Genomic DNA, 72,089 nt, shown 5'->3' with positions numbered 1-72,089 from the left:
CACACACACACACACACACACACACACACACACACACACACACACACACACACACACGCACACACACAAATACACACACATGCACACACACACTCACACACATACACACACATGCACACAAATGCACACACGCAAACACATACACTCACACACACACACACACACACACACACACACACACACACACACACACACACACAGACACACACACACACACAAGCACTGGGCATAGCAATTCATTAGGCCTCCAGAAAAAACAAAAGCTACTCATATGTAAATACTTCACACTTGTTAGATGCATTTGTCCAGCTTTGGGCAAAATCTGATCTACCAACAAGCTTTACACACACACTCACACACAGACACACACACAGACACACAGACACACAGACACACACACACACACACACACACACACACACACACACACACACACACACACACACACAGAAGCATTGGGCATTGCAATTCATTGGGCCTCCAAAAAAACGCACTTGTTATATGCATTTGTCCATCTGGGGACAATATCTTCTCTTCCTCTTCTACCAACAATCTTTACACACACACACACACACACATGTTGTGTTTTAATATTCAAATCATATTTTTTTCCTCTCTTATTTATGAATTTAGTTGCATCAGTCAGCTTTGGCCTGGAGATATGCTGAGTAATGTTTGACATTTATCTGTCAGCGGTTATCAAAAATAATATTTAATAATTTCTGCTTATTTTACTCAAAACATGGCAAAATTTCATAAGATTTATCATTCATAAATTAAGTATAATAAAAAAAAAACATAAGGAGGTAAACAAAGTTTTATTCACATGAAATTATGGCATGTCTGGTGAAACTCGCATTTTTCCACCATGGCCTATAATCGGTGTTGAATTAGGCTTTGAAATACTGCCCTCACGTGTTGGATGCGCTCCTTCATATTCTCAGAATAGACGAGGATGTCATCGATATAGACGATTTCCCTGCAGTCTAGCATGCCACGGAATACATCATTGATGAAGGACTGAAAGACCGCTGGACTGCTAGAATGGCTGAACGGCATGACCAAATATTGGTAGTGGCCCGATTGGGTCGAGAAGGCGATTTTCCACGCATCCCCTTCTCGGATGTGGATAATGTTGTAGGCGCAGCGGAGGTTTAGCGAGTTTAGTGAAATACTGTGCTCGGTGGAGTTGTTCCAGGGCAGACGGGACGAGTGGCAGGGGGTACCGGAACTTGACTGTAATATCAATTAGGGCTCGGTAATTGATGCACAGTCTGAGCCCCCCGTCCTTTTTGATGACAAAGAAGAAGCCTGCAGATGACGGAGACACGGAGGGCCAGATGAACCCTTTCTTCAGCTCCTCCTCGATGTATGCGTTCATGGCTGCTGATTCTGGCAGTGAGAGAGTGAAGATTCTTCCTCTAGGCGGTTTGATAGCGCAGTCGCCGGCGCGATGCGGCAGTAATTCAGTGGCCTTGGTCGTGCTGAATGCCTCTGCGAGGTCCTGGTACTTGGGTTGAGTTCGGGGATATCGGAGGTGGAAGGCGTTCATGGTGTTGAGTTGGAGCGGCCCCTCCATGGTTCGGTGGTGTGATGTGCACGCCCTGCCCCAGCTCGAATGGACAGTTCGGGCCAGGAGATGACGGGGTTATGGAGCCTGAGCCAGGGTAATCCGAGGATGAGGGTGTGTCGGGGGAATGGATGATGTGGAAGGAGATGTGCTCGTGCGGGGCCTCGGCGGGAGCGCATCAGGTTGTCAAGCCAGATTGAGAGATCCACAAACTCCGCTAGGTTCTTCCCCTCGTCTCGGCAGGTGAGCTCGGCCCGTACAGATGTGGCCTTTTAAAAAGCCCGCCTCCGGGAAAAGAATGCCGCGAGGACTTCCAGCATTCTGGAAGGGGGGTCAAATGTTCGGTGCAGGAAATTCAAAAACCTGTAGAGGGCAGTTGTGTTTCATGTAGGCTGACGAGATGTAAACAATACGCCTGTTTCATTACATTCAGGCAGAATACAGATGCCCCTACACCAGAGGCGGTTCTACACCTTTTTAAGGGTGGCTTCAGCCCCCCGGTGTGTGATCTCAGCCACACTAAAACTATAAGGATAATTTTTACTTTAATAAATGAACAATAAAAATTACGTTTAAATGTAGGACATGTCGTAGATGGGAAAGAAAATTATTTATCAGTTTGATCCAAGAGCGATTTTTTTTTTTACTTTGCTTTTACGCACATGCGTTGTAGTCTTTCAAAAGTGGGTTTTCAGCTGTCTGCTTTATTTGAACGGAGAAGCACAGGTACGCGCAGCGTGCACACGCAGTCAGAGCTGGAGGCGTTTATCTCTAACGTTAATCGGCGGAAAGACGCAAAGACGGCAACCAAAAGCAGTGAAATTTCACTATTCTTATTACCAGAGTTGTCATATAATATATAATATAAAACGTGTTGTTTTAAAAGATGAAATCCTAGAACCGCCCCTGCCCTACACTCGTAATATATTCATTTATAAAAAAAAAAAAAAAAAAAAAAAAACGGCGTCACCCTCATGTCCATGTTTACACGTGTAAAATAAAATATGAATTATTAAAAAAGTTGTTGCACAGCCTCCTCCTAAATTGAACTACACACACTGTTTTGTAGGAACAGGAAACATACCGTTAGGTAATATCGCCAGCCGTAAGTGCACTCATTTATATTACCAATATTCAGCTGACGGAACCAGCCTACAGGCAGAGTGTTCCCTTATTCATCCATCTGACACCGGAACACTACTCAGGGCTGACGACTGGTACTGGGTCTGTGGTAAAAATGTGTATGTAGCCCTACCCCATAACTGGGGAGGAGTATGTACTTTAGCAAGGATTAGATATCCAGGTGTGGTCATAGCTCACACACATTAAATAAAATACCAATAAAGCGACCCAAGAGAGACGTGTCTGATGATGACTTTCCTCCGCCAGAACATAGACTGAAAAATAAACTGAGCAAATTCTTTGATTCCTTCTTCACACAGTATGGGATGACTCAGGTATGGAATCAACTAGAAGTCACACATCATCGGCTTGCCACTTATATTAACTCCACTAATCAGGCTACCGAAGGTATTAAACAGGAACTTGCAGCCCTTAGATTGACTCTACACAAAATAGAATGGCCTTAGATATTCTATTAGCTAAAGAGGGAGGTGTATGTGCCCTGATTGGAGATCAATGTTACACCTTCATTCCCTTGAATGATGACGACCATGGGTCTATCTCAGATGCACTGCATGATATGCACAAAGTAGCAAACCAAATGAAACGAGATGAACACGGAGATAGTAGTTGGGGACTTTGGTATACACTGTTCGGACAATGGACTCCCTATCTATCAATGATAATCCCAGTGATTGTGGTATTAATCTTAATATGTTTGTTTGGCAATTGCGTATACAAATGCGTTCATTACATCATAATATCCGATCTAACGACCAAACAACTTGTGAAACTAGACGATATTGACGATGACCCTGAATGGATTCCTCTGTTCAGCGATGACTATTTCACTGAATTTGCCCAGACTGATCCAGAAACAGACAAAGGTGAATGCAGACAGTAGAGACTGTGACTTATAGTGAAGTTACGACAAGTTTAATACTTAACGCTTTGCCTTTAACTGCATATGTTTTATATATGGGTCCTGTCCCCACAAAAACAGCATATTATCCACTAAAGATCATGTATTTTATGAAGCATTCATGAGAACCCTACAGGGGGAATGATAAGCTGATGTGAGATTGTAAGCTTAGCTTAAGATTTAAATGATTATATTCTAGCTGAGTAACAATGTTGAAGATTAAGTAGTTGATTAACCATACTGCTATCTATCATTTAGAGTTTAGATTTTGTTACAGATTAATGATTAGTAAAATTTTGTGTATTGTCTGAGGGACAAAAAGGTGGGAAATGTAATGGAAATTTTTACTTTAGAGATGGTCACATTAATCTGTCCTTCGATGCTTCTGTATTTCCCATGGCTGGTAGTTATTGTGACTAGAGATTTCAGTTGTTTCTACCTAAAACTGCTTTTAATCAGACCTTTCCCTGTGAGACCTTTTCTGTTCCCGTGGGATTAGTTTGGTCAGAAGATGAGCAGGCGATGCTTCTAAGCCAATGGTGGATGATGTATTGGTTTTACATGTCCTGTTTCATTTTTTTTTCCTGTCTATAAAATCCTGATGTTATCAATAATCGGGCCCTTCCTCTCTGATTTTACATGTAGAGTGTTGGGTCCTTCTGCAAAGCTGATCGCAATAAACCGTGAAACCTTAATACTCTTGCCCTTGCCTATCGGTGCCATGTTTTATGCTTTAATTCTCTCAAACCTCAAAACTTCCACTACACGTTCTAATTTCCTAGCTGATTGTTTTACAATTTTGTTGTCATTATACCAAGGTGCAAATTTTCTCTCTCTAATTACTTTCCTATGTGGTCGCCCCCTATTTTCATGATTTTCGCCTACATGACCTACCCACCTAAAAAGTGGTACAGCTCCCACATACTTTGACACACAGAGGTGAGCCTGGTCTCATTGGAAAGAAGAGAGTATCTAGTTTCAGAGAAACTTTTGACATTGAAAGTGTCAGGGTGATTCTAGGCCTTACTGACACATAGTTACAGAGGCTAGAATGGAGGGTTTTGATTTCCGTCTGAGTTGTTTACCTGATAAACTGATTAAATACATTGCTGTATTTAATGATGGGAGATAAACAACAACTGAGGGCATAGCCACATGTCTTGGCTTTCAACAAAAAAAATTCAAGTCAAAGGACTCAAAAATGGATTTTATATGAATATTTTTTACGGACATGTCCGTCCGTTCATGTTTTTCTTGTTTACTTGTTTACTGTATAACTTTGTATTAAAATACTGCATGCTCAGTTTAAAAGGCCTAAAACAAAGAGAACCCCACTGCCTAGAAGCCTGCTGTGAAAAAAGGCCTGTAACCTGACACGCTGAGGCGTGAGAGTGAGAAAGGTTCGAGAATTGCACAATAAAACTTTTGTGCAGCCTTTACTGCGCAGCCCTCGGTTACCAGATGTGTCATGTTGCATACCATTGGAATCGTCTCCTTATTGGCTAAAGAGGTCTAAAGGTCCTGGATCATAAACTCACTACTGGAGGGAGAAATTGTCAGTCAAAGGGAGGGTGTCCCACCTAGGATGGAGAGACATCATTGGATTCTCAGCCGTCTATCTCTGCACTACAGGCACCGATTGGCTCATGTGAGGGCTTGTTTGATTCATTAGACCATGGACTACAAATCTGACACTCAGTGTAGTTTTATAAGCCTCCTAGGAGAAGTGAGAGCCGAAACAAAGGATGGAAGTGAACTGCTGTTTCCAGTTTTTGGTCAGAAACGTAATATTTGTGAGGCGATCAAAGTGTTTTGGATTAAAAGGCTTACATATTCCAGTTCCGTGGACTCTTGGGGATTTGTTACAAGCATTTGTTTTGGAAAATATTACCCCAGTGAAGAAAGGGAAGCATTTAAAGGTAAGTAAACAAACCGATCTAGCGCCGCCTATGTCAGGTGGCTATCAAATGGTTATATTATTATGATGGCTATAAATCATATTATGCTTTGTGTGTGGGCTTAATAAAATCCTGAGAGTCTAAGCTTTCAAACAGTATATAATTTAACCATGTATTTAGAGGATTTAATGCTTAAACGCTACAACGAAGTTGATGCAGCCTCATCCCCTAGTGGTGGTGTGCCATTGTCGGCACGGTGTCCACTTAAGTGGTTGTGGAGCTACAATACTTGTAATGCAAACTCAGTTGGTTTGACCCATGTTTCTGTTAAATACAGAACACTAGACTTCTGATCTGTAATCATTTCATTATCCATAAGACCACGTTCTACAGAGGGACCTTTGAGATCATCCTGAGCAGCTGCATCACTGTCTGGTGTGAGAACTGCACCATCTTGAATCACAAAAGAGGACAGCTGAGAAGATCATTCACTATGATCTACTTTTATGCTAATAAAGTTACTAAAACAAATTTTCTGAGTTTTATAGTTTTTTTGTTTTGCTTGAGAAACAATTCAAAGAAAGGAAGTGACGTCCCAAACACAGGAAGTGACACTAATTGTCAAACATCACATCAAAATCAAGCAGTAAGACAGACCCATTGTAGCGTCTGGTACACGTCATTTTAGATTTCATGTCCCAGGCACCCCAAACTTCAACATCTACTGTTCAATTAACCGATAACCACTCAGGTTTTACGATTTTATTGAGGGCTACACTCCACAGCGTCACACACCCACACCTGGCTCCAGAATGTCTGGAGCCTCCACAAAGACCAGATAACCCCATGCGGCTTATTAGGGGCCCGCAAACAGAACACACACACACACACACACACACACACACAACACAATGAGACATTCCTTTTACTAATAAAACCCGAAGATAAGGTACTCTAAGGTTCTCATTCTTATAACCCTTTTTGTAATGTGTCCTTCTTTTAAGGCTTGCCTGACTTAAAATTATTTGCTCCTTAATTTCCTGACAAGGGTGTATTTTATTCATGTGTCAGAAAACAACATTGTATTTTAAAATCAGTTATACTCTAATTACTGATCATGGCATGCTAATGTATACCTGTTCTAATGCCGTATGCCCCTCCAAGGTCTGATGTCAGAATGTATACGAAGCTATCGTTTTCTTTTTACTTCCCTAAGGAAAGTGCATTTTTGTTCTGTGTTTCATTTTTGTTTCTTTGCCTTTATAAGAACACAATATCGTATTGACATCAGTCACCCTTCGATTACTGATCTGTGTATGTAATGTACCGCTGCCGTTATACCGCCATTACCCTTCATGTTTAGTATCCAAATGACCACAAAATTATCGGTTACTCGTTTTTCAAACACTGGTGTATTTTATTTGAGCACGAAAGGTGCCATACCGTCTTAATACACCCTGGATCAAACTTTAAAGTCATCTAAAAGTTTGATAGCTAAACCACACCCACAGACACCTGAAACAAAGGGAGTTTTTCCCTCCAAAATCCTGACCGAAGTATTAATCATCTCCCCAACGATGGGTGGAGTTCGTGACCTTTAAATTGTCACAAACACCACTAATCTGTGGTCAGACTTTCGGAACAGCTTCAAGACGACTCCATCTTCCATCAAAGAAGTTCCGGCAAGCTTCACTTCCAAGAACGACAACTTCTCTGATCTTCAGGAGAACTTGGAAGAACGTCTGACCCCACCCTAACTGACTTTTCAGAGATTTCTCTGTTGCATCCGGACTCTTGTGCAGTAAGCCAATGCAAGTAACCGTTTCCTTTACCAACCAATTTAGATGCGTAATTTTAAGTAGGAATCTTTCATTGAATCTTAAGGTGAATTTAAGTTTCTGTGACGATTTCCCAGTTAGGGTGTGAATGATTTTTGAGTCTAAACTTGCCATTCCTTTCCTTCCTTTCTCTAATTTTCTCTTTCCAGTCTCTTCCTCCCTTTCCCCAATTTTAATTTCTTTGTTTTATTTTATTTTCATCTTCGTTTTCCCTATTTCTTTTGTTTGTTTGTGTAGTTAGTTTTATGTTGTTTTTGTCTCATTCATTAAATGCCATATCTTTGTGCCAAATAAGTGATTGTCTCTGAGTATCGCTCACAAATTAAGGTACCTGCAACATCAGGTCTGAACTACATGCTCTATTAAGTTAATTCAATTTAGATTACGGTGTAAAGTAAAAAGGGAGTGAACCTTCCTAGGCTGGGAAGATACCTCCTTCATAGAATTAATAAAAGTTACACGGCCTGTTCGGTGGACGAACAGACCAAATAAGTGTAATGTTAATTCCATTACCGTTAATTTCAACTTAGGTTAAAATATTTAGAGTCACTATAACACATTACAATTACTCATAAATATTTACCTTGCTTCGCAAGCCAAAATCGCTACACCATGAATGAACAAATCTTCTTCCACCAGCTCTCCATCAAATCTTTGGCATCAACATAGACATTACAGCACTGAAGTACCATTACTCACCCTATAATAACACAACAGTGGACAAAACAAACAAACACACAAATTATTATAAATATCTGCATTACAAACACAGCATTATCAGAAACAAGAGAAAAAAATTACTGAAGAATCTTCTGAAAGCTGTGGTATAAGAGATAAACCAAGGTGAATATATTGTGGACCAAGTATAGGGAGCTCTACTCGTGTATAAATTTATTTATTAATAATTTTATGTAATATTAAATAATGTTTGCTATATTTTTTTAAATTTTAGTGTTTAATTTCCAATTAAATGTTTAAATTAATAAACACACATTTACTCCAGGCTTCAGGATTAGAAAGATTAATCATTTTAAATAATTATTTTAATATTTTTTTTATTAAGAGCATTACAATTTTGTATCTGAAAGATGGCAGTAAAGAATTTTCAAACTGAGATTTCTGTTTAGTGAAATATTTTCTCTCACTTGACCTGCTGGGGGTGCTGTTAGGATGCTGCTGTATTATTATTATTATTATTATTATTATTATTATTATTATTATTATTATTATTATTATTATAGATTAAACTTCTAATATTACAAAGTTACAGATATGAGTAATTATAGAAGTGTTTTAATGTCTGCTTGATCCCATGTTTAAAATTTCAGGAAAGCTGTAGTAATAGTAATAAAAATGGGAAAAGAATAATAGTTTCCATGAGTGCAAATCAGCTAGATGCACTTTATCATAGTTCTTACATATGTTTGTGTCTTTGTGTGTGTGTTTTTTTACAGGAAGTCATGTAATATTATGAAGGATGAGTCCACACACTGTCATGACACGGGGTAAGGAAGGGGACCCAAGTGCAGGATAGCCAAATCAACAGGGTTTAATAACAAAAGGACATAAAACAACACATGGACTAGAGACAGGACAAAGACAACAGTAGATTCCATGATGCACAAGGCAATGCGGCACAATTAAATAGACACGGTGATCACAATAGGAAACAGGTGTGTAGACAGGGAAGAGCAGACTAAGACGGGGCAGACACGTGACGAAGAACGTAAACAGATGCACGTGGCCAAAGTCTGGGCTGAGTCATGACACATACAGTAAACATGACAGTAACAGGGTGTCCAGCTAAACACTTTATACCTGTGTGTATGTCTTAGAATCTGAATATCAGAGAGTTAGGAGAGAGAGTAACTCTGTGTGTCTGTGTATTTGCATTTATGCATTAAGATTAATATTTTATATAGTTAAATTATCGAGGATTTCCAGGATTTACTGTAGTGTCGAGCTCAGGGTGTTATTGATAAATGTATAATTAAAGAAGTGTTTTAATTTCGGTTTTTTAGAGGGATTTCAATCATGTAATGTTATGGAGGGTGCGTCCACATAAACCATGACAGTAACTGAGTAACCAGCTAAACACTTTATACCTGTGTGTATTTCTAAAAAATCTGTATATCAAAGACTTAGCAGGGAGAGCAGCTGTGTGTGTGTGTGTGTGTGTGTGTGTGTGTGTGTGTGTGTGTGTGTGTGTGTGTGTGTCTTTATACTGTTGAGTTATTGAGGGTTTAGGGCCGAGCTCAAGGTGGTGCTGAGATTTCAACTCTCAAACTTCTGATCAGTATATAAATATTTATTTATTTTTACTGCCTGAGATGTTCTATAATGACACTGAACACAGATTCATTACTACAAGAGTCACTCACTCAAATTACATTATCACATTATATTATAAAATAACTTTTATTTAATCACTTAAAAAAATACATAAAGAACTTATTTAAAATGTTACTAAATCTTGGCACAAGAAGCTTTTGAAAGCTGTGGTATACAGGAAGAGATAAACCAAGGTGAATATTTCAGGACATTCAAAACAAATTGTCAAAGAGAAATAAAACAAAATCAAAGGCAAAACTGGGCCAAATATACAGAGCTCCATTCATGAATAAATTATTAATAATTTTAAGTAATATTACATAATGTTTGATATATTCTAGAATTTTTAATTTCCAATTAAATGTTTAAATTAATAAAGGCACAATTAATCTGGACTTCAGGATTATAAATTTAATAATTTTAAATGATTATTTAATAATAATTGTTATTAAGAGCATTACAATTTTGTATCCACCAGATGGGACTAAAGAATTTATAAACAGAGATTTGTGTTTAGTGAAATATTTTCTCTCACTTGACCTGCCGGGGGAGCTGTTAGGATGCTGCTGTATGATAATAATAATAATATTAATAATAATAATAATAATAAGAAGAAGAAGAAGAAGAAGAAGAAGAAGAAGAAGAAGAAGAAACTCATATTATAATTTTAATATATTATTATTAAGTTATAGAAATTATTAATTATAGAAATATTTCTGAATACAAACACAACTCCTGAATATTTTTTAATGTCTGTTTGATCCCATATTATGGAGGGTGAGTCCACATAAACCATGATAGTAACTGGGTGTCCAGCTAAACACCTGTGCATGTTTCTAACAATCTGTATATCAAAGAGTTAGGAGAGAGAGAGAGCAGCGGTCGGTGTGTGTGTGTGTGTGTGTGTGTGTGTGTGTGTGTGTGTGTGTGTGTGTGTGTGGTGGCATTTTTTTTATATAGTTATGATGGTTTATATTATGTGAGTTCTCTAATGACACTGAACACAGATTCATCACTACAAGAGTCACTCACTCAAATCACATCATCACATTATATTATAAAATAACTTTTACTTAAATACTTGTTTAAGAAAAAATACGAAGAATTTATTAAAAATGTGAATAAAACTCGGCATAAGACACGATATTTACTCAGTATGGAAAGAAAAAAGTTACATTTGATTGCATCTTGTTTATTTAGACAAAATATTCTAATTTCTTGTCATTACCCATGACTCATTCCGTAAATGTTAAATACTGTAAACGTCTCCAATCAGAAAACATCACCATCAATGATTATACGATATTCTTTGTTATATAAGAACAAGTTATATAACAAGTTCATATAGAATATTTTGTCTAAACAAAACAAGATGCAATCAAATGTAACTTTTTTTTAGATAACGAGTAACGTCCATCCTACAAGTCCCTGTGAACGACGTTACTGTAGGAAAGATAACGTATTAGAACGAGCACATTAATATAAACTAATCATTTATGTTGAAGTCATAACTATTGTCAGAGTTGTGCTGTTGTAGGAAATTAATCAACACCTTCTAATTCCACAATTCATACACACTGTGGTATAAATATTGTAATCTGCACTCATTCTGTTAAAAGAAAATGATTTTACTATCATTCAGGTGTGATGTAATAGCACATGTCACATGAACGCTGCTTAAAATTCCAGCTCCCACAAAGTAAAACATCTTCCTGCAGCCCTGATTATATATATTATGAGGAGACGTATAAAACATCAACAGGAAAAACACAGAATATTTAGATCTTAAAATATAAAACAACAACCTGAACATATTGAATGAAAAATGTTTATCTATTTAAGACAGTTCCATATTTCTGGCTCGAAACAAGTTTTAACATATTGTAATAAACAAGGTTTCTTCTGGCAAGTGGAATGTAATTAACACATTTCTATGAACATGGTTCAGAATGAATGAAATTATTAGAAGTATAATAAAGTCATTTTTTGTGTTTATAAAAGTTGAAATGTAATTTCCTGAGAAAAGGCCTTTGGAGACGTGTCTCAGTCACATGGTCCCTGTCCTTTTGAGATTTCTCCTCCATGTCATCATATTCTGTAAAATAAACACATTTACTTCTTTAATACATCCTTTATATTGTAATAATACAGTAATTGTTTTGTAACAACTTATAATACATAAACGATGCACTATGTAGGATTTCTCTGATATTTAAACCATAAATGAAGAGAATAGAGGACTTTTATCACATTCATTCATTCATTCATTTTCTACCGCTTTATCCGAACTTCTCGGGTCACGGGGAACCTGTGCCTATCTCAGGCGTCATCGGGCATCGAGGCAGGATAGACCCTGGACGGAGTGCCAACCCATCGCAGGGCACACACACACACTCTCATTCACTCACGCATTCACACACTACGGACAATTTTTCCAGAGATGCCAATTAACTTACCATGCATGTCTTTGGACCGGGGGAGGAAACCGGAGTACCCGGAGGAAACCCCCGAGGCACGGGGAGAACATGCAAACTCCGCACACACAAGGCGGAGGCGGGAATCGAACCCCGACCCTGGAGGTGTGAGGCGAACGTGCTACCCACTAAGCCACCGTGCCAACGTGCTGTGTGTGTTGGTGTTACAGTAAAATACTGAGTTACAGGGTGGTGTGATGAAGCAGTGTTTTTAAATAATCTGTAAAACAATAAAAAATAATTTTCTTACAGAAAACCTCACCATGTTGATGAACACACAGATTTTTAATATAAATTCATGTGAATTTAAGATCCTGTGAATGAGCTGTTACTATAGAAACCACAATGTATTGGATCATTAATAGAAACCTGTGGTTTACATCTGCAGTACTGTCAGAGCTGCTGTTATAGAAAATTATTCAACACCTACTGACCAATCAGAACGCAGAATTCAACAGTGTACTAAAATGGAATTAAGCCACAAAGCTTGAGTTTTACTGTATAACATTTTAAGGTAAATAAATTCCTTCCATTTTCATAAAAAACTGACCTGTGATGATGTTTGTGTTTGTTTCAGTGGTAACTGCATAGTCATAGTTCTCGGACACGTCCTCTGTCAGGACGTAGAGATAAAAGCTATTAAATCCACATCAATGTCATTAATGATCATTTGGATGCTTGTGGATGCCACACTGTCCCATTATTATCATACCTGTCAGTATAACTGACTTCTGATCAGCTGTAATGGCGTCATCATAATTCTCAGCTTCATCCTCTACACCAAAACACAGATATTTAAAGATATTTAAAGTTTACTGAAGTGACAGTTTGTACACTGTGTATTTGATGACACGATACAAAATGACATCGTACACGTGTAAAAACCGTCACTACACACAAACCCGATAAACAAACGTATTGACAGTGTGTGTGTGTTTAATTTATACTGCTTTCTAAAACAAATCCCAAAACAGAACCACACCATCCACGTTATCAGGGATGGGTCCAGCAGTGACGGCATCATCGTAGTCCTCTGGTGGGTCGACTCTTCCTGGATCACCTAAATGAAATAAAAGCAGAGACTCTGTACAAACAGCTCCATCACATTCTGACCTCATGGTTTAATGTCAACTCAGTAAATTTATGTGATCACTTAACAACTGCACCCACTTATGATGTCACTGGTGTCCATGACATCATCATAATACTCAGCCTTTTGTTTGATCCCAGACTTTACTGTAAAAAGAACAATGTGTTAGTTTTGGGTTTTTAAACACATTTATACTCAATAAAATCCTCATCCAAAGAAGCTTTGATAAATTTGATCAGATGGATTTCAGGAGATTAAAGTAAGATAAGGTTGATGGTGAGATCTCATGTGTCAGCATTAAAACACTGGAGTTACTGTAATTCTTCTACACACTACATCATAATCACGTCTCAGAAAGGACAAATGTAGTCATTTCTGATTTCTAATTTTAATTCTAATATCTTTCAGTTAATGGAGTTAGACAAACTCACACTCTGGTCTTTTTTACCTGAGAGAAGCTCATCATCCACATGCTCATACCCAGAATGCTGTTCTTCAGAGAGGAGACTTCCTGTTAGAGGAGAGCAGGAGAGTCAGGAGACGTGTTCAGAAGAGCAGACACACACACACACACACACACACACACACACACACACACACACACACACACACACACACACACACACACACACACAAATACTGTACACACTCTCTATTGTGAATAAAATATGTATGTATACTGTAAGAAAGATTCCTCCTCGCACTTGTCCGCGTCTCTTTACCTCTGCAAACAATAGGAGCTCCGGAGCACTGAGAGAACAAACCACACGAGTGAAATCAAATCTGGTTTATTCCAAACAGCTGCTCAAAGAACTGAGATACAGAACAGAATATATATATACGCAATGAAATACAGTAAGCTATGGTGTATGAGACAAGGCGGGGGCTAAGTTTTGTCAACATAGATAGGGGTATGCAAGAATGCTGCTTCCTCACAACTCTTATCCAAGCATTGAAGGTCAGAAGGCCTGTACATGAGCAAAGAGAAACTGAGTGTCCTGCGAGTAATCTCACAAGCAGGTCAACCTATCTTATCTTCTTCATCCTGTCAAGAGCACTAAAGGAACAGGATAGATTCAAATCAAGAACATTAAATCAGAAGAGGTGACGATGACATATAACATATAACACAGAAATACAATTTTACATGACAGAGAATCCTCGTTTTCTATTCCCTTAAGATTATGCTTACGTTATCAGCAAGCCTTACCTTCCTGCTTATGTTTGCAGAAACACAGGGTACAAAAACAAGAACACACTTATCACAGGTCAGCATGACCAGAGTGGGGGGAAGAACACATTCATTCCGACATAGAAAGAGAAATGTGGAAAGAAAATGAAATAAGCACAAAAATTAATTACCATAAAGAAAATTCATTGCAACAGTATATTTAAATAATTGTGTAAGTAGAAAAAAACAAACGCAAGAAATGCATTTAGAAACAGGATAGCAGCTCGGACCGGTTATCGTGGGAGCCTTTTTGTTTTGTTTTTTTTTCTCCCCCAGACCTTGCGGGTTTGGTGACATCGGTCCGCATTTTTTCGGTGAGGGATGCCGCTCCGCATCCGGTTTCTCTGTGGGGGGCGCCGCCTCACTTCCGGGTTGCGGGCCATGTCGCCAGTCCGAGTTTTGATTTGTTTTGTCGGTGTCCTGTGACATCGCCCCGCATTTGTCTGGTGGGGGGCGTTGCTTCACATTTTGTTCCCGTGGAGGCCGTCTCCCCACTTCCTCTTCATGGGGGGGGGGGGGGGTGTTGCAGGCCCGTATTTTATGGATTTTCTGTTCTGTGGAGGATTCATTTTTTTCTTACCCGCCCTCCCTCCCTGTTCCTGAGAGGTAGGACTGGCCGCAGTGCGCTCAGCCCTCCAGCTCGGCTGTGGACGTCGCTCGGCCCTCCAGCTCGGCTGTGGACGTCGCTCGGCCCTCCAGCTCTGCTGTGGACGTCGCTCGGCCCTCCAGCTCTGCTGTGGACGTCGCTCGGCCCTCCAGCTCGGCTGTGGACGTCGCTCGGCCCTCCAGCTCGGCTGTGGATGTCGCTCGGCCCTCTCTGGCTGTGCCGGCGTGTGCCTTGCTCCCCCCACCTGCCTTTGCCGTGTGCCTTGCTCCCCCCACCTGCCTTCGCCGTGTACCTTGCTCCCCCCACCTGCCTTCGCCGTGTGCCTTGCTCCCCCCACCTGCCTTCGCCGTGTGCCTCGCCCCCCCTCCTGGACCTTGTCGGGATTTGGCACGTCGGGGGCCGTGCCTTGGGGGGGGGCTCTGTCATGATTCAGCCCAGACTTTGGCCACGTGCAGTTGTTTGTTTACGTTTCTCGTCACGTGTCTGCCCTGCCTTCGTTTGCTCCCTGTCACCACACCTGCTCCTCATTGTGTCATCATTGTTTTGTATTTAAGTGTGCCGCGTTGCCGATGGCAGCGCGGAATCTACTGTTGTCTTGTCTTGTCTTCAGTCTGTGTCATGTTTAGTGTTTCCTTTGTTATTAAACCCTGTTTTATTTTGGCTATCCTGCGTTTGGGTCCGCTTCCTGCCCCGCGTCATGACAGTTTCCCATGCATTGTTTTATTTGGGACGACTTGTCATAATGTTAACTTAACATTAACGGCCATAATTAGCATATTGTTTAGCTGTGCATTTATGAGCACTGTGCTACGTCCGAACTGACCTCACTGTATTTTTTTTTTGTTTAATTCATTTCTGTTCTGTTCTTAAGTGTTTTAATAAATTTTCAATAAAATTTTAAACCTATTTTAATTCCTTGTTTTTATTGTTTTGATTATTTTTCATGAAAGTTTTACTTTCTTTATGTAAAGCACTTTGAATTACCGTTGTGTATGAAATGTGCTACAGTATAAATAAACTTGCCTCTCAGTGTCATAGACTAGATAAAATGATGGATAAAAGGAAAATTTGAACCTGAAAAAAACTTTAATAATAATGATAAAAGCAAAGTTTTTCACTGTGGGGACATACAGTGTCTTTATAAGTACAATTTGACTTACACACACACACACACACACACACACACACATACACACACACACACACCACACACACATACACTCATATATACACACACACTCATAGATACACACACACTTACACTTATACATACATACATAGACACACACACTCAAACATGCAAATGCACACACACATACCTACACACACGCACACACACTTATACTCACAGACACACAAACACACACACACACACACACACACACACACACACACACACACACACTCATACACACACAAACTCCACACACACATATACATACACACACACTCATACAGCTTTTTTTTCTGCTTCCTGCTTCGCTACTGTTCGGACGCTTTTACTTGCGCTCTGTGCTTTGCACTTTTGCTTTTTCACTTTTATCTTTTGTTTTAAACAGGCCATAGTGAGCTCAGAGAACCCTAAAGTAATTGAGGACACAAACCGATGGCATAAACATGGTGCGAGACCCATTAGCATCATCTACCCCAGATATGGGTACAACTTGAGTAGCTAATATTGGTATTCCACCACCCCCTGTGCGGCTTGAAAATAGATATGAAGCACTAGTGAGTTTGGGTGAAGAATCCCCAAATGTAAATGGACACAGATCACATCAGCCAGTAGCTAACAGAGCTAAAAGACGCTCAATATCATACAGGCAGCGGCGCTCCACTCAGACAGCAGCCGAGCCAAGCATGCTGGTAGTGGGTGACTCTATTATCAGAAACATTGGAAGCAAGGCTACCCGTACATACTGTTTTCCTCGGGCAACGGTTTCTGATGTTAACAAGGAACTTTGCAACATTCTGATGAAACATGTCTCTCAGTCGGATTGTCATACATGTGGGAAAGAATGATATTTGGAAAGAGCAGTCTGAGCTCCTCAAGAGGGATTTCAAGGAATTTTTTAAAACACTTGCAAGACTGAAAGTTCAATCATTATTCAGTGGACCTCTCCCAGCCAGAGGAACAAATGTTTTCTCGGCTACTAAGTTTAAATTCATGGCTGCAAAAAACCTGCACCATGAGAGGACTGAATTACACTGACAATTTTAATATCTTCTGGAGTCAAAGGCAACTTTTTAACACAGATGGTATCCACCCAAACAAACTAGGTGCCAGGTTGCTTAAAGACAATATCTTTTTCTGCCTTCATCATTCATCAGCTGAGTTTGCCAGTCCACTCCTGAACGGCCTAAATGACCACAGGATTTCACACCAACAACTGGATGGACATTCAGTTTACAAGGATAAAACTCCACAGCCACAACAACTACTGTTCACAGACACAGCTCAGGCTGAGCCCTGCCCACAGACCTCAGGTGAATCAACACCCAAGGACGTTTCTGTGAATAACAACCAGGAAAAACAAGATAGCACTCCCCAGCCTCCAGGAACACCAGAATCACAGCTGATGTCGTCACACTCTCTCTCCCTCTCTTCAACATCACCACTTCAGTGCTTTTCAGAGACAATGGAGAAACTGGTATCTGCTGGAACTAAGCTTTCCCACTCTATTGCTGCGAGTCCCCAAATACCAACCAAGAAACGGCGGGCTCCACAACCACCAAAGCCTCCGGGCCCAGCCTGCCCTCCCCCTCCATCTGAGAGGGTACCCCGACCTCTGCCTCAACATCAGGGATCACACCAGCCCTCATCTGCAAACAGCACTGGTAACTGATATGTGTTGGATCCCCGCTTTGACAGCAGTAACAATCAGAAATGTTTTCAGAACAAGCGGGAGCCCAATGTCCCTTTAGCTTTCCCTATATCTGTCCTGATATGTGATAGAAAGACGAAGGCCCTCTATAGGCACTCGACAACTCTATCTAATCTACTGCCTTTAAGACGTCATTCTGAGATGGATACAGGGCCAAAACCAGTTACTGTTAAATTAGCACTTCTGAACATCCGTTCATTAAAGAACAAATCATTTTTAGTTAATGATCTTATCACCACTAACAACCTGGACTTCGTGTTTCTAAATGAAACCTGGTTAGATGTCAGCTGCAGCACTACAGTCCTCAATGAATCAGCCCCACCCAACTTTACTTTTATAAGTGTCTGTAGAGCTGTTAGAAGAGGTGGAGGAATAGCTGCTTTATTCAAAGATGCCTTTCAATGCAAGCAAGTGTTACTTGGTGATTATCAGTCTTTTGAATATTTGTGTATTGCTCTAAAAGGTACACCACGCATTCTGTTTACAATTATTTATAGGCCTCCCAAATACACCCCAACTTTTGTTGATGAATTCACAGAACTTTTATCAACAATCTCCTCTGAATTTGATTATTTTGTTATTGCTGGAGATTTCAACATTCATATAGACAATGCAGAAAACAATACTGCAATTGAACTGTTAAATGTTTTAAACACTTTTGATCTGACCCAGCACGTGCAAGGTCCTACACACAATAGGGGACACACTCTTGATCTGCTCATTAGCAAGGGTCTAAACATTTTATCCACTGTCATCAAGTATGAAGTGCTATCTGACCATTTCTGTGTTTACTTTGATTTATTGATCTGTCCTGCCACTGATGCTAGATCTGTCTATGTCAAAAAAAAGTTCATAAATGAAGACACCAGTGAGATATTTATGAATGCTATATCAATGTTGCCAAACATATCGGCAGACTCTGTTGATGTTCTCCTTGAAAATTTTAACTTAAAAGTTAAAGATGCTGTTGATGGTATAGCTCCAGTAAAGGTCAGGATGATCACTGGCAGACGTAAAACACCTTGGAGAAACACAACAGCGGTACAGAGCATGAAAAGAACATGCAGAAAAGCTGAACGTATGTGGTGGAAAACAAAACTTGAAGTACATTATAGCATCTATAAGGACAGTCTTTGTGCTTTCAATGTAGAACTAGGCACAGCTAGACAGATCTTCTTCTCAAACATTTTAAACAACAACATAAACAACACTCGCACTCTTTTTGCTACTGTAGAGACACTAACAAACCCCCCAAATCAAGTTCCTAGTGAAATGCTCTCTGACAACATATGCAATGAGTTTGCAACCTTTTTCTCTGAGAAAATCAGTAATATCAGAATGGCAATCAATACGGCCTCATATTGAAATGTGGTCAGTCAGACCTCACTACAACAACCTCAAAAATTTGTCATTTTCTCAGAATTTGACATAATTTATATAGAAACCCTGGAAGAAACAGTACAACATCTTAAAGCATCAACTTGCAGCCTTGACGCCCTCCCAACATCCTTTCTCAAAAAGGTACTTAACTGCTTAGAAACCTCTTAAAAATAGTAAATACCTCTCTGCTCACAGGCACTTTTCCGGAGTCCCTAAAAACGGCAGTTGTTAAGCCTCTCCTAAAAAAGAGTAACCTAGACAAAACCATACTTAGCTACAGACCAATCTCAAATCTTCCTTTTATAGGCAAGATCATTGAAAAGGTTGTTTTCAATCAGCTGAACAAATTCTTAAACTCAAATGGCTATCTGGACAATTTTCCATCTGGTTTCCGCCAGCATCATAGCACAGAGACAGTGCTCATAAAGATAATAAGTGATATTCGCTTAAACTCTGATTCGGGTAAAATATCAGTGCTGGTGCTATTAGATCTTAGTGCTGCCTTTGACACGGTAGATCACACCATACTCTTACATAGACTGGAAAACTGGGTAGGGCTTTCTGGGATGGTCCTCAAATGGTTTAAATCATACCTAAAAGGGAGAGGTTATTATGTGAACATAGGTAACCATAAATCTAAGTGGACATCCATGACATGTGGAGTCCCACAGGGCTCAACTCTTGCACCGCTTCTCTTTAATTTGTATATGCTCCCAATTAGTCAAATAATGAAAAAGAACCAAATTGCTTAACACAGCTATGCAGATGACACCCAGATATACTTAGCCCTGTCCCCTAATGACTACAGCCCAATTGACTCTCAATGTAAGTGCATTGATGAAATTAACAGTTGGATGCATCAAAACTTCCTCCAGTTAAACAAAGACAAAACTGAAGTCATTGTATTCAGAAATAAAGATGAAACCCTCAAGGTTAACACACACCTTGACTCTAGGGGTCTAAAGACACAAAATAAAGTCAGAAATCTTTGTGTAATTTTAGAATCTGACCTTAATTTCAGTAGTCATGTGAAAACGATAAGCAAATCAGCTTACTACCATCTCAGAAATATAGCCAGAATTAGATGTTTTGTCTCAAGACAGGACTTAGAAAAACTTGTTCATGCTTTCATCACCAGCAGGGTGGATTATTGCAATGGACTCCTTACTGGGATCCCCAAAAAGACCATTAGACAGCTGCAGCTCATACAGAACGCTGCTGCCAGAATTCTGACCAGAACCAAAAAATCTGAGCACATCAGTCCTCAGGTCCTTACACTGGCTTCCAGTTACATTTAGAATAGATTTTAAAGTATTGTTACTGGTTTATAAATCACTTCATGGCTTAGGACCGAAATACATGACAGCAATGCTAATTAAATATATAAACCAAGCAAACTACTCAGATCATTAGGATCAGGTCAGTTAGAGATACCAAGGGTTCACTCAAAACAAGGTGCGTCAGCATTTAGTTATTACGCCACCTAGAGCTGGAATCAGCTTCCAGAAGAGATCAGATGTGCTTCAACAGTAGACACTTTTAAATCAAGATTAAAAACACATCTGTTTAACTCTACATTTACTGCATGAGTGCTGTGCTGCTTTACCCTGACTGTGCTGCTTCACACTGACTGTGCTGCTTCACACTGACTGCACTTTTTATGCAAATCACTTTTACTCGTGTTTTATTCTTTTTAACATATTTTAAACTGTTTTTATTAAAATCACATTTATTTTCTTTAATTGTTCTTTGTTTTTATTATGATTTTATCGCGTCTCTTATTTATTCATATATATATATATATATATATATATATATATATATATATATATATATATATATATATATATTTTCTCTCTCTCTCTTATCAATTGTTTTCCAATTTCTATGTAAAGCACTTTGAATGACCTCTGTGTATGAAATGTGCTATACAAAATAAACTTGCCTTGCCTTCCCAGTCAACAATTTGATCTCACAATGATGTCACTATGAGCTCACAATATTCTCATGGTGCGGTCATAATGTGAGTGTCACAGTGAACTAAAAGTGTAACCACACAGAGCTCACACTGTGTGCTCATACTTTGTTCACAACATGAGGTCACTGCACAATCACAGTGCACTCATACTGTGGTGGAAATATGAGGTCACATCACACTCACTGTGTACTCATACTGTGATCACTGTGTGCTCATACTGTGATCACTGTGTGCTCATACTGTGGTCACTGTGATGTCACTGCGCACTCACTGTGTGCTCATACTGTGATCACTGTGTGCTCATACTGTGATCACTTTGTGCTCATACTGTGGTCACTGTGATGTCACTGCGCACTCACTGTGTGCTCATACTGTGGTCACTGTGTGCTCATACTGTGGTCACTGTGTGCTCATACTGTGGTCACTGTGTGATCATACTGTGGTCACTGTGTGCTCATACTGTGATCACTGTGTGCTCATACGGTGGTCACTGTGTGCTAATACTGTGGTCACTGTGTGCTCATATTGTGGTCACTGTGTGGAAGCAAGGAAGCAAGCTGCACACAGGAAGCTCTCGCATCTTCCAATTTATATGCCTGGCTGAGTATTTTTTATTCAATTCCGAGTTATCTTGAGTCTACACTTTAATTCTTGACATCGTATTTACTTGTCCCACAGCGTCAGCTTTTAGCCAGCGAGCATAACTAGCCTGTTAGCTCGGCTACCGCTAGTACAAGCTCTTGCATCTTACACATTTTCATTTTACAGACTGGAGTGAGAGGCAGGGAGTTGACCTGCTCAGTCCAGTGGCTTGCTCCCACCCTGCTCTCCTCCATGTCCTTTCTCATCTTTTAGAAGCAAGTGATATACAATAAATAAATAAATAAACAGGTTAAATAGTCCGCTTCTAGCCGGCGAGCATAACTAGCCTGTTAGCTTGGCTACCGCTAGTACAAGCTCTCGCATCTTCCACATTTTCATTTCACAGACTGGAGTGAGAGGCAGGGAGTTGACCTGCTCAGTCCAGTGGCTCGCTCCCACCCTGCTCTCCTCCATGTCCTTTCTCATCTTTTAGAAGCAAGTGATATACAATAAATAAATAAATAAACAGGTTAAATAGTCCGCTTCTAGCCGGCTAGAACAACTAGCCTGTTAGCTTGGCTACCGCTACTACAATCTGTTGTACTTGCTCTGTAACATCATGTCGGTTACGTCTCTGCCTTTGAGCGCAGGTGAGGACGCATTGGAGCTGAACTCCAGCTGGTTGCTGTGGAGAAGCAGATCCGCGAACTACAGGTGGAGCAGGCCGAGCTGCGGGAGCAGAAAGCCGCGCTGGAAGCTCCCCGGTCGGTCGCTCACCTGTTTCAGGTAAACTCCCAGGATGTAATTACCACTCCCTCCACCTCTACCCCGCGTGTTTCTCTGTCCAGGCCCAACACACCGATGAAGTGGCCTGGCCAGGAGCTGTTCACTCCGGCGCCAGGACACCGCAGGCCCTGGGTGCAGCAGCGGAGGACGCGTGCCGGTCCCCGGCCGAGGACCTCTCCCCCTCCACCACCGCCGGTCTTCGAGATCCCCACACGGAACCGCATTGCCCCCCTTCGCAAGACGGACTGCGACAACGTGATCATCGGAGACTCCATCGTCCGCCACGTCCGTGCTACGGTGGCTAAAGGTAAGGCTCGCACTCACTGCTTACCTGGTGCTCGTGTTCTTGATGTCTCTGCACAGGTACCTAGAGTCGTGAGCAGAAACACCAGAGCTGTGGTTCTTCATGTCGGCTCGAATGACACCAGCCTGAGGCAGTCGGAGATCCTGAAGAGGGACTTCAACACCCTGGTGGAGACGGTTCGCAGCACAGCGCCCACGACGAGGATCATCGTGTCTGGACCGCTTCCAATGTACCAGCGAGGAATTGAAAGGTTCAGTAGACTTTTTGCTTTAAATTAATGGTTACAGTCATGGTGTCAGGCTCAGAAACTACTCTTTATCGATAAATGGAATGTTTTCTGGGAGCATCCTAGGCTATTCTGTCCTGACGGCCTGCACCCCAGCAGAGTTGGAGCGGAGATCCTCTCGGACCACATCTCCAGGGCGCTGAACACCTTCTGACTGGTAAACTACTCTTTAAATTTAAATCTCAATAGCCATCCTTCACCTCAGCACATTGACACAGAAAATGCACACATAGCTCACCCCATAGAAACTGTGTCTGTTCCCCGAGCAGTGAGATCAAAAAGTAAATACACGAGAAGTTCTCGAAATAATCTTACTGTAATTAGACCAGAAAAATGCCAAAGAAACAAACAAAAACAGTTCTTAAGGTTTGGACTTCTGAACATTAGATCTCTTGCACCCAAAGCACTTATTGTAAATGAAATGATCTTAGATAATAGCCTTACTGCACTCTGCCTCACCGAAACTTGGATTAAACCAAATGAATACATCAGTCTAAATGAGTCTACACCATCAGGATATATCTATAAGCACGAGCCTTGTCTGACTGGTCGTGGAGGTGGTGTCGCCACTATCCTTAGTGATTACCTCACTGTTACCCAGAGAACACAGCATAGATTTAGTTCCTTTGAAGTGCTGTTAAAGTTACACTATCGCACATGCACACGAAAAATCCCTGATGTCTCTTGCTCTAGCGACCGTGTACAGACCCCCAGGGCCCTACACAGTTTTTCTTAGAGATTTCACAGATTTTCTCTCAGAACTATTGGTTAACTTTGACAAAGCATTAATTGTAGGAGACTTTAACATTCACGTTGACGACACAAACGACGCTTTAGGACTCACACTTATGGACTTACTAAACTCACTTGGGCTCAAACAAAACATCACTAGTGCAACTCATCGACGTAACCACACATTAGATTTAATAAAATCACACAGAATAGAAGTCACTGATAGATATCATACCTCAAAGTGATGACATCACAGACCATTACCTCATAATGTACACACTACCTATAGAACAGACTAACTGTGTCTCACCACGTTATCGACTCGGTAGAACCATTACTCCGACCACCAAAGACAGATTCACAAATAACCTGCCTGATCTGTCCGGACTTCTTACTGTACCCTCAAACCCAAACGACCTAGATGCAATGACTAACAGCATAGACGCTATATTCACTAGCACATTAGACACTGTTGCCCCAGTCAGATTACAGAAGGTTAGAGATAAAACACTTGCAGCATGGTATAATAGTCATACTCACACCCTCAAGAGGGAGACCCGTAACCTCGAACGGAAATGGAGAAAAACTAAATTAGAGGTGTTTAGAATTGCGTATAAGGACAGTATGTCCAGCTACAGACAGGCTCTAAAAGCTGCTAGGGCTGAGCACCTGAGCAAACTCATAGAAAATAACCAGAACAATCCCAGGTTTTTATTTAGCACAGTGGCTAGTTTAACAAAAAATCAGAAATCTGAACACACTATTCCATCACATTTCAGTAGTGAGTAGTATGAGATTCTTCACTGATAAAATCGAAAGTATCAGGAATAAAATAGGTGACGCTCAACATATGAGAGCAACCAGTGACACAATCTCACCTAAGGCTTTACACAGCTTTACAAGTACAGGACAGGAAGAGTTAGATAAACTTATTACTACAGCTAAATCAACAACATGTTCACTAGACCCCATCCCAACTAAACTACTGAAAGAAGCTGGTGAGCCTCTTCTTAATATCATTAACTCCTCGTTATCTTTAGGTTACGTCCCGAAGTCTTTTAAGTTGGCAGTTATTAGGCCACTCATCAAAAAACCTAACTTAGATCCTAATGAACTATCAAATTACAGACCTATCTCACACCTTCCGTTTATGTCTAAAATACTTGAAAAGGTTGTGTCTGTTCAACTGAGCTCCTTCTTACAGGAGAGCAATATCCTTGAAGAGTTTCAGTCAGGTTTCAGGCCCCATCATAGCACAGAAATTGCACTTGTTAAAGTTACAAACGACTTGTTCTTAGCTTCGGACCAAGACTGTATGTCACTATTAGTTCTACTTGACCTTAGTGCTGCATTCGACACTATAGACCAAAACATTCTTCCAGATCGCTTACAATATTACACAGGTATTCATGGTCAGGCTTTAAGCTGGTTTAGATCCTACCTGTCTGACCGATACCATTTTGTAGAATTAAATGGTCCCTCAAGGATCAGTTCTAGGACCTCTGCTTTTCTCTATATACATGCTTCCATTAGGGAACATTATTAGAAGACATGGGATTAGTTTCCATTGTTATGCTGATGACACACAGTTATATATCTCATCAAAACCAGATGAAATAGCCACAGTGTCCAAATTAACTCAGTGCCTTAGAGAGATAAAAGACTGGATGAGCTGCAACTTTCTATTGTTAAACTCCGATAAGACAGAAATACTACTCATAGGTCCAAAAACCAATGCACAGAAACTCTCACAACTTAACTCCCATTTAGAGGGATGTACTGTTACTAGTAGCTTGACAGTGAAAGACCTCGGTGTTATATTAGACAGTAACTTGTCTTTTAAAAATCATATCGCTCATACTACCAAAACAGCGTTCTTCCACCTTAGAAACATTGCCAAGCTGAGAAACATCCTGTCTGTATCTGATGCTGAGAAGCTAGTTCATGCATTCATGACCTCTAGACTGGACTATTGTAATGCATTACTAGGTGGTTGTCCTGCATCTTTAATAAATAGGTTACAGTTAGTCCAACATGCAGCTGCCAGAGTTCTCACTAGGACAAGAAAGTAAGACCATATAAGCCCAATTTTATCATCTCTACACTGGCTACCTGTTAAGTTTAGAATTGACTACAAACTGCTGCTACTTATGTACAAGGCTCTTAATGGTTTAGCTCCCATCTATCTAACTAGTCTTCTAACACGTTACAATCCTTCACGCTCTCTGAGATCACAAAACTCAGGACTTCTGGTAGTTCCCAGAATATCTAAGTCTACTAAAGGTGGTAGAGCGTTTTCTTATTTAGCTCCCAAACTTTGGAATAGTCTTCCTGATAGTGTTCGGGGCTCAGACACACTTTGCCAGTTTAAACGTAGATTAAAAACTCATCTCTTTAGTCAGGCGTACACATAATACATCCCATAATATCATGCACCAGTACATCAGACCAGCACATTTTTATGAACAGCAGATGTGTTAATCCCTTTCCACTGCTTCTCTCTTTGTACCCATCCCGAGGCATCCAGACACTGTACCAGCTCCCAACGTCCTCTGTGGGACGAAGCCTTTGGACGTCCACTGAGCCGAGGCCGACTCTAAGAATCCTGAGACATCTCCAGTTAGACTCTGTGGTACTCAGGAGATCAAAAGTCCCTGAACCTTACACCAATACAACATTTAACTGACTGTATATTACAATCACACCCCCAGTGTCACCCATATGAGGATGGGTTCCCCATTGAGTCCGGTTCCTCTCAAGGTTTCTTCCTTTAACAATTTAAGGGAGTTTTTCCTTCCCACTGCTGCCTGAGTCACCTCAGACTTGCTCATAGGGGAATAAATACATGCACATTGTGAACTATATACAACTAATAATAATCTAGAATTTTTATTCTGTTCTTACTTCTTTTATTATTCGTTAATTCCTTTATCATTAATTATGTTTACCTTCTGCTCTGTGTTTATGTTCTGTAAAGCTGCTTTGTGACAATGTCTATTGTAAAAAGCGCTATACAAATAAACTTGAATTGAAATTGAATTGAATCATATTGTGGTCACTGTGTGCTCATACTGTGATCAATGTGTGCTCATACTGTGGTCACTGTGATGTCACTGCGCACTCACTGTGTGCTCATACTGTGGTCACTGTGTGCTCATACTGTGGTCACTGTGTGCTCATACTGTGATCACTGTGTGCTCATACTGTGAGATCACATATAACACCACTATGCAATAATTGTGTTAGTTCACTGTTATCTAAAATGATTCAGTTAACTCAAACTTTTACACCCACATTCTTTATTTCCATTAATAAAAACAATCAAACAAAAAGTCAGCTTTTTCCTTTATTTGGTTTCCTTTTCAGCCTAGTGTTGGCGTTGGACAAAAAAATTCTACTTGGCGAATACATTCCGCGTCTGGTGTTGTTCTGGTGGTTACTTTTAGCTTCTTCACCTCTATTTCATTTTGTTTGTGAAAAGACCTGACACATTTTAAAAACACAAAGAGCAAGGTGTTAACATTACAATTTCTATAGCAGCATCCAGATGCACAAACCAAAACTTAAACACTTACTTTTCAAACATGTCAGGAGCACAGGTGGCAACACCTTCTTCCCATCTTTCCCTGTTCTGTTATACAGACAGAGAACATTGTCTGACGCTATGCTTTTTAAAGCCTGTCTCACCATCTCACCTATATTGGAGCTGCCGTGAGTATGGATGTGATAGTGTACCTGACAAAACCATACATAATATTGTCATGATTAAAATATACCAGGCTTCAACATTTCTTTTACATGGTATCTGCTGCAAAAAAAATAAAAAAATAAAACTGTGGCTTTGTTGTAAAAATAAACGCTAAATTTATATAGTAGTACTAACATAAAGCTCTCGATAAGAAGGCTTCAAACGTTTCAAAGCTGGAGCACTGTTGTTGTTTAAAAAGTTCCTCATGGGCATCTTCTTCTGCCCGCTTCATGAGAACAGACTTAACTTTTGCCAAGTCATTCATGATGACAGCTTGTCTCTGTTCCAGCATTTGAATTTGTTGGAGTATCTTAGTATTCAGATCTGAAAAATTGTAAAGTTAGATTGTTATATAGCAAAGGATGTTTTATGTCTGTATAAATAAATAATGTCTAATTGATATATCACATACCAAACAATTTCTCCATGGTGACTTTGCATTTTGTTTCCTTTGGTTCCTTCCCGGTTATCAAAATTACATACATAAGGTCAGTGAAATTGCATTTATCTAAATCAGTTATATTGTTTCTATATTTATTTTTCTACATCAATTAAATGTGTTCCCTGATCGTTTTATCCACAATGCACATGTAGGTGGTTCACTTTAATTGTGGGGACATTTGGTACAATGTAAAAAAAAAAAAAAAAAACACGCACACACACACACACACACACACACACACACACACACACACACACACACACACACACACACACATTTTAATTTCTTTATTTGAATCCACCAATCAAATTTCTTACAGAAAGGATTCAAATATTCTCAGAGGTAGCACAGCTTTGACATTAAGGGTACATAAAACATCGCTTACGCCACACAGCAAGGCTGCCTATCACAGCTTATATAGAGCAGAATTTTGCCAGCTGTTTAGACTGTCCTTTTGGTAGCCCTGCCAGTCTTAATCCACTAACAGTCAGTTTGTGCACATGTCCCAGGCTGCCAAATATCAATACCGCAAACTTACATGCATAACTTAGGTCACTAATCTCAGCAAGGAGGGGTTGGTATTTAGTCATTTTTTCCAAAAAGGCTATGTCCATATACAAATCATAAACACAACCTACTTCAAGGACTAACACCTGCTTTCTATCTATATCCACCAACACAACATCAGGGCTGTTAGGGATGTTACAGAACACATCACATTTTTTGGAAATATGTCCTGAACAGAACTGGCAATGAGATCAACAATACGGCCATGGCGTGCTGTATATAGTCCCTTGTACTTATTACATCCATTCACAATATGAGCAACTGATTCAAGATGATCAGAGTTAGAATGCATTATACAGTGTGGCTGGTGATTTTGAGGGTACCATAATGCTAGATTGTATCTGGTTGGCAGCACCTGTAGTCTGGCCTTAACAGTGAAGCAGAGAATATCATCCACTATTGCAGCATTTCTGTACATAAAGTGAGAGGTAGAGTGGTCAGCAAAGTCAAGACATGCCAACTTTCCCTGCATTCTTAGTCCAGTCCAGTGTTGTTTTGTGTCCATCTGTTTGATGTTCAGTAAGGATCTTTTTGCTGTTGTGCTCTGTAGTGCGTGTTGTGTCTCATTGTAACAAACTGTCGCCTCCACAGTACTAGATGTGTCTGTGACCACTGCGGCAGACACCTCAGGTGTACTGTGAGAGTCACTTTCTGTCCACTGTAATGTAACTACCAGTCTGTTACACAGATCGTTCAGGTCTGGCCAGTCTGAGCGAACTCAGAAACCTGCAGCGTGTGTGTCCAGTTTGCCGTTGCCTTTCCTCCTGAAGCCTAGGAAGCTGTCCTGGTTACCTGTGGCCAAAGAGACCTTTCTCTTCCTAAGGTCCAGTAAGAGGGAAGCTCTGGCTAGCTCTCTGACTGCAGCATCATCGCTGTTGAGCATGCTGATAAGGTGTGCTAACCTTATAGTGGAATAGGTCCATTCCACATTTGGGACCCCCAGACCCCCTTCCTTTAGTTTGAGGAAAATTATGTCTCTGGTGGAATGAGTATTCAGTCCCAGCCATTTCCTGACGGCCTCAACTGTTCTATTATTCATGTCCCGTAGAACATTTTGTGGAATGTGAATGTTTGCAAAGAGATGTTGTATCTTTGCCAGAGCCACTTCTCTAATGGCCTGCAGTTTCATGACTACAGGTAGGGGGGAGGAGTCGATCAGATCGATCCTGTCCTTAAAGGCACAGGATAACTCCTGCACCTGTAACCCCACTCACCTGCAATGTTGAATTTATGGCCAAGGTAGGTGTATGTTTCATGACGAGAGTAGACTCTGATGGGCTGTCCCATTATTGTGAAGGAGGGGGGTTTGTCAGATTTAGATTTGTATCAGCGGTTTCCACCGCTTCGCCGCTCGTAGAATGCTGCACATTTGGTGTGTTTCACCTCCAGCTTAGACCACTGTAGGAATTCATCTGTTCTGGACAGGATGTTTTGAATGATATTCTCGTCTCTGGAGGACACCTGGACATCATCAGCGTACCGCTGGACAGGGTTTGGGGATCGAGTGTGTGGTGGTGAGCACTGGCAGATCCACTTCATCCACTGGTTGATGGCCAGAATGAAGTTGACAGCACTCCAGGGGCAGCCAGTGACACACACACACACACACACACACACACACACACACACACACACACACACACACACACACACACACAAACACACACATTATTCATAGTCTTTGGATCAAAATCAGGATAACATGCAATAAAAAACGCAAAAACCCTGCCTTACTGACTTACTTGACTAACTAATCAAACTGAATGCATGAGCGGTATAAGCGCTACCGCATTGTATTCATCTTTATCAATCAAGGACAAAGGTATCATGATTGCTTTATGTCTCAGTTGAGTGGTGTCAGTATGTAACATTTTAGTGTGATTCCGAAATCCTTTGAATATGCCAATTATTCTGGAGTCACATGGCTTAGTGTACAAAGGTTCCATTCTGCAAAAAACCTCACAAAAAATCAGATTTTCTTGAACTCCATGTATAAGGCAGTAGCTATCATTGGTCATTCTGTAACATTCTTTTGTCTTTGGCGTACCAGAGTTAACATTTGATTTCTTAGAACTTGATATTGCTTGCCTCTCTGCTAATCTGTTAGCTACTTGAATCAGTGGATCACTTGAACCGTGGATAAACCTCTTGATTTGACCCATATTGTTCTCAAACTTGTACGCGGAACAATAGTGTAATGATCTGTTGTAATTTGTAGCAAGCAATGCACATTACATGAGATGAAACTTGTACGCTGAACAATAGTGTAATGATCTGTTGTAATTTGTAGCAAGCAATGCACATTATATGAGATGTAGCAAGCAATGCACATTATATGAGATGAAACTCATGCTATACAGGCTGCTACCTTTTTCAACAAAATATGTTAACAGCTCATCTGCATAATCACGATGCTCCATTAGGTTTTCACTGTACAAGATGCGCATTCCAATAGTAAGTGAAAGGAAGTGAATATACTTCTCCTTATCAAGAACATATTTCAAAATCACTGGTCCAGTATAAAGCAAAAATATTCGGAATTCGGTTGCTTTCCAGTGCTTCAGTTCATCTAACCCCCTGGGTTTCCTATTGAATTCAGGAGGTATGTGATGTCGGACAGCTTGATGAAAATAAGTAATGGTGCTAAGATGTCCAGCTGATAATCTATGGGACAAAGGTCCTTCTTTCCACAGCATCAACATTCGCTTAGTCACTCCTAGATTTACACAATGCATGGGATCTATTGGGAACTGCCTGATCATATCAATGTCCAGATTCAAGAGAATGCTATCTGTTTTGTGATGTTCAGGATTTGTCTTCTGTCTAAATGACTCATTGGTTCTGAGATTTCCTTTATACAAAAAAGCATTTTGCTCTCATGAACTCCCTTTACATCACAAAAGTCACAGCCATAGCGACCATTAAACTGAACTATTCCTCTGATGAGGCCTCGTGCTGGTGCATCACATATGATGTTTTTGAGGACAATTCTCTTCCCTTTAAAGCCTGTTTCCATCAGTTCTTGCAGCTCCTCCATAAAATCCCTCAAAAACTCCAAATCATTTGGTTTCTTTGCTCCAGAAAACAGAGCAACAACAAAAGGACTGTTTTTCACTTCATCAATGTTGATGACAGCACACTGAAGTGGCCACATTGTGAGGTTTTTGGACTTGAAAATGGGTAGTCCATCAATATTCAAAGAAATCTCAAAGTGGTCGTATTTTGAAGTCTCTTGCTCAGACAGAGTATGCGAAAGACCTTCCTTTAATCCAAAATATGTGTATTTGCCACCTATCAAAAACAAGATTTTACAGTTCAGTGAAATTTCTGAATAATATTGCCAAATGAGTGCATGGACATTTTCAAAGTTAAAATGTACCTGATTTTTCTGTTATTCTCAAACTGCTAGAACGAGGTGTTTTCAATAGTGTTCGTCCGTCTGCTGGAACATCAATGTCATGTTCCTTCAAAATCTTAAGCAAATGAGTGAGAGAGGTCATGGAGATGTTGAATTTCATTGCCCACTCAGACAGCTTTTTCTCCAGAGACAAAGCTAGCTCTGAGTTACTTTCACTGGTAACATCCATGGAATCATTTAGTCTATCAGTTTCATACCATAGCACTTGATCTTGCATATTAATTATGGTATTCTGTTGTGATTCTGAATCATACTGTTCTTGCAAGTCTTCATTTCGATGCTGCGCCACAACATTCAGCATATTTCCTGAGTCGTCTGATGAGTAGTCTGATTCAAGTTCTCTGGAGGAGTGTTCACTATCAGAAGTGTTTTCATTTTTTTTCTGAAGAGCCAAAATGATCTTTTTTGATTTTCTACGAGCTTTTTGTTGCTGTCTTTTCAATGCCTTAATTATTGTTTCCAAATCCTAATAGGCCAAAAAGAACTTCTGTATTAGTAAAACATTATATGAAACACATACATCTTTTACAAATTTTTTTGGTTTGAGAGGACAACCTTAGCCACTCTCACTGATTACTGTATTTGATAATAGTTTAAGAAGTCTTCTTTGGACAATTGTTGTGTATCCTAAAGAAAGTGTGTATCATAAAGTACTTTAAACTACACTTTTGTAGATCTACACTTTACATTCTTAATGATGTAGTGTTGCATCTGATGTAAAGTTGCTTGTTATGTTAATAAGAGGATGAATGTCAGTCACTTTGAGTTTTGGTAAATGGGAAGTGACGTTGAAGCTTTTAACTTAAAACAGCTAAAGTTCCGCAGATAGAAGTTGTTGTTAAAAAAAACTAGTCATATACTGTAGCGTGGTGAAATAAGGCTTTTTATCTTTAATATGAGTGTCTAAGAGTAGGCGTACTTCATCTTTTTATCCAAAGAGCAATGATAGTTTACGCTATTCCACCAGTGCAGCATTCTTGCTTACTGTTGTTTTACAGCACTTGTTAATTATTGAAATATAAGTATAAATAAAAAAAATAATATATTGAAATATAAAGTTAGTAATGTTGTAATGATCTGACATAACAGGCCTAACAATTCGCAAATACTGATATGCAAACTAGCTGCAGCTAGCAATTTTGGTGTGATTACTGAAGGTAAAATGGCTGGTGCACATGTAGCATGTGTGAGCAGTACTCTGCTAAAAAAAAAAAAGACCACATTGCACATCTAAAAGTATGTAAATAGGCCACTCACCATTTCTGCGGTGTAACAATACCATGCACAACTTTTCTTCTTCTTTACATGTTTTATGGTGGTTGGAAGAGCAGCTTAGATGGTGCATTTACCACCACCAACTGGACCGGAGTGTGAAGCATTCACACTACTTCGAGGTTCTCCTCGACCCCACTGAAATGTCTTCCACCGATGAAGCAGAGGCCGAGGGCTCAGTTGTGGACTCGTCGATCCCCCAAGCTAAGGTCACTGAGGTAGTTGAGAAGCTCCTCAGTGGCAAGGCACTGGGGGTGGATGAGATCCGCACTGAGTACTTCAAGTCTCTGGATGTTGTGGGGCTGTTGACACGCCTCTGCAACATCACGTTGCGGCTGGGGACAGTGCCTCTGGACTGGCAGACTGTGGTTCTGGTCCCTCTGTTTAAGAATGGGGACCGGAGGGTGTGTTCCAACTACAGGGGGATCACACTCCTTAGCCTCCCCGGAAAAGTCTATGCCAGGGTACTGGAGAGGAGAATTTGGCCAATAGTTGAACCTCGGATTCAGGAGGAACATGCAGGTTTTGTCCTGGTCCTTGAACACTGGACCATCTCTATACCCTTGCCAAGTTGCTGGAGGGCTCATGGGAGTTTGCCCAACCAGTTCACATGTGCTTTGTGGATCTGGAGAAGGCATTCGACCCTCGTGCTAAGGGCTGTCCGGTCCTTATACGACCGGAGCAGGAGTTTGGTTTGCATTGCCGGCAGTAAGTCAGACTTGTTTCCGGTGCGTGTTTGACTCCAGCAGGGCTGCCATTTGTCACCGGTCCTGTTCATTATTTATATGGACAGGATTTCTAGGCGCAGTCGGGGGCCGGAGGGAGTCCGGTTTGGGGACCACAGGATTTTGTCTCTGCTGTTTGCAGATGATGTTGTCCTGTTGGCTTCCTCAAATCAGGACCTTCAGAGTGCACTGGGACGGTTTGTAGCCGAGTGTGAAGAGGTGGGGATAAGAATCAGCACCTCCACGTCCGAGGCCATGGTTCTCAGCTGGAAAAGGTTGGCTTGCCCCCTTCAGGTATGTGGAGAGCTCCTGCCTCAAGTGGAGGATTATCTTGGGGTCTTGTTCAGGAGTGAGGGAAGGATGAAGCGTGAGATTGACAGGCAGATTGGTGAATCTTCTGCAATGATGCGGTCGATATAACAGTCTGTTGTGGTGAAGAAAGGGCTGAGCCGCAAGGCGAAGACCTAAGACATGCTGGAGGGACCATGTCTCTCGGCTGGCCTGGGAACGCCTCGGTATTCCCCGGGAAGGGGTGGAGGAAGTGTCTGGGGAGAGGGAAGTCTGGGTGTCCCTGCTAAGACTGCTGCCCCCGTGACCTGGCTGCGGATAAGCGGTAGAAGATGGATGGATGGATTGATTGATTTGGGGGAAAATATTCCTCTAATCACTGAGTTTACATGGAGGTGTGTATTTTGTATGGAGTGATTTGATCATTTTAATGCAGTGAATTTCAGCTAGAAGTTTAAATAGAATACAATAAGTGTGATGTAGAACAGTTCACATATCACTCACCTCTTTGAGTGAAGCTTCTTCTAGCCATGTATCTGTGGTTGATCTCCTCATAGACTGCCTCAGGCTCAGACTTACGCCTCAACCTAGAGACAACTGGGAGTGGGGAATAATAATAATAATAATAATAATAATAATAATAATAATAATAACAATAATAATAATAATAATTATTATTATTATTTATATTATTATTATTATTATTATAAATAATAATAATAGAAGTATACTGTAGTAACAGTAATAAACATAGTAGTAAATGTAATAAGTAATAAAAATGGCAAAAGAATAACAGTTTCCAAGAGTGCAAATCAGCTAGATGCACTTTATATAATGTTATAGACGGCGAGTCCACATAAACCATGACAGTACCTGGGTGTCCAGCTAAACCTTTTATTCCTGTGTGTATGTCTAAAAATGTGTGTGTGTGTGTGTGTGTGTGTGTGTGTGTGTGTGTGTGTGTGCTGCTGAGATTTGAACTCACATCCAAATGATCAGTATATAAATATTGACTTATTTTAACTGCCTGAGATGTTCTACAATGTCACTGAGCACAGATTCATCACTACAAGAGTTACTCACTCAAATCACACCATCACATTAGATCATGAAATAATGTTTATTTAGTCACTTGTTTAAGAAAAAATACATTTAAAAAGTGTGAATAAAACTAGGCATAATACACAATATTTACTATGAAAGGAAAATTGCATTTGCTTGTATATTGTTTATTTAGACAAAGTTCATTAATATAATCATTTATGTTGCAGTCGTAACTATTGTCAGAAATGTGCTGTTGTAGAAAATTAATAAACACATTCCTGAATTCATCAAAAGTGTACTATAATTATTGTAATCAGCACTCAAGCTGTGTTAAATTATATTACTATCATACTTAGGAAAACATTCTTTACTGGAGGTGAAGGTGAAGTGTTTACGCAGCACAAACCAAGACTGCCACAGCCCTTAGAGCGGTGTGTATAGATGAGCACATCTCTATGTCTGTTCTTTCCTCTCTGCATGACGTCTACAACAGACAATGCAGTACCAGAGCTGCTGAAATCATTAAAGACTCCATCCACCCCATTAACTGTCTGTTCAACATCTGTAATCACTTCCATAGCCTGATGACTACTATACAAATCCTTCACAGTCTATGAAGACTCAGTTACTTCACTGATATTCTGCACACTGCTCTTTACTACATGTAACACACCGTACATTTACATTCATGGCACTCAGTGACAGCTTAGTGATTCTTGGATTTGAACTCAAAGACTTCCATTCTGACATTCTGCACATTACTCTTACTTAAATGTAACACACCTGCATATATGGTACATTCCACACTGTTTACACAATCTTTACTCTTACTACATGTAAAAGAATGCAAATATGGTACATTTCACACTGTTTACACATAATGTAATCTTACATGTAACATAACAGACATCATTTTAGTTATTTCATTTCTATTCATTATTTATTTACTTATATTTAATTTAGTTAATATTCAGTTTATTTCTATGCATTGCATTTAAGCTGGATTTTAATTTCACTGCATATTCTGTACTATATATATATATATAAATGTGTATGTGAAATAAAATATTTAATAGTGAAATAAACATTTAAGTAATTTTGATGGAATAAACTGGTGATAAATGGGGTGAGGTGAGTCAGTGATATCTAAGCTCACAATGGAAGCATTTGTTAAGTAATAACAGGTGATTTAACTCTCCCTAATTTATTTACTAATAACAAGGTGAGAAAATGAACATGGTTCAGAATGAATGAAATTATTAGAAGTATAATAAAGTCATTTTTTGTGTTTATAAAAGTTGAAATGTAATTTCCTGACAAAAGGCCTTTGGAGACATGTCTCAGTCACATGGTCCCTGTCCTTCTGAGATTTCCCCTCCACGTCATCATATTCTGTAAAATAAACACATTTACTGCTTTAATACATCCTTTATATTGTATTAATACAGTAATTGTTTTGTAACAACTTATAATACATAAATTATGCACTATGTAGGATTTATCTGATATTTAAACCATAAATGAAGAGAATAGAGGACATTTATCACATCAGTTTCTTTAATCTGACTGAACGGTGATTTGTTATAAAAACAGTGATCTGATGTTTATGTTCTGTATCACAGATAATATTTACAGTAGGTCTAATCTAAACTCTTTAATAAATACACGTTTGATTATATTTGTCCTAAAAACTGATCTGAAACTTGATATTTATACCATATATAATATAATCATATATAATTTAATCTTTTACTCTGCTGCCTGTGAACTTATGTGCATTAGAGAATAAACAGGAAGTCGCTCACCTTCTGTCTCTCCTACATCCTGTTCCTCAGTGATGACATCATCATAATCTTCTGGATTGTCTAATGAACAAATAAATGAATAAGTAATGAACCACTGTGTGTGTTGGTGTTACAGTAAAATACTGAGTTACAGGGTGGTGTGATGAAGCAGTGTTTTTAAAAAAATCTGTAAAACAATAACAAGTAATTTTCTTACAGAAAACTTCACCATGTTGATGAACACACAGATTTTTAATATAAATTCATGTGAAATTAAGTTCCCGTGAATGAGCTGTTACTATAGAAACCACAATGTATTGGATCATTAATAGAAACCTGTGGCTTTCATCTGCAGTACTGTCAGAGCTGCTGTTAAAGAAAATTAATCAACACATACTGACCAATCAGAATGCAGAATTCAATACTGTACTTGTCAGGGTGCAGCAAAGGCGAGTGAGGATCCAAATGCAGTTTAGTATAAATCAAAAAACAAGAAACAGGTAAACAGACAGACAGGCAAAACTAGGCAGAACTCAGAGCTAACAAAAAACATAGAACATTAACCATCAAACATTAGACAACGACCAGCACCAGGGAAGTGAACAAACAGAGTAGATATAACAAACAGGAACCAATCAAAAAGAAGACACAATCAGTGACTAAGACAACACACTTGAGGGAAGGAATGAGTTCCATGAGTGTCCATGGCAACAAACAAGTGGGTGGGTCAAACAATTAACAGCAGGGCAAACCAGCAAACAGAAACAGGGCAAAACACAGACAGACTCATAGCACTACTAAAATGGGATTAAGCCACAAAGCTTGAGTTGTACTTAATACAATTTTAAGGTAAATAAATTCCTTCTATTTTCATAAAAAATCTGACCTGTGATGATGTTTGTGTTTGTTTCAGTGGTAACTGCATCGTCATAGTTCTCGGACACGTCCTCTGTCAGGACATAGAGATAAAAGCTATTAAATACACATCAATGTCATTAATGATCATTTGGATGCTTGTGGATGCCACACTGTCTCATTATTATCATACCTGTCAGTATAACTGACTTCTGATCAGCTGTAATGGCGTCATCATAATTCTCAGCTTCATCCTCTACACCAAAACACAGATATTTAAAGATATTTAAAGTTTACTGAAGTGACAGTTTGTACACTGTGTATTTGATGACACGATACAAAATGAAATCGTACACGTGTAAAAAAACGTCACTACACACAAACCAATAAACAAACGTATTGACAGTGTGTGTGTTTAATTTAATCTGCTTTCTTAAACAAATCCCAAAACAGAACCACACCATCCACGTTATCAGGGATGCGTCCAACAGTGACGGCATCAATGTAGTCCTCTGGTGGGTCGACCCTTCCTGGATCACCTAAATGAAATAAAAGCAGAGACTCTGTACAAACAGCTCCATCACATTCTGACCTCATGGTTTAATGTCAACTCAGTAAATTTATGTGATCACTTAACAACTGCACCCACTTATGATGTCACTGGTGTCCATGACATCATCATAATACTCAGCCTTTTCTTTGATCCCAGACTTTAATGTAAAAAGAACAATTTCTTAGTTTTGGGTTTTTAAACACATTTATACTCAATAAGATATTCATCAAATGAAGCTTTGATGAATTTGATCAGATGGATTTCAGGAGATTAAAGTAAGATAAGGTTGATGGTGAGATCTCATGTGTGCATTAAAACCCTGGAGTTACTGTAATTCTTCTACACACTACATCATAATCACGTCTCAGAAAGGACAAATGTAGTTATTTCTGATTTCTAATTTTAATTCTAATATCTTTCAGTTAATGGAGTTAGACAAACTCACACTCTGGTCTTTTTTACCTGAGAGAAGCTCATCATCCACATGCTCATACCCAGAATGCTGTTCTTCAGAGAGGAGACTTCCTGTTAGAGAAGAGCAGGAGCGTCAGGAGACGAGTTCAGAAGAGCAGGGCAACACACACACCCACACACACACACACACACACACACACACACACACACACACACACACACACACATATTAAAGTAAAGCCACAGAGATTTAAGTATTTATCAGGACTCCCAGTAACCACGATGGTTAATGGGGACACACTTTCCATGACATTATTTCAATAAAATCACAAAACCAAATATTTGTACACATTCATCCAAGTCAGTCATTCTCACACGCTCACTCACTCATTCACACAATGCACTGCAGAGAGATGGACACTTTTACAGTACAACCGTGCACACAGACATATGCCAAATATTTATTTTTAATAATTAGTCATAATTGTCACACACACAGACTGTCTTATAGACACACACACACAGACAACAACGCATTGAATATTTATCAGGACACCCTGTAACTATTATGGTTTATAGGGACTAATTTTTAATCAAATTTTTAATTTTAATTATTTATAATAAACACCCAGAACACCTGGGGAGCTTGAGTTGGACTGCCACTGGGTTGCTCACCTTGGAGAAGGGAAATTGACTGACAAAGCTTGAAGCGAGCATTCTGCAGGTGACTTTAATCGGCAGGTCTCTGGTAGATCCCCAGCCCTCTGACCGATGCGATAAGGGTGTGCCAAATGATGCCTATGATTGGCCCACTGTGCATAGCTCCTTGCAGTCTTGAGGTGGACCATACATCTTTTCTCCAGACACTTCGAAACATTTGACCAGGGAAAGGGTAGAGGGGAAAGAGGCCCCTAGTTTCTGGTTAGAAAACAGCAGTGGCTAGTAACTGTAGGTAGCCTGGAAGGGAGAGAGACCCATGGCAGATGATGGCAGGGAGTTGTGGGCATATTCTACCCACAAAAGATAGGAGGACCAGAATGCAGGTTCCTCGTCACAGAGAATGTGCCCCATCTCTAGTTCCTGATTCGGATGCTCGGTATGTCTCTTAGAATGTGGATTGAACCCTGATTAAAAGCTGATGGTGATCTCCTAGAGGTAAACTGTGTGCCTCGGTCAGAGATAATGTTGTGTGGGAGGCCCTGCAGGTCAAAAATGTGCTGGAGTATGAGCAGGGCAGTTTCCTTGGCTGATGGCAACTTGGGCACGGCAATGAACTGAGCCATTTTGGAAAATCGGTCAACAACAGTGAGGATGGTGGTGTGCCCAGCTGACAGGGGTTCACCCATAACAAAGGCCATGAATATGTGAGACCAAGGATGCCTGGTTACTGAGATATGGTGGAGAAAGCCAGCTGATATCCTTCTTAAATGATGGCTTGGCATTCTTGGGCCCAACAGTAGGACCGGATGAAGTTAAGATGCCCGAAGATGAGGGCACATTGAGCTTGTATAAGGTTTAGCCTCCTAGCTGTCCAAAGGTATGCAAGGTTCTTGTGGCCAGCCAAAACAAGAATAGGTTGGTCAGTGCACTCCAGCCAGTGGTGCCACTCCTCCAAGGTGAAGATGGCTAGAATTTCATGCTCACTGACAGCATTGTTCTGCTCAGAGGGACTGAGATGCCATTAGAACCTGCAGGGGTAGAGTGCTTTGATGCTCAGAAGCATCCACCTCCACAATAATCTGGCAGAAAGGGTCCAGCAGGGCCAGGATCGGAGCAGAGCTAAACAGTTCCAGACAAAGGTTCACAGGGTGGAGGTGAGCTGATGTAAGGTGGTGGAAATGACACTATAGCCCCGGATGCACCTCTGAATGAAATTGCCAAATCCCAGAAATCACTAGAGTTGTTGAATGGACTCAAAAAGATTAGTGTGTCATCGAGGTAGACAAAGAGCTAAGAGTTAAGCATGTCCATGAGAACGTCATTGAGGAATGACATAACCAGGTACTCGTAGTGACCAGTAGGGGTGTTGAATCTCTCATCTCCCTCTCTGATGCGGACAAGCTGGTAGGTGAGCCTCAGCTCCAGCTTGGTGAAAATAGTGGCTCCCTTGAGGAGTTCAAAGGCTGAGGAAATGAGTGGCAGGGGTTAATGGTTCTTGACTGTAATGGTATTAAGCCAATGGTAGTCTATGGATGGGTAAATGATTCTAGTTCAGGGCCTCCATCTTGGTTGCTGTTAGGTGGTACAGGTGGCGGGACAAGGCAGGAGGTCAGTAATGCAATCGTGTGTGTGTGTGTGTGTGTGGGGGGGGTGTTCATTGTGGTGGGATGTTGCGGTGGTAGGGATGCAGCCCTGGCCTTTCTGAAGACTTGTTCAAGATCATGGTAAACAGTGGGGACGGAAGAGTGTTTGCTAGGGGGTACATCAGAAATTGGTGCCGGGTCTGGAGAGGTTGAGCTGAGGCAGTGGGTATATAGTGGTGTGTTCCCCAGTTCAGGATTCAATGGCTGGTCCAGTCTATGTAAAGGTTGTGTTTTTGCCAGCCAGGGGAAATCAAACATGACAGGGGCCTAAGGGGATGGGATTAGCAAGAACAACAGCCACTCTTGATTATTCTAAACAACTGAAATCAGAAGGAGCTTTTTGAGGCAAAATGCCCGGTCGGTGGCCAATACTCATGGCTTGCACTGTGAGAGGATACCGGTGAGCAGGGTCAGGTGAAAGAGGAGACTGGTGTCAACAACCTTACGTTGCTCAATGGAGAAGGTCTTGAATGGAGAGTAGGCAGCTGACTGATTCTCCCATTCCACAGTGTCTGAGAGCTTATCTTTACCAGAAAGCATGGAGAGAACATAGGTGACGATTAGGTTCACAAGGAAAGGCTGAGGTGGTAGCAGTAGCCATGCCAAGGCAACATACCAGTCCCTGAGTTACAACATCTAAGTCATGGAGAAGACCTTGAAGAGTGGTAGAAGTCTGGGACATAGAGCAAATCATAGCCTGCATGCTCCGAGTGTCTGTTGGGTCCATGTCAGGCCAGATGGTACTGTCAGGGAGGCAGGCGAGGAGACAAATGCGAGCCACAGATCAAACTTCAAATTAAACGTCTTTAATATCAGCTGGCTTAAAACAGGGGAGGCACAGTTCAATAAATCAGGCAGTCCAATAATCAAAAACACAGGCAAACAGGGCAATGCAGGGCAGAAATCGAACAAAGTCAGAAACAGTCCAGCAACCCAAAAAAAAAAAAAAACAGTTAAACAAGGAAATACAGGGCAGGAAAAAAGGTGAAAAAATCAGTGAAAACACACACTCTCATTCATTCACAATTTTTCCAGAGATGCCAATCAACCTACCATGCATGTCTTTGGACCGGGGGAGGAAACCGGAGTACACGGAGAAAACCCTCATGGCACGGAGAGAACATGCAAACTCCACACACAAGGCGGAGGCGGGAATTCGAACCCCCAACCCTGCAGGTGTGAGGCGAACGTGCTAAGCACTAAGCCACCGTGCCCCCTATTTATTAATCATAAATGTGAAAATGTGAAAACAAACACACATATACAGAAGAAGAGCGGGGATGCACCTGTACAGGAAAGCAGATACACACACAACCCCCCCCCCTTTAAAAAAACTACCCTACTTGAACTCTTATCTGTTTCCACTCACACATTTAGGTTATTATTATTGCAGGAAAGCAGTAACATGCATGCATGCACGCATGCACGCAAGCACACACACACACACACCTGCACTAAAACAGAAGCTTTAATAGATGTTTATCAGCAGAATCATGTCTCTAAACCACATACACTCTAACTGCACATTTCCTCTCACAAACATTGAGCTTATTTTTATTTATTTGTCATAAAGAAATAAATCACACTGGATTTGGGGGAAAATATTGCTCTAATCACTGAGTTTACATTGAGGTTTGTATTTTGTATGGAGTGATTTGATCATTTTTATGCAGTGAATTTCAGCTAGAAGTTTAAATAGAATACAATAAGTGTGATGTAGAACAGTCCACATATCACTCACCTCTTTGTGTGAAGCTTCTTCTAGCCATGTATCTGTGGTTGATCTCCTCATAGACTGCCTCAGGTTCAGACTTACGCATCGTCATAGAGACAACTGGGAGTGGGGAATAATAATAATAATAATAATAAATCTATAGTAAAATGTATTCACAGTATGAATGATAATATGAGAATGAGATTTTAAATAATATAATAATAAAATGAGTGAAAGTGTGGTACCTTTCCTGAGCACTCTGTTCTGGTAAAACAGTACCAGCAGAAGCACTAAGGCCAGGAAGAGCAGCGTTCCCAACACATAGAGAACCAGTGGAGGGGAGGATGGAGGTCCAGGTGACACAGGGTTTAGATCGGTTCTTACTGAGGTCAAAAACACAGAAGAGGATCTTGATACAATGCTGTGATCAGAAATATTTAGAACTTAATGAACAGAAATAAATTTTATATTAAACAAATACACACCTGATTTGGTGGTGGATTTAGCAGTGGACACAGTGGATATGTCTGTATTCACAGAAAGAAAAACACTTTGTCTCACAATAAAAATAAACTGTTACTCAATAAGATTAATGACATGCTGAACAGTGTTTAGAGTTCAGGGTCTGAGATGTCAATCAAACATCTAAAATTCTAAATAAAAGTTATCAAGTCTTATCACTGAGACAGAAAGCTGAAAAGTTAGCACACCCCTCTGACCTGCACAGGTGACTCCAGCAGGAGAGCAGTCAGTGTGATTCTTCAGGGAATGATGACAGTCCCACAGGTGAATCTCATCCCCTCGACACTTCACTCTGTTCAGCCAGAAAGTCCCTTCCCCAAAACCAAACCGATCATCAGCACTCAGCGCCGACCCACAGCCCAGCTGTCTGCACACCACCTGAACATTCATGATGTTCCACTGATCATCACAAACGGAGCCCCACGTAGAGTTATGATACACCTCCAACCTCCCAGAGCAGCTTCCCTTTCCTCCACTCAGCCTGAGAGACCAGTGTTCTACATCACACACATCGCACAAGAGGAAACACACCAACACTGAATAACAGCTCCAGTCACACAGCTCACTACAACACCATGACCATCTAACCTTATATTATACTCAACATGGTCTAGTTTAGTAAAAACAGGTTTTATGGTGTTCTGAAAAAAGAATATTTTAGGAACTAACTACAAACATCCTGAAATTCAGATGCTAACTTTGATGTGTGATAAATAAATTAATTGTCTGCTGAATAAAATCATTTGAAGCAGTAAGATCAGACTTTGGTTTCTGTTTACTGATTTTATCTCTGATGGACTGGTTTTCATGAAATGTGAGAAAGATTGATGTCCTCAGGATGGATCTATGAGTAAATACTTTAAAGTTCTCTTAAAGGTGGGGTGCACGTTGTTTGAGAAATGCTTCAGAGTCGGGCCAACAAACAAAACAAAAATAAAACTAACGTGTAGCCAATGAGCATAAACATTGCCATGGTGGATAAAAACGAAAAGCGCAAAAAGCTTTACGATAAGGCAAGAAGCAGGACTCGTGTTAATATAGGATCATCTTTCCAGCGTTGGAGAGAACTGAACGCCAACCGCATGAAACGGAGCTAAACCTTTCACGGTACAACACACAGTACTACAACAAGTCAATTGTAATACCATCAAGCTATCAAAATAGGGGTGACGCCCATTTGGGTTAGGGCCATGTTTGTTTTGGTGATTTCAATTGTCAACATTGGCTTTAAAACATTGTACACCACACCTTTATCATGATTATATAAAAATAATGGGAAATATGTTGTCACTATCAAATCCATATGAAGAAAAGGACTAAAAGCTTCTCCTTATATCTCCTTACTTGAGCAGGGTTTCTGAGAGGGAAGTAAAGAGCAGTTTCCTGGTGTACATGGAGACTTTCCATCATCTGCAGTAATAAAATCAATGCATTAATGAAATGTTTCACATGCAGGTTATGACAATAAACAGAACCAGAAAAGTCTGAATCCACTCACCTGTGCAGGTAATATGAACCACTTCATTATGATTATCACATCTGTTCTGTCCCCAAGGTGAAGATGGACACTGCAACAGATTAGAGTCATGTTTCCTACATATCACGTGATCCAGCCAGTTAGGAGCAGATTTTACTCGTGCTTCAGTGTTTGACAGACTGCCACGTCTTCCACAGTTCAGCTCTCCACACACCATATTTGCCGTCTCATCATCCATCTGATTGTAACACACATTACCCCAGGTTCCATTGTAGAACACTTCCAGATTCCCCTCACAGCCCTTCGTGAGTCGTATCTCTTTAAACTCTGGTGAGAGAAGGACGACTTACACTTCATTTGAAAACGTCCTGTTTTATCCACACATTATATTTATATGAAAATTTATTTAAGATGGATCACTTGAATTTCAGGAACTTTGGACGTCAGTTTTGAAATAAAACATATACATATCTAACAGGGTTATTGTCAGTCATCACACTGTACCTGAGCAGACGACTCCTACGTCCTCATGGTGTCCACATTCACCCTCTTCACACAGCTGATATCTGCAGTTCCACAGGGACGTCTCGTTCCCCTCACACTCCACCTCATTCATCCATATGGACCCAGTTCCAGGACCAAACCAGGCTGGTATGTGGTTACTGAGGGCCTCTCCACACTGCAGCTGCCTGCACACCACCTGAACATCCTCAATACCCCACAAGTCATCACGCACAGTCCCCCACGAGCCGCTGTGGAAAACCTCCAGCCTTCCTGCACAGTCTCCCCTAGAACCAACCAGCCTGATGGAGCTGGGATCTTTATTACACACACACACACACACACACACACACACACACACACACACACACACACACACACACACACACACACAAAGAGATATGTAGATATGAACATTTTAGTTCAGGACTGACAGAAAATGTTTGTTCTGTTGCCATGAACTGCAGAGGTGTCAAGTAATGAAGTACAAATACTTCGTTACTTTACTTAAGTAGACATTTTGATTATCTATACTTTAATGGAGTAATTATTTTTAGCATACATTTTACTTCTACTCCTTACATTTTCATGCAATTATCTGTACTTTCTACTCCTTACATTTTAAAAATAGCCTCATTACTCCTATTTCACTTCGGCTTGTTTTCATTTTGATTTGTCATCATTAAAAAAAAACTATCAAGATAAATCGTGCCATCTGGATAGCGTGAATGTGATTGTGGTTGGATGAGAAGTATAAACATGTACCATCCTGGCACCCTATTGGTTTGTATGTGACCCATCGCACCTGCACATGACACGCGCACTCAAATACCACAAGCTAATGGTGTTCAAAAACTCGCCATCTAATTTAAAAAAGCACACTGTACTGAGGTGAGCTGAAATTTTGTTATCAGTCAATTATTAGTTTGAAATTCGACTTTAGCCAAATGTTAACTGAGCTTAAATTATTGCTATATTTGTAAGTTAATTGTGCAAAGCTATAGTTTTTGTTATTATCAGTCGATTACTGACAATATTGTAGTAACGTACTAATAATGATACATTTGCAATGTTTGCTGTGGCAAACTTGGGTACATGCCAATGGTTTGCTTGCTACCAGCAGGCTATGATTCAACATTGTAAACTATGTTGGTGGCTCGGTGTGAGATTTGAAATTTAACTTTAACCAAATGTTATCTGAGCTTAGATTGTATGCAATATTTGTAATTTAATTGTGCAAAGCTATAATCTACAGCTGGTTGATAAGTTATGTACTAAGGATAGTCATGATCCTGTCTGTGTATGAGTGCACGCACATGCCTGTACGGGGCGCTATGGGTCTTTGTAAAGAGGTAATAGGCCAAACTATTAGCCAAATGCTGTTTAAAATGATTTTACTGCTAATTTTCAATCATGCCTGCTTCTGGTCCTAAACATCTTTAAGGGGATAGTTCACCCAAAAAGAAAAACTCTGTCAACATTTTCTCATCCTCATGTTCTGTATCTCTATGAATTTCTTTATCCTAATGAACTTTTTTCCTCCGATGAGAAGACCTGCCATCTTGAAATGACCCAGCAGTTGAATGCGTACTTGGGTGCCCAGGAGACACAGTAGAGGTACTGAAGTCCCAGTCCCTTTCCAGCTGTGTGCCAGCTATCACTTAAGCTTAATACGGCACTCCCTGCCTCAGCAGCTTGTGAAAGACTGTTAAGTGTTGTAGGTCTAAACTTCAGGCCAAGAAGAGCATGCATTGGAAGAAAGAACTTTGAAAACCAACTGCATTTGTGGATGAACAAAGCCTATTAGTAACTCTTTGTCGCATGTTGATTACCTTGTTGTTGTTTAAGTCCAATATGTTTGTTTCAGTGAAGGTTATTGATGACAAGCCTCTGAAGTTTGACTTTTTGCACCAATACAATACACAATACTTATAGCCAACTAGTCATATCTTCGGCTCCATGAAACACAGCTCAGTAGTACACATATATGGTTCTTTAATGTATTTGCATTGTACTGAAATGCGTTCTTTTTCAATGGGCATATACAGTATGTGTCTGAAACAGGTAGCCTAGTGCATCCCAAATATTTCAACATTATCATATTAATATAACACTTTAGTCCTTATGACCTTTAGAAATATGTTTTTTGAGGAGGTTTGGTAGTGCACAATAGGCCCCTGTGGCACAGCCTAAGTGTTTGTGCTTAATGGCATTTTTTCCTTGCATTACTTTAACATTTATACTTTTAAAGTAGTTTTGAAACCAGTACTTTTACACTTTTAATTGAGTAAAAAGCTCGGGTTGATACTTAAAATATTTTTTATCTATACTACCTGAGTAATCAATGTGAATACTTTTGACACCACTGATGAAATGTAAAATAATTGCATTTTTAATTAATATGCTAAACAACTACTTTCCTACTGACAGAGATCTGTTTCTTAAACTACATTTTAAAGTGCTGGTTTTCTACAGGCCTGCTCATTTGTGGGTGTTTACCTGAACAGGTGATGTAGAGCTGTTCCCCAGAGCTGCAGTTGACAGGTTCAGCTTGTGCACTGCTGCAGTTCCTCAGATGATCTTCACTCCCAGAGCAGCTGAAACCTGTTACACACATGTGTTTGTGTTCAGTGGTGGATGGAGAGAAGCGGTAGTTCAGCACAGAGCCACAGCCCAGCTGTCTGCAGAGCACAGACGCCTCAGACAGAGTCCACGAGTCCAGGAGAACTCTCCTCCAGTCCTGCCTGAAATAAATCTCCACCTCCCCCTGACACTCGCTCCCTCCAGACAACCGCACTCGCCCCTCATGAAGCGCCACAGAGGATCCTGAAGCAGAAGAAGGTCATTTAAATATTGTAATGAACTCTGACTTTATTCAGTAACCTGGTGTATGTGACGTTAATATCTCACCATTACAGATGACTCCAATGTCATGTTTATGAGAGCATGCAGCTCGACTCCATGATGAGACGCCACATTGTGATAGGTGTGTCTCCTTCCCCTGACAATCAAACACATCAGCCCAGGTGTGGTTACTCCCCTCCCCAAACCAGTCCACCTTCACCACAGCCACAGCACTCCCACAATCCAGCTGTGCACACAGAACATCTGCAGCTCTCATATTCCAGCTTACAGCACAAACTGTGCCCCACACACCGAGGTACAGGAGCTCCACTCGACCAGAACAGGAGTCCGGTCCGTTCACCAGCCGCGCCTCTGTGTGACCTGAACAAACAGCCGAGAGCTCAGTGAAAGACGAACATTAACACAGGAACCTTAAAGTTTGATTGACAGCTATGTGGTTGCATCATGATACTTAACCAGAACATATTAATCCCAAATCATTGTCATGGGAACAGGTTGAGTGTTTGAGTGAAGATGATGTTGGACAGAAGGTAATGTCAGATTCATTTCCTCTACACTGAAGCTCCTCTGTCCACACCTGACCCTCCCCTCGTCCAAAAGCAGCTGATCTCAGAACCTTCACAGGAATCCCACAGTCAATCTCTCGACACACAACCTCTGCATCCTGCTGGTCAAAGTCAGCATCACACACTGTGTACCAGGAACGTCCATGAAACACCTCCACTCTCCCAGAGCAACGGTGAGGACCAGCACTGAGTCTGGAATTCTGACCTTTGTTTTATTTAAATGAGTAAATATTGTTTTCAACAAGACAGAACATAAATAAATCATTACAATGTTATCAAATATAGGTTACATAAATCTATTGTGTTTAAAATATACTTGGATAAACATCTAAATTTTAATAAAGTTTATTTATTGGTCAAATTAAAATTAATCAATAATAATAATAATAATAATAATAATAATAATAATAATAATAATAATAATAATAATAATGTTTAATGAACACAGTTTACCTGAGCAGGTGACTCCAGCATCATGAACATGTCCACAGTAAAGTTCCCCCCTCCCACGTGACCCACAGTCCTTCAGTGTCGACTCTGATCCATTACAGCTCACATCAACCATCCAGATTGGTCCTGAGCCTGGTCCAAAGTGACCGTATTTTGGTGCATTTAGAGCCTCCCCACAGCGCAGCTCTCTACACACCACTGCAGCATTGTTCATATCCCAGTCATCACCACACACTGTTCCCCAATGTCCATCATGAAGTACCTCCACTCTCCCAGCACAGCGACTTCCACCATCCACCAACCTCACACTGTCTGAGAGAGAGACATAAAGTGAATATAAATAAAAATAAATCTAGCTTACTCTCCTACACAAACACTCAAACTTACACACTGGCTCACACTTACTCACACAAGCTCACATACACAATCACACACCGATACAAACACACACACTCTCTCACACACATGCACACACACACACACATGTTAGTTCAGGTGTTTTTTACTCACAATAAATCATGTCTAAACTCTAAACATTAATTTGGAGCATTAATTAATTACATTAATTTTATAAGTGAGGCCTCAGAACAAACCCTGAGGATGATGTGTGTACTCTCATGTACAGCTTTTTTATATTCTATAAAGATAAAACACTTTCACTGTTTATAAAGTTACAATCACTCCAGGAAACTTTCTTCATGTCATGATTAAAACTGGTCCCTACTGTTAAAGTGAGAAGTGTGTGATGTTTTCGTGTGAATAATCAGTGTGAACCTACCAGCTGCTGTTATTGTGAGTGTGGATGAGAGAAGAATTAAAGTCAGACAGATTTCCATCTCCCTCCTTGCTGTACACGATGTGTTCACCTCCACTCGCCCAGAGAGACTGAGAGAAGTGTATCCCCTCATTCAGCCCCCTACAGAGAGGCAGACAGAGAGACAGACAGAGGGAGGGAGACGGCCGCCAATCACACTCACTGTTACCTTATTAGAAAGACGAGAGGAAATCATCACACAGCCTCAATAACAAATCAGATGAGGCATCTTTCACTTTCTCCATATATATCAAAATAACGTCAGAGCTGATGAACAGAGCTCCGCCTCCTGTCTCTGTGGTCTGTGACTGAAGAACAGAGCTCCGCCTCCTGACTCTGAGGTGTGTGACTGATGAACAGAGCTCCGCCTCCTTTCTCCGAGGTGTGTGACTGATGAACAGAGCTCCGCCTCCTGTCTCTGAGGTGTGTGACTGATGAACAAAGCTCCGCCAGCTGTCTCTGTGGTGTGTGACTGATGAACAGAGCTCCGCCTCCCGTCTCTGATGACAGTCGACCACATCACACACTGATGTCAGAGAGAGGAAACACTCGGCTGTCGTACAGCATTTATTCCTGACAGCTGCACAGAGCAGATACACACTGATAAGCACACTGCAACTACATCAGTTACACATCCCTTCTACACACACACATGGACACAGACACAAACACACACACCCCTCTAATGTTGTTGATTTTTCACCTGCTTCCTGTTCAGGTCACCACAACGGATCATCAAATCCACATATTTGATCTATCACATGCTTTATGCTAAATGTCCTTCCTGACAAAACCTCCCATTATATCTGGGCTCAGTTCTCTTAACTGACCTGCTGAGGGCACTGTTATGAATCTGCTGTATTATTATTATTATTATTATTATTATTATTATTATTATTATTATTATAATGTTGCCAAAGAAGAGACAGGAGCCAGAGCTGAAGATGTTGAGGTTCTCTGGGAGTGACTAGATTGGAGAGGATTAGGAACGAGTACATCATAGGGAAAGGTAATGTTGGACGTTTGGGGGACAAAGTTAGGGAGGCCAGAATAAGATGGTTTGGACATGTATGTTCAGAGGAGGTAGAGTGAGTATATTGGTAGGACAATGTTGGACATGGAGCTGCCAGGCAGGAGGCAAAAAGGAGGTATATATATATATATATATATATATATATATATATATATATATATATATATATATATATATATATATATATATATATAAGAATAAAATATACAAAACCACACAAATCTAACCCATAATATATAAAGCCATGAATAAAAACACAAACACAACTCCTGAATAGTGTTTATGTCTGGAGTTACCATGTATGTCATTTCAGTATTAAGTCCTCATTATGAGCTTAACTCTGAATATGAGACTTTATTATTAAAATGAGGAAAATGTTTTCATGATGTGATCTGAAGTGAATTTATGTGTGTGTTCCTAAGAACAGAACAGAACAGAATACAATAGAAGAGAATCTTTATTGTTTTTGTATAAAAACAGTGATATGTGTCAGTAAAATTCCCAGTAAAAAATAAAGTTATAAAATCCACAAAATTCTAAAAAAAATGTGGAGCATCAGTGCAGTAGAAGCTTGTGTGATATTAATTTTTCCCTGCGTGTGATTTACCATTTTAATGCACATTCACGTGAACAGGAGTCAGAATTCAGCACAGCACCAGTGCTGCAGTGCAACAAAATCTTTCCCTTTCTAATCAGCATCACCGTTAACATTATTTATTAAATTAGACTCGTTATCGACCAAGTTCATCTTTTCTGCTCTAAAACTTTGTCCTGTTTCCTTTGGGCCGAATAACTGAAAGTGAAGTTGGGACTATTTTCAGTGACGAACCCGATAAAGAGACTTAACTCACGTTAACTATAATCTAATCTTAGCCGAGTTAAACACAGAGAGATTAGATCCGATATAAGAGCCGTGTGACATGGTGTAGAGACGACTAAAGGGTTCTGTGGCACAAGTTTAGTGCGGTACAACAGTAAGTAATAACAGCAGCACGGTGACATCTGATGGTGGTGGAGTTCCAACATGGAGACTAACAGAGACATGAAACGGAACAACAGAATGGACTTTAGTGCAGCGGTGGAGGAGAGCAGCTAACGGGAGCAGTAAGAGAAACGAGTGCAGCAGTCTGCTACTGTCAGCTTCTCATCACTGGGGTATATAGTGCAGAAGACTCAGCCTAGCTCTTCTTTCCTCTCCCTATGCTGCCTTCACCACCTGCCTGCCGGTGTGCTGATCCACAGAGCTGTCGGTGCTCTGATTAGCTCTGCAGGAATCATATCAGTGTTGGGAAGTTACTTTCTCACACTTTGTTCATTTTTATAACTTCCTGATGGCTCAAATGGTCACAGACACTTTACACTTCTGCTTCTTCTTCTGGTTTACAAATCAAATCGAATCAAATTTTATTTGTCACATACATATACACATGCTCGGGGGACTCCGGAGGCAGCTGATAGGTACCGGAGGGCCAAGCGAGCTTCAGCCCGAGTGGTTGTGGAGGCGAAAACTCTGGTCTGGGAGTAGTTCGGTCAGGCCATGGAGAAGGACTATCGGTTGGCCTTTAAGAAATTCTGGAAACCTTCCGGCGCCTCAGGAGGGGAAAGCAGTGCCCTGCACACACTGTTTACAGCGGTAGTGGGAATCTGCTGACTTCGACTGGGGACATGGGAGTTTGCCCAACCTGGCCACATGTGCTTTGTGGATTTGGAGAAGGCATTCGACTGTGTCCCTCGTGGTGACCTGTGGGGGGTGCTCTGGGGGTATGGGGTCCGGGGCCCTCTGCTAAGGGCTGTCCGGTCCCTATATGACCGGAGCAGGAGTTTTGTTCGCACAGCCGGCAGTAAGTCAGACTTGTTCCCAGTGCATGCTGCCCTTTGTCACCGGTCCTGTTCATTATTTATATGGACAGGATTTCTAGTCGCAGTCAGGGGCCGGAGGGAGTCCGTTTTGGGGACCACAGGATTTCATCTCTGCTTTTTGCAGATGATTTTGTCCTGTTGGCTTCCTCAAATCAGGACCTTCAGTGTGCACTGGGACGGTTTGCAGCCGAGTGTGAAGCGCCAGGGATGAGAATCAGCACCTCCAAGTCTGTGGCCATGGTTCTCAGCCGGAAAAGGGTGGCTTGTCCCCTTCAGGTTGGCGGAGAGCTCCTGCCTCAAGTGGAAGAGTTTAAGTATCTTGGGGTCTTGTTCACGAGTGAGGGAAGGATGGAGCGGGAAATCGACAGGCGGATCGGTGTATCTTCTGCAGTGATGCGGTCGATATACCGGTCTGTTGTGGTGATGAAAGAGCTGAGCCGCAAGGCGAAGCTCTCTATTTACCAGTCGATCTACGTTCCTATCCTCACCTATGGTCATGAGTTTTGGGTCATGACCGAAAGGACAAGATCCCGGGTACAGGCGGCCGGGATGAGTTTCCTCAGAAGGGTGGCTGGGCGCTCCCTTAGAGATAGGGTGAGGAGCTCGGTCACTCGGGAGGAGCTCAGAGTAGAGCCGCTGCTCCTCCACATCGAGAGGAGTCAGTTGAGGTGGCTCGGGCATCTGTTTCGGAAAAACAAGAAAACGCCAAAGCACGAAAACCGGAAAAAAAAGCAGGCAGCAACGATTGGTTTAAATGTGATTTACATTTACAACGATTTACATAAATGTGTATGTTTTTTAAAGATTGTTCTTAAAGTGGACTTTAAACTTCATAGCTTCATACCGCCACCTACTGTGATGGAGTGTGAAGAGAATAAATTCTACATTTCTCCTCATCTCTATATACTATATTTTAATCCACTGATCTTAATAAATAATAATCTTAATAAATAGATCTTTTGTGTTTGATTATATATATATATATATATATATATATATATATATATATATATATATATATATATATATATATATATCAATAAAACCTTTAATATTCTCAATATTGCAATATTGTAAGTTGTAAAATCTGTTGTTTTATTATTATTATTATTATTATTATTATTATTATTATTATTATTGTTGTTGTTGTTGTTGTTGTTATTATTATTAATAACAACAACAACAACAACAACAATAATAATAATAATAATAATAATAATAATACTGATAGTAATAATACTTTTTAATTATTTTAATAATAATAATAACTTTTCATTGGATGTGTTTCATTGCCATCTTGTGGATTCACCCATTTTTTCAGATATTAAATACAAAACCAAATCCAAACTGTACTGTCAATATCAACCATCTAATCTGTGCTCAAAATTAAATGATGCTTTCAGATCAGACACACAGACAGAAATATATAAACATTACAGACCATTTATGAGAAATTACATCAAAAAATGGAACACAGAGTATAAACCTGTAAGCAATGGACATTGTCTCCAAGCAGCTTTACAAATATATAAAAATATAGAATTAAAATTACAAAGTTTAAAATGTAATTAATATTTATCCCTGATGATGAAGCCGGAGGTGACGGTGGTGAGAAAAAAACTCCCTGATATGAGGAAGAAACCTTGAGAGGAACCAGGCTCAGATGTGAACCTCAACAGACACTTTACGGTAAATAATGTCAATGTAAATGATGCCATTTCTACAAAAAGAAAAGTTTGTAGGTCGCTCAAAATAAATTCCAACCGACAAGAAAAACACCAGAACACGAAAACGGGGGAAAAAAGCAGGTAGCAACGATTGGTATTGTAAATTTTTACATTCTATTAATATTTTAACCTTTCAACCCATTAAACCAATGGCAATATAAAAATGTAATAAAAAATACCATCTTATTACATCTTGACATTACCATTGAACATTTTTATTTTATGTCAACAGAACTACTTTCCTATCAAAGGTTTCAAAGAAAAGAAGGGCTATATGTAGAACTTTTATTGTATTTCAACAATTGACAGAGGTAAAGTGCAGCCAATGAGGAGATCGTTAATGATGGCATTATGAATTTCTTGTTGTCTTGGAGAACTTGCATCATGCTTGTTTGGTAAATTCTGGTCTTGCAAATCCTGCAATGCTGGGCTGTTGTCTGTTGGTTGCTGCTGCTGTCTTTGGTACTCTCTTATTCTGAGGAAAAAAAGGAGAAAATTTTAACAATACTTGCTAAATCAAAAACAGAATGTACATGCAAAAAAATGCTTTTCATTTTAAAGTTAAAAGGACTATATTTACAGTCCCTGCATTTCTGTGGTGATGTGTTAATTTCCTTACTAAAATGTAAAAAATAAATCTCAATCAGCAGGGTTTATATTATTTCCCACATTAAGAATTACATTTAATATTTTGTAAAATTAAAGACTGGAATCACCAAATGCTAATGTTTAGGGGTGGGCGACACTAAAATCTTATTTCACGATAATTGTTTTCTCAAGCAGGTCCAAGTAGTATTCAAGTAAGAATAAATACTAGTGGAATTAAATAAAGCAATTAAATGTAAAATAAAACAGACTTCACTGTATGACATGATTCTCATTACATTTAATAAATTTAGTTATCAGTAGAGTGAGTGAGTGATTTTGCTATCATTACGGCAACAGATTTATTTGACTGATATGACTATTTTTCCCAACTGTTTGTTTACATTCACTTAAGACATCTTACCAATGTACATAACCAACTGTTTACATGAATACTCGGCCAAACTTACATTTTGACATGATGTGTGTGAATTTATTTGACCGTGCAAGTGTAAAACCATTAGATAATTCATCACTGATGATGCACATTGAGGCGGCCTTATTTCTGTCTGCAAGATTTAAGTTGAAGTGCGTGTGGGCCCAATATATATTTAGCATCATATCGCCCAGCCCTAACAATGTTAGATTTAAATTGGTATAAAAGTTATAATAAGCTTACCTTTCTTTATGTTTTCTCTGAAGTTTCTCTGAAGAAATTTGAAGTCATCCCAGAAACATCAGTAAGAGTTGTTTTGCAAAATTTGCAATCCGCAGAGTGCTTCTTTTTACCGGATGTCTTGCAAATAAATTCTTTATGATTTTCGTAAGCAAAACAAATTATTGCTGACTTTGAAGTCATCGTCCTAGCCACACATTGATATCCAGTGAGTGATGTGTGTGTTTCGTCTGCAAGCATAAGATGATGCTACTGCTGCCTGCCGGTGTGGTGTAGTAAAATGACAAACGGGGAGACATTAATTAATTTCTCATCTCAATTTTATGCTGGTTTTATTGTTACACATGACGCGGACCCGTGTCAAGTCTAAGTACAAATTCACCCGAGTGCGTGACAAGTCCGAGTTCATTCAAAATTGGACTCGAGTCCGAGTTCGAGTACCCCAACTCTAGTTTTGTGGTGACTTGAGAAACATTCATAGAACAAAGCAAATTATGTAGAATTTTGAAGAGAAGCATGCTTTCAAGTTATCAGACATTTAGATGGATTCATCTGAGCTTCTCTGTAAAAGTCTCTTTGTCAGAAAAACGTTTGTAGTGTTTGTTCTGTACAATTACTTTAAACATTATGGGTGGAAATTTCTTGGAAACTTCCTGATTCATTACATCAGTACAGTAAAACGATGGCAAAAAAAATTGTTGGTTGGAAAAATATTTATACCTACAGTAGATAATCTAAATAATATAAGCACCTTTCATAATTATTTAATAAATAATTTCTACAATAAAACATTAAAATGTAGAAACTCCAGTACAATTAGTGTATTTTTATGAGGACATTAACAGGTACGTTTTACTATGTATGTTGGAGAATCTGCTGTATTTCTCCTGGAAATCTATACAAACTATTTTATGTAACATTTCTATTTTTTTTTTTGTACTTACTCTAAATTATAGTGTGTTTAGCAGATTAAATTATATTTAAAGTTAACCATATATGTATACAGTTGTAGGAAAGTTTGCACTTGTCAAAATAGCATTTAAAATTTTTGAGGTATTAAGAATCATCTATAAACTAGATTTGTAAAGTTCGTCACGACAAACTTTGATGTTGGCTTTGACGGTGCAAGTATTCGCAAAGGCCGGTGCATTTTGGAGGCGAGTGGACAGAAAGATTGTGAAAGCTACTGGAACGCTAGGGTGCCAATACTTTTGGAGGTGAGCGGACATGAGCATGTGACGTGTCCATGTTGTGCAAATTTTTGATTTTGCTTGTTTTGGGGGCGGGGCTACACGTGACGTCACGTGACGTGACCAGAATACCCATGGGAAAGTTCCTCTCAATGTGCTGAGTGTTTTGATATGTCACATGTCCATGTTGTGCAAATTTTTGATTTCGCTTGTTTTGGGGGCGGGGCTAGACGTGACGTCACGTGACGTGACCAGAATACCCATGGGGCAGTTGCCCTCATTGTGCTGAGTGTTTTGATATGTCACATGTCCATGTTGTGCAAATTTTTGATTTCGCTTGTTTTGGGGGTGGGGCTACACGTGACGTGACCATAATAACCGTGGGACAGTTCCCCTCATTGTGCTGAGTGTTTTGATATGTCACATGTCCATGTTGTGCAAATTTTTAATTTTCACGTGTCGTCACGTGGCCAGAATACCCGTGGGGCAGTTCCCCTCATTGTGCTGAGTGTTTTGATATGTCACATGTCCATGTTGTGCAAATTTTTTATTTCGCTTGTTTTGGGGGCGGGGCTAGACGTGACGTCACGTGACGTGACCAGAATACCCATGGGGCAGTTGCCCTCATTGTGCTGAGTGTTTTGATATGTCACATGTCCATGTTGTGCAAATTTTTGATTTCGCTTGTTTTGGGGGTGGGGCTACACGTGACGTGACCATAATAACCGTGGGACAGTTCCCCTCATTGTGCTGAGTGTTTTGATATGTCACATGTCCATGTTGTGCAAATTTTTAATTTTCACGTGTCGTCACGTGGCCAGAATACCCGTGGGGCAGTTCCCCTCATTGTGCTGAGTGTTTTGATATGTCACATGTCCATGTTGTGCAAATTTTTTATTTCGCTTGTTTTGGGGGCGGGGCTACACGTGACGTCACGTGACGTGACCAGAATACCCATGGGGCAGTTCCCCTCATTGTGCTGAGTGTTTTGATATGTCACATGTCCATGTTGTGCAAATTTTTTATTTCGCTTGTTTTGGGCGCGGGGCTACACGTGACGTCATGTGGTGTCGAGTGACGTCACCAGAATACCCGGTGGGGTGCCAATACTTTTGGCAAAAAGTGGCTACTGAGGGTTTGGACATTTCATGTCAATACTGCAGTCATTATGGGATTCCACTTATTATACTGCATAGAACAGTACATGCAATTCTTAATGTTGGATGTATTGTGTGTGAGAGCTTAGAGGACTTTTCGGAATTCCCTATTCAAGTCTATGGGATGTTCGACCGTCGACTACGGGAAAACCGAAAATTCCATTGGAACTCCGGAATAAAAATTTGGTCCGGAGTAAGGTCCTAAAGAACCTGTCCGAGTTCGGTGTAAATCGCTCGAAAACTTGCCGAGTTATAAACCTCAAAAGTTTATAATGGAAGTCTATGGGAAAAAAAGGCCATTTTGAGCTTCCGTACCAGGAATGCCGGAATTTCGATCGCTTAGAAAAATAGAAGCAACAAACTTCAGACCAGGGTCTACGACATATCCGAATTTGGTGCATGTGGCTCGAACGCCCTGGCCCGCATTTTTTTAAATAAATTTTTGTCTAATAATAATAATAATAATAATAATAATAATAATAATAATAATAATAATAATAATAATAATAAGCTTATAACGGAAATCAGAATGTTGGCTTCTACAAAGCCAACATAATACATAAATAGATAAATAAATAAATAAATAAATAAATAAATAAATAAATAAATAAATAAATAATGATTATATGTGTTTACTTTATTTCATAGTTTCCGGAATTGTGTAACAAAAAGTGAATATTTCAGTTACATGGTGAAAAATGTAGCTTAGTTGTGTAATGAAAATTCAGGGGTTTTAATGCACCAAAATTTTCATTGGTGACTTCAGCACTTAACACAATGAACACTTAACACGTAACACAATTAAGTTCTACTGTTGTTTTTATGATTTAATTTCGCCAAAAGTTGAAGTGATTTCTTATCAGAATCCATCCATTTTTTCTGACCACTTGGAAGATGATGTTTCTCCACAAAGCTTTCACAGACCAATAATTTGCCCCTTCTGAAACAGAGTAATGTCTTTCCCATGACCACAGGATCTCATTTCCTAAACTTGGTGGTTTAGGAAATGAGAAGCTGGTCACGGCTTCAGTTCATATTAAATAACCTGTTAGCAGCTGAAACATATTAATCACTGCAGTAATAATTCAGTGGAAAGCTCTTACCTGTTTAATTCTTTTAATTCATTCATTCATGTTTAATTAATTGATTTCTATTTAAAATTAAGGTGGTGATTTTTTTGCCAGGCTGTATATAAATAAATCTAATTCACGTTTATAAATCTGAATTTAAATATCTGGCGTTTATAGTCACTAAGTCTTTAACTGTCACTCCCACTTTACACAATGGTTGTGTGTGTGAGTGAGTGTGTGTGGGGTGTGTGTGTGTGTGTGTGTGTGTGTGTGTGTCTGTGTGTGTAATGCAATGAAGTGTAATGTTGTTACGGTCAGCGCACCACACACACGTGAGCGTCAACGCAGAGAGGCATCGCCGGAGTATTAGTTACTGTACTTTTGGACCACAGTTCCCAGACCCCCGCACCAGCATTAATTACGCCGCAAGCTGTCGCCTATTTCCCACGCTATAAGAGACGAACTTGAACTTGACCTCATTGCGAAGTCTCGACTTGTTACTACAGTCATTCTGAGCGTTTCCGTGTTTCTGATTCTCCGATTCTGACTCTGTTTCCATTTACTGACCTGTCTGATTGTTTGCTGCCTGTCCCGACCTCCTGCCTGTTTACCGTTGCCGTTTTTCTGTCTGCCCTCTGATTTCCATGTTTGCCGGCTCTGACCACACACCTCACACATCTCACACCTGAGCGTCAACGCAGAGAGGCGTTGCCGGAGTATTAGTTACTTCCGGACTACAGTTCCCAGACCCTGCCTGTTTGACTTTGTGTGTGCATTCTTTAATAAAACACTGCAAATGGATCCTCAGTCTTACAACGCCTCATTACAAATGTCATGTAATTTCACGAGGCCAGAGATTTTACTCAATAGAATTGAACGAATAATCAACAGAGGAAAAGTCATGCCATATGGATCAGCATTATCTTATCAGATATAAGTGTTTTTACAGTTTTTTTTACAATCGCTAAGACAGTTTTTTCAATACATTTAACAAGTTTCCTAAACTCTTACCATGGTTAGAACAACATCCGTCTTTGTAGGCTATACAATTAACACATTTCTTGTTGCTTTGATACAAAATGCATACAGTTAACACCAATTTAAATTGCTTGAACTTCTTTTACACACAAGCTCAACCAAGACCAAAACAATGTCATTTGTCACATACACATACATACAGAGTACAACATGCAGTTAAATGCTTTTTGCATCTGTCCGATATTCAAGCATAGAAGGAATGCATTTAGGGATGAAAAATAAAATCAAAAGGAGATTGATAAAAAAAAAATTATAAAGTATAAAAACTATATAAAATATGAAAAAATATGTGCAAAATATGTGTGCATGGGTGGGGGTTGGAGATGTCACTCTTGCCTGTCTTCAAAAGGGCAAGAGTACATAATTTGAAACCTAACTGGAAGCCAGTGTAGGGATGTTAAGATTGAGGTTATATGGTGCTTTAATGTTTTATTTGAATAAATTGTCTTAAAGTAGGATTTTTGTGTACTATCTGCTTAACTCACTTTGTTTTATAGTGGTTTAAATTTTATTTTATATCATTGTTGATATTATAAGGTTGGTCTTTGCTTAGTAGATCTCTCAGGAGATTAATCAGGAGTAATTTCAGTCTCCATTTTCACACTTCCAATAACCTCATATACCTCATATACCTTCCTGTTAACAGTGACGGTAGGTGGGCTCTGAAATTGCCAGTCTGCTGTACGAAAAGCTGATTTAATCTCTGCTTTAGTTTCCCACTGCTCCTTCGATTTTCTGGCACTGAGACCTGGATATCCCTTACAGAACACAGCTACACTAGCAGTTCTACTCTCTGCCTACTGTATGCTTTCTCTAACTCACCAAGAGAAATGGGCAGGGGTGGTGGTACAGGTGTACTGTTGTCAAGGAAATGGCCAGAGTTCTTACCAGGACAAGAAAGTATGACCATATAACCCCAATTTTATCATCTCTACACTGGCTACCTGTTAAGTTTAGAATTGATTACAAACTGCTGCTACTTACGTACAAGGCTCTTAATGGTTTAGCTCCCATGTATCTAACTAGTCTTCTAACACGTTACAATCCTTCACGCTCTCTGAGATCACAAAACTCAGGACTTCTGGTAGTTCCCAGAATATCTAAGTCTACTAAAGGTGGTAGAGCATTTTCTTATTTAGCTCCCAAACTTTGGAATAGTCTTCCTGATAGTGTTCGGGGCTCAGACACACTTTCCCAGTTTAAACGTAGATTAAAAACTCATCTCTTTAGTCAGACGTACACATAATACATCCCATAATATCGTGTTCTATTACATCAGGCCAAATGCACATTACCATCTTGTACTTGTTTAAATTATGAATAGCAGCTACTTTACTTCCTCTCCACTGCTTCTCTCTTTCTACCATCCCGAGGGATCCAGAAATTGTACCAGCTCCGATTGTCTGATGAAGATTTTGGACCTCAGCTGCAAAATCTGTGGCATTAACATAGACTTTACAGCACTGAAGTACCAATACTCACCCTATAATAAGACAACTGTGGACAAAAACAAACAAACACACAAATGATTATAAATATCTGCATTACAAAAAAGAACATTATCAGAAACAAGAGAAATATACCGAGATAAACCAAGAGGAATATATTGTGGGACAAGTATACAGAGCTCTACTCATGTATGAATTTATTTATTAATAATTTTAAGTAATATTACACAATGTTTGCTATATTATAGAATTTTTAGTATTTAATTTCCAATTAAATGTTTAAATTAATAAAAGCACATTTACATTGGGCTTCATGATTATAAACATTAATAATTTTAAGTGATTAATAAGATTTTTTTATTTTTTATTTAAGGCATTACAATTTTTTTATCCACAAGATGGCAGTAAAGAATTTTCAAACTGAGATTAGTTTAGTGAAATATTTTCTCTTACTTGACCTGATGGGGGCGCTGTTAGGATGCTGCTGTATTATTATTATTATTATTATTATTATTATTATTATTATTATTATTATTATTATTATTATAGATAAAACTGCTAATATTACAAAGTTACATATATGAGAAATTATAGAAGTGTTTTAATGTCTGCTTGATATCATGTTTAAAATTTCACAAAAGCTGATATGGTCACAAAGTTTACATTTTGCACCAAACAGTAATACAAATGGAAAAATAATAATAGTTTACAAAAGTGCAAATCAGCTAAATGCACTTTATCTTAGTCCTTACATGTGTGTGTGTGTGTGTGTGTGTGTGTGTGTGTGTGTGTGTGTGTGTGTGTGTGTGTGTGTGTGTGTGTGTGTGTGTGTGTGTTGGCATTTATTCATTAAGATTAAGATTTTATACAGTTGAGTTTTTGAGGGTTTAGGGCCGAGCTCAGGGTGGTGCTGAGATTTGAACTCTCATCTTTCTGATCAGTATATAAATATTTATTTATTTTTCCTGCCTGAGATGTTCTATAATGACACTGAACACAGATTCATCACCACAAAAGTCACTAAAATCACATCATCTCATTATATTATAAAATAACTTTTATTTAATCGCTTGTTTTAAAAAATACATAAAGAATTTTAAGTAATATTACTTAATGTTTGATATATTCTAGAATTTTTAATTTCCAATTAAATGTTTAAATTAATAAAGCCACATTTACTCTGAACTTCAGGATTATAAATTGAATCATTTTAAATGATTATTTAATAATAAGTTTTATTAAGAGCATTACAATTTTGTATCCACAAGATGGTAGTAAAGAAATTACAAACTGAGATTTCTGTTTAGTGAAATATTTTCTCCCACATGACCTAATGGGGGCGCTGTTAGGATGCTTCTGTATTATTATTATTATTATTATTATTATTATTATTATTATTATTATTATTATTATTATTATTAATAATAATAATAATAATAATAATAATAATAATAATAATAACTCATGATAATTTTAATATAGTATTATTAAGTTATAGATATGATTAATTATAGAAGTTTTTCTGAATACAAACACAACTCCTGAATATTTTTAATAAATATTTATGAATATATATTCATGAAAATACTGAATATTTGTGCTGCTTGTGCTTTGTGCTTTCTTTGCTTTGTACAGTATATGAGCACAGCATACTTTTGCACTCGGTAAATTTGCTCCGACGACAGACATTAAGTCGTCGAGACAGATTAAATTCATACGCGTGTGTGTTTGATAGCTTGATTGTGCCATTCCATAGTTCAAAATGTTCACCTGCAAACTTTGTGCATACACATGCAGTACTTTACCTGCATTTGTGAGACACATGCGCATCCACATTCATGTTGCGAATGTCAGGTTTAATTGCGCATTGCCTGATTATAAAAGGAGTTTCAAAAAGCTTTCAGCTTTCAAAACTCACTGTTATCGACACAAAGAGGGGAAATCTAAGCTTAAATCTGTGTCATTGACGGGTGATTCTCTGAATTGGGTGCCCTTCAAGTCCCCCAAACTTACTTCAAAGATTTTCAATTGAAGGAAATCACAAAATGCATTTTAATTCTGTCAATTAATAGAACCAGGTGTTTTTGCATTATAATGCAACACAATTGCTTTTTTTGTTTTAATTTAAAGATAATGGGTTGCCTAAGTAGTAGACAACAAGCATGTTTGCATGTCCTCACTAACCATCATTACATTTTCATTGAATATCAAACAAATAAAAACTGTAATTAATACCAAAACGTTGCTGCTAATATAATCATATGTTGGTCTACTTTAACTAAAATACACATAAATATATATAAATACATTAATTATATATGAAATTGCAATATTTATACACGTCCTCCAGTTTGTTTTCAACCCCGTCACGCCATACTATTTACCCTCCTATAAAAATAATAGATCAATCCCTGTGGCATCACATCCAGGAAGTGACATCACACAAGTCTCTTGAATAACATGCTGCAAAGAAAGGCAAGTGTCAGTATCTTTTCTTACCTATATTTCATGTTTTTCACTGTCAGATTAAGATTGTCAGGCTCAACATTTCAACTCTGTTGTATGACCAAATTATTGCAGTTTTGGTAATTATTTATTTTAATAATTTAATAATAATTATTATTATTATTATTACTTATTTATTTATTATTTATTTATAATAAACACATAAAAAAGAAATTTTTCAGGCAACATTTGGAGGGAAAGAAACAATCCCGAAGAGCAAGATACAAACTGCACAAAGAGATAGCACAACTCCAACATGCACTCACAAAGGAGAGGAAACTTAAAGAAAAGTACAAAAAGAGGCTCCAGCGATCAGCAAAACAAAATGAATCTCCAAGATCCAAAGTCCGTGAACTGGTGAAGAACTGTCCTGTGAACAGCAGAATCAGAAAAACATTACTACTTCATGAAGCACTCATTTCTGACATCAAGAGAAAATACCAGAATACCAGAAATGAAAGAGATAAGCAAATCTTAGCCAAGGTTACTGTGGGAAAGATTGTCAAAAAGTATAGACTGCAGAGATGGTCAGAACAGGCATTGGGGTTTTCAAAGAAACGCAGAAACCTTTTGAAAAGCAAAAGGTTCGACATGTCAGGACTGCTGACATGCTAATAAGCCATGGCCGGGACATCCAAGATGCACATGAGCTCTTCGAGGCCCTTTGGAGACCAACACATCGATCAAGTTGTTCCTTGTCAATGATGATACTGTTGAGTAGGCACTTGAGAGGATGCCATCAAACCTACCAGCAGTCCCAGCAACCATGCGGATACATCAGGTGGTAACTCTTGCTCCAGGAGAGATACTGTCTCGTGATGTCAGCTGTATGTGCTCGACCCAGAAGCAGTTACAATGTGAGTGTTGGAACACAAAACATTTCAGCTTTGTTTAGAAGGTGCCAAATGCTGTGTCACAGAGGCAGACACAAATCCATTGGGAAGACCCACAGGTGCTAGGGCAGTGGTGTGTGCTCACATATGATAAAGATTTATTCCCAGGAATAATACTTGCGATGGATGAAACGCATTTGCAAGTAAAATGCATGCACCGTGTCGGGTCAAACAGGTTCTTTTGGCCTGCTCTTGAGGATGTGCTTTGGTATGTTTTTGATGATGTGCTTGAGCTCATCCCACCTCCTAAGCCAGTGACAACACGGCACATGGAAATTCAAAAAGATGTTTGGGCCAGGCTTTCTGAATAAAGAATGAATTGATGGACATCTTACAGTCCTGTTTTCAAAGTTCAATGTTAAGCAATAAAAACAAGTTTTAATCAAAATGAGATCCCAGCAAGGTAGTTTTCCATAGCCTATGTTGTTTTTATAAGGGATTTTTTGGACCAAATGTAAAGATCGATTGATATTTGTGATTAATTAATGCTTAATGCTTTTGATTTAATGTTAAATGCTTACTAAAATGTTTGTTTGTTTTTTCCAACTTTAATAAAATACAATTTTACTGAATGTGATATCATTAATTTTACAGGTAAGAAATCCATGCTATACTGAAATAATGAACATCACTTCAACCCTCTTATCATTTTCAACCCCGTTATGCTGAGTTCAACCCTGTTATTTGATAGTTTTTATTAATATTTTCGTGATAAGAAAAACAAATTAGTTCAATGTTTGTTTTGCTGTATGCAGAATTTACAGGACAGTCTGAAAAAATATGAAAGCCTGATTAAATTCTAATGTTAATGCATATTTTGTGATAAGATATGAAGACCAATGTTAGACAAAGTTTTCATGACCTGATTTGGTATTCAAATGGTGAGTATTTAAAAATAAAATTCTACATGCATTAAATGATATCAAACAAGGGACATCTCATTGAAAAGCTTCTACAAGAATTTACTTGAAAATCTTTTTAAATCATATTTAAACAGGGTCCAAGTGGTGTGTGACGGTGTTGAACTCCAAAACAGCTTTCAGTAAGAAAAAACACTCAATATCGATTAGAATTTGATGCCTGAGGTGGGAAAATGCATTTTCTTAAAGGTTTGACTAATCCACTATCACATGAAATGATCAGAAATATAACTATTTAAGGTATATTAAAAAAAAAAGTTATGACCCAAAAGGCACCCATCTCAAAGAATGACTCTGGCCTCATTTGAATTAACATGTAATGTTGACTTGTGTCAAGTCAGGTGTGAAACTATGAGTAAATTTTATCAGCATCTTAAAACTCACATTAGAGAGGGGAGAAGGGTTTCATGTCCATTTCAGCAATGTGATAAGTCTTTTTCAATTCGTCCACATGTACAGCACATGTTTCTAGAAAACAGAGTGATTGTTCAGAGGTTAACCTGATTGATTCAGTTGCACTTCCTCATGGCATGACTGAGTGCTCTGAACAGCATCATGAAATGCCACAGGACTTTCTTTGCAGTGATACTGATACCGATGGTGTGGAACAAGACACCTTTGGTGAAAGTGTGGATGAAGATCAGTTTTTGAGACATCTTGCTCTATTTTATCTCAAACTGCAATCAAGATGTATGATTCCATCATCCACTGTTCAAATAATTGTTGATCACCTTCAGGAAATTCATCAAATGAGTCACTCGCACCTACTTTTTAAATTGAGAGAAAAATTGACTGCATTGAAGGTTGTAGCAGGAGACATAAATGCTATTTTGGAAATTTTGCAAAGTGAAAATCTCTTTCAGACTTGTAATTCACAAAAACTTAAAACTGATCAAAAAAAGAAAGACATTTTTCAAGAATACCTTCAACTATGTAGCACCAGTTCCACTTTGTCTTGGGACAAATGAGGCAGTGTTTTGCTCAATATGTTGCGATTAAAGAAACTCTCAGTTCTCTATCACAGACTGAATCAGTTAAAAAACATCGTAAACAAGTGTTTTCTGGTGTCCGTCCTTGTGATGCTCTTTGCGATGTATGGGATGGTAGCAACTTAAAACGTAATGAGCTGCTCAATACAGTCGCTTCATCCTTTAGTTTAATCCTTTATCAGGATGCTTTGGAAATAGCCAACCCACTGGGATCTGGCAGGAAAAAACATAAATTACTCTGTGTATATGCAACTCTTGCAGATATTCCTCCACATCATAGATCACACATTGACCAGATGCAGCTTGTTTTGCTTTGCAGGGAGCAGGACTTCAAGTAGTTTGGCCAGGACAAAGTGTTTAGCCTTCTCATCAAAGACCTTAAAGACATCGAGGTAAGTGGCATTCATTTGCCTGATGGAACAGTGTACAGGGGAACGCTATCTGCAATTTGTGGGGATAATCTGGGCTCCCATGGCATTGGTGGATTTGTGGAAAATTTTACAAAAAGTGTGAATTTTTGCAGTAACCGCACTGTACAGTCGTATAGGGATCTTGTTCAAGCTCAGACAAGTAATGCTACATCCAGTGCCACTGGAGGTGTCAAATTTGACTCTGTTTTTAATGGACTCTCATACTTTCACATATGTCAGCCTGGGCTACCCCCCTGTCTGGGACATGATATTTTTGAAGGTGTTGCATCATATGATTTAGCACTGTATATTAATCATCTTGCCACAGTGGAGAAGCTTTTCACTTACCAGGAGTTAAATCGACGTATAAATAATTTAACATACTTCGGTAATGATGCAAACAACAAACCCAGTGATGTTGTTCCAGGGAGTGACAAACTTTCTGGCCATGCAGTTCAAAACTGGTATTTTCTTAGGCTGTTGCCAGGATTGATTGGAGACAAGATTGTAAACCCACCTGAAAATGAGACATGGCAGCTGGTTTATGAGACATAGTAGAACTTATTTGTGCCCCAGCTGTGTCTACTGGTCAGATAGCCTACTTGCAGGTTCTAATTGATGAGTATTTGTATACTCGATGGCAGTCTTTTCCCAATCATCCTCTCAAGCCAAAACACCATTATCAGTCACTATGCTGATCTGATTTTTCACTTTGGCCCTCAAATTCGTTTGTTTCAGTGTGCTCACAAATCACATAACTTTAAGAATCTGTGTCGAACACTTGCTGAGAAACATCAGCTTCTTCAGGCATATCTGTATGCTGGCAACCACTTCCCACAAGACAATGAAGTAGAGAAAAGCACAGAGTTCTAGGCTGGTGATTACAGTGAAGACATCAGACACTCGTTTTCAAATATGAACTTTGAGCCAATGAACACTGAGGTAGCCAGTGATGTTACAGTGAGAGGCACAAAATACAAAAAGAACATGTTTGTATTGATCAGTGACACCGATGAGGGGCTTGTAGTTGGAAAGATCAAGCTAATTCTCATTCATCTGTGTGTGTTTACATTTTGTTACTCAGGAATATCAGGCTGTTTGCCTTCCAAACATGGGTGTTTACAGAATTACACCCGCAGAAAGAACATGCTGTGTAGATCTAAGGAATATGTTAGATTACTACCCATTGCATGAGTACTCTGTCTGTGGCATGCCTGTACTAATTCTGCACCACTCTTTTCTCTTTTCTGTAGACCAATGTCTACCTGGTGCAAGGAGGTTAAACATATAATTATTCAGGCATTGCCCAGCCTGACTACAATGCAAAGAAGACCTCAAATATGTTCAGCAAGAAGACCTTATGGATATTTTACCTGTAATTCAAATCAGAAAGCTTCTTCAAATGTTTAAATCAGGTAATCTAAATATGTATCTATTTTAGTGTACAACATTTCTTTCAACAAAATAAATCTAAATTATTGTCCATACTTCAATCCCTTGACATATTTTTATGGAATTTGTCATGTGTTCATTTCTTGTTGTACTTTCAGCATATTTTGAAGCTAATCGGAAATATAACTTAATTATTTTAATCTTTACTGCTTTTTCTCTATGTGGTGATATTTTATATCCTTTCAGAAACAGAGATGGTTACTCTGAATTTAGAGGAACTACCAGCTCCATCAGTGTGTTCATCAACTTTGTCGACCGCATCACACTCAGAGACTTCCAGGCCAAGCCTTACCTCTACACAAATGCCCAGCATTTCCAAGACGTGGGCTGAAACTTTTCAAGTCCCTTGGGACAACATGCCTCCTGAAATCTGTGCTGCAATTTCTACAGGAAAAAGATCAAAACCTGCAGAAAGGCGCCAGATGGTTAGAGTTCTGGTTGATGAGATGCGCAAGTTTGACCTTTCCCGAACACGTGCCCAGTGTCTTATCTGTCAAAGAATTATAAGGGAGTACCCTAACACTTTTGGAGACAAATTTCCAAATGGCTCATTAATAGGAGGGGGATATACATCTCTCCTAATTCAAGTGAAGACGCGAGTTGAAAATTTGAACTGTGAGAGCAGCTTTGTTTGTCATAGAGCAAAGCCAAACTCAGGATGCAAAAGAGGACCAACAGACACCTATGGCTGTGTGAGATTTGAACCGCAGCCTCCACCTGAAGAGACAGCAGAGACAATAGAGTTCAAACGTCAAAGACTACAGGACATTTACAGCCATGAGGGAACTAGTGGTGTAGAGAGAGCAGAAGTAAAAACTCTTATGGAGACTACATTCTGTCTTTGGCGTCAGCAATTAAATTCCATACCAGCACCTTCAGTTCAGTTCAGACATTCGGAGCCAGTGGCCATACTTCTTCCATCAGAAGTCTATCTGTGCCCACTTCAAGTTGCTCACTGACATTGATGTTCTTAATGCTTTTGAGATGTCCATGAAAGAATGTGGAAAGGCAATCATTGAGTACTTCAAGAACAAATCAAAAAATCAAAAAGTAAAGGATGTTCTATCCCAGCCTGAAAACACAGAGATGGCACACCTGCATATCAAGCTTCTAATGTCCCATTTTCAGGAACATGAAGATGAACTGCTGTTGCATACAGATGTGAGTATTTGGTTTTCTTTCTGCTTTACTAAGTGATATTAAACCTTGATCTACCTGCAAGTCCTCGTCTCATTTTGCTTAGTCTTTTTAGGATTTTAAGAAGAAGCATTGACAAATGGGGGAGATACAATAAAAAAAAAATCTGTTGTATACGAATAGTTTTCCCAATAAGTTTTCCATGTTTACTCGCCCTTTTTTCCAAACCTGTATAAATTTCTTTGCTCTGCTGAATGCTCTAAACTTGAATTGTTTTCCTAATGATAGTTTTTATCCCTTTTCAAAGTCTTCTCAAAGGCAAATTTTGACATTTTATTTATATATTTTTGGTTTATTATTCATTTATTATTTTGCTGTTTTTATTTTAGGTATGGCAGAGCAGACAGATGCTGTCCGATGGATGATAAGCCTAGAGGGGTGTGTTATTTGTGAGTGTGTCCACTCATCATTTTTGACTGCACTTGCAACACTGTTTGCTGTGTACTACGTCTTCAACCTGCAGTATCAAGAGGGTGCTTGTTGTACATTGGAGTTTCTTCAAAGGTGTGACACTTAAGTTTTCCATATTGCAATTTTTGTGACCTTTCAGAATCATTTTCACAAGAATTTTGATACATGATTCTAGCATACAGTGGTAATTTATTATATTTGTCTTTAGACGCTTCGTTGGAGTAAACCCAGAAAGAGGCTCAAAAACCTGCAGAGGCAAGGTGGTCTCCAAGAAGACGGGCAAGGTGGTGAATAAAAAGTCTGCAACAGTTAATCCAAAGGTTGCCTCTCTACTGAAAAATCTTGTGGATTTTGAATGGGATTTCATCTAGGTAAGTAAATTTGCATACATTTGCTTATGTAGCTTTTTTTTTTCTTGTTTCCAGTCAAAATATACAGCATCCTGGGTTATTTTGATTCATGTTTTGCATTGCTCATAATTGACTCTGGGATTATTTGCATATTTGCAGTGTCATTGCCATTGATTGTGAATGCTGCTCCTGATTTATAAGTCTATGATTTTGCTAGTGAAGCATTATGTTGTGTTTTTTCATGTTCTTTTGACATGCTATTTACAAAAGGTGCCCCCCCCTTTATCTTTCAGAAAAAACCTGCACCAGTTTCAATGACCTGACCTGTTCTTGTTCCAAATATTTGCCAGGTTTTGACTTTGATTGTATTTTTTTCTTTTTTTTTTCATTTCTTGTAGTCTGTTTTCAAGAAGTGTGCACCCCAAGCAGCTTCAAAGGTTTTCACATTGTTTACTTTTTCTTAAAAGCTGTTTTTTTTTTAAGGTTTTAGAGATCAGTAATTATTTGGCACTAAACTGGCAATAAATTGTGTGTTAAAAGAACTATCCTCTTGAGCTGTTTTTTTTTTAAATTTGTACAAGCATTTTAAATGAGTGCAGTTGTCTGGAGGGAGCGAGTGTCAGGGAAAGGTGGAGATTTATTTCAGTCAGGACTGGAGGAGAGTTCTCCTGGACTCGTGGAGTCTGCCTGAGGCGTCTGTGCTCTGCAGACAGCTGGGCTGTGGCTCTGTGCTGAAGTACAGCTCCTCTCCATCCACCACTGAACAAAAACACATGTGTGTAACAGGTTTCAGCTGCTCTGGGAGTGAAGATCATCTGAGGAACTGCAGCAGTGCACAAGCTA

The 72,089-nt window shown here is 39.4% G+C and overlaps 1 protein-coding gene across 1 annotated transcript; it reads right to left on the bottom strand.

Moving 5' to 3' along the window:
- Positions 1–36,319: 36,319 nt before the first annotated feature.
- On the bottom strand, positions 36,320–50,420 carry LOC113641631 (scavenger receptor cysteine-rich type 1 protein M130-like). The gene is made up of 21 exons (XM_047803828.1): positions 50,300–50,420; positions 49,525–49,833; positions 48,962–49,276; positions 48,551–48,865; positions 48,140–48,466; positions 45,644–45,958; positions 45,161–45,466; positions 45,007–45,072; positions 43,860–44,159; positions 43,626–43,667; positions 43,386–43,523; positions 43,168–43,221; positions 41,825–41,950; positions 41,117–41,246; positions 40,812–40,902; positions 38,806–38,866; positions 38,613–38,695; positions 38,350–38,389; positions 38,188–38,250; positions 37,323–37,382; positions 36,320–36,909 (listed from the first exon to the last, which is right to left on the bottom strand). The coding sequence occupies exons 1-21, from the start codon at positions 50,355–50,357 to the stop codon at positions 36,794–36,796; spliced, it is 3,315 nt and encodes a 1,104-aa protein (XP_047659784.1). The 5' UTR covers positions 50,358–50,420; the 3' UTR covers positions 36,320–36,793.
- Positions 50,421–72,089: the final 21,669 nt, after the last annotated feature.

The sequence above is a fragment of the Tachysurus fulvidraco genome, chromosome 19, assembly GCF_022655615.1.
Source record: "Tachysurus fulvidraco isolate hzauxx_2018 chromosome 19, HZAU_PFXX_2.0, whole genome shotgun sequence".
NCBI classification, from domain to species: Eukaryota; Metazoa; Chordata; class Actinopteri; order Siluriformes; family Bagridae; genus Tachysurus; species Tachysurus fulvidraco.
Note: the sequence above shows the minus strand (reverse complement) of the source record. Positions and strands in the feature narration are given on the sequence as shown.

Excerpts from the sequence above, each read along its gene's own strand:
- LOC113641631 (XM_047803828.1), bottom strand. The coding sequence starts at position 50,357 with ATGGAAATCTGTCTGACTTTAATTCTTCTCTCATCCACACTCACAATA. Across the intron at positions 43,524-43,625 it reads TAAATCCACCACCAAATCAG|TAAGAACCGATCTAAACCCT; the intron begins GTGTGTATTTGT and ends TTTTGACCTCAG. Across the intron at positions 41,951-43,167 it reads AAGAAGCTTCACACAAAGAG|ATAAGCTCTCAGACACTGTG; the intron begins GTGAGTGATATG and ends TTTCTGGTAAAG.